A 72,089-nucleotide genomic window follows, 5' to 3' on the forward strand; every position below is an offset into this window, starting at 1 on the left:
ATAACGTTCGAGAGACTTCCGATACATGCAGGCGCGTCCTGTGCCTAGCGATTACGTTTAACGTTTGTTAGCCGGTGAAAAGCGGTAACCGGTGAAAGATAAACATGTATACGTGTCAATATGATTATGAAAGATTGAGTAAAGCAGCTTAAGACGTAACCTGCTTCCCTGTTCAAGCAAAAGGATCCAGTCGTTATTTTTTCCTCTTACACTTAGAAAGCGGTTGTATATCCCCAGGTCGAACAGTGTCGCGACGGATTGGACTTTTTCTAGAGCATTATTATGCAAAAAATTATTGTTGGGCTTTACGTGCCAAAACCACGATCTGATTATGAGGCACGCTGGGGTGGGGAACTCCGGATTAATTTAGTCCACGTGGGTTTCTTTAACGTTCACCCAATGCTGCATTGATATGCACATCAGAAACCGCATTCAACACAGGGCATGCCTACACCAACATTGGTAAAACTTGTTTTTTACGCTACTCTTTTACGTTAATACTTATGTGTTTTAAACTTTGTTGCAAGAAGTGAAGGGCATTCCCTGCATTTCTAACTACGGTATTAACATGTTATGACCAAGAGCCATCCTCGATCTGACAGCATAAGACCTAAATATTTCACTGGTGAATTATTTTTTTATTTCAACTGGCCACTTAACAAATACTTATATCTGATTTTGTTACATTTTTGTAGTGAAGCTAATGTCTACATAATTATTTATGTTTAGGAACATGCTATTAGTGACACACCATTTTTATACTCGCTTCAAGTCGGCCGCCAATAAAAACAATGACTCATTAGATGCCCTTGCACACAGTACACAATCATCCACAAAAATTGTATCCCGGTTCGATAATATCACACATATTGCTAATAAAATCCTTGCACTCGGCCGCGCAACGCTTGAAACAGCGAAGCTGTGTGATCGTAGCCCAGCTTTTCCCGGAAGTGCACGCGAACTTTTCATCTTATCACTCATGTAGATGATAATTTCTTTTCGTGCGTCTCGGATTTACGGCCGACACTGCGCGTTGCACAGCGCAGCTTGCAACACCGACACCGCGTTCCAATGCCGACATCGCGTTCCAGGAGACCCGCTCCGTGAATGCGTCGCTCTCTCTCTCTCTCTCTCGCTCTCATAGCACGCAAAACCTCTTCACCTCGCAGAGCACGAGCGTACAAACGCGCCAGCTGTGGACGAATACGACGACGCTCGAACGCAATGCAGCCGTCGTGCAGCACGAACATGCGGCACGGGCCGTCGGTGCTGCCAGATTGCACTCGCGGCGATGATGGCCTGCAAGGACTCGTCGCGATGTTGTTCAGCGCGCATGTCGCACATGTCAGTGAAAGCCAACACGCACGTCTCCGGATCATGTGCAACAGGATCAGGAGGATCCACGGGATGACGAGAGAGGCAGTCAGCGTCCTTGTGCAGACGTCCAGACTTGTAGATGACAATAAAAGAAAATTCCTGGAGCCGCAAAGCCCAGCGACCCAGCCGTCCTGTCGGGTCCCGGAGGGAAGACAGCCAGCAGAGGGCATGGTGGTCTGTAATGACCGAAAACGTGCGGCCGTACAAATATGGCCGGAACTTGGCGACAGCCCACACTAAAGCCAAGCACTCACGCTCGGTGATGGAGTAATTCCTCTCAGAAGGTGAGAGCAGGCGGCTGGCGTAAGCTATTACGCACTCGGTACCATTCTGCTGCTGGGCGAGAACAGCACCGATGCCGTGGCCACTGGCGTCAGTGTGGACTTCGGTCGGTGCAGATGGATCAATGTGGGCAAGTATGGGAGGGGTGGTCAGAAAGCCGATGAGAGCGGCGAACGCGTGAGCCTGCTCCAGGCCCCATGAGAAAGGCGTGTTCTTCTTTAGAAGATCTGTCAAAGGGCGAGCAACGTCGGCGAAGTTTTTGACGAAACGGCGAAAGTAAGAACACAGGCCGACGAAAGCAGCGCACGTCAGAAGCAGAACGAGGCACAGGGAAACTGCGAACGGCGCGAACTTTATCCGGATCTGGTTGTACACCGGTTGCGTTAACGAGATGTCCCAACACGGTAATCTGACGGCGCCCGAATTGACATTTCGTAGAGTTCAGCTGAAGGCCGGCTTTTCGGAAGACCGCAAGAATTGCAGCGAGTCACGTAAGGTGGCTGCTGAACGTGGGAGAAAAAACAATAACGTCGTCAAGATAACAAAGACAGGTGGTCCATTTGTAGCCTCTCAAAGAGAGTCCATCATTCGTTCAAATGTCGCAGGAGCATTGCATAGGCCAAAGGGCATTACTTTGAACTGATATAAACCATCAGGTGTTATGAAGGCAGTCTTCTCGCGGTCCATTTCATCAACAGAAATCTGCCAGTAGCCGGATCGAAGATCAATGGACGAGAAGTATGTAGCTCCGTGCAAGCAGTCCAAGGCGTCATCGATGCGTGGTAATGGGTAGACGTCCTTTCGCGTGATCTTGTTTAAATGGCGATAGTCGACGCAAAAACGCCAGGTACCATCCTTTTTCTTCACGAGGACGACTGGCAAAGCCCAAGGACTAGCTGATGGTTCGATGACCCCTTTGCGGAGCATTTTGTCCACTTCTGATTGGATTATTCTACGTTCAGCATGTGATACACGATAGGAACGCCGACGAATAGGATTCATGTCTCCAGTGTTTATACGGTGGTGAACAACAGATGTTTGGCCGAAAGGGCGGTCGCCAAATTCAAAGATGTCGCTGTACGATTCGAGCAGGAGACGGAGGTCCTTGGCCTGAGCAGAGGTGAGGTCAGTTGGAATGATTTTGGCGAAGTCATCCATGAAATAATCAGAGCTGTGAGCTGCAATTGGTGCTAATAATCCACTCTCGGTATCCATACTCTTAATGTCAAATTCGGACGTACTAGAAACGCTGGCCAAGAACATGCCGGCCGGAAGCACTTGAGGGCACAGGCTGAAGTTCAGAAGCGGGAGAACGACGTCATTATTCGTAACCGTGATCAGCGTATGCGGAACAGCAACGTTTCGGTTCAAAAGCACGTCGACGATGGGGCGAAGCACATATTTACCGTCAGGAACCTGTGGCTGTGCGGTCAAAGCGACGTAAGTGACTGCCTCGGGTGACAGACGCACATCTTGAAGCGAGCACAGGCGCGGTGGCGGCGCGGTGCTTGGAGCATCGGCGAGTTGAGGCAGTTCCAACTGAAGGACGCCGGTTGCGCAGTCGATGAGAGTATAATGGTTGGATAAAAAGTCCAACCCAAGGATAACGTCGTGAGGGCAGTTGTCGATCACAGCTAAGAGAACAGAAGTAGGGCGGCCGGCTATACTTAAACGTACAGTACACATTCCGAGAACAACCAGCACGCCACCGTCGGCCACACGAAGCACTTGTGCAGCTGCTGGGGTGAGGACCTTCTTTAAACGTCTACGTAGGCAAGCACTCATCACAGATATGTGGGCTCCAGTGTCGACGAGTGCTTGGACAGGTACGCCGTCTACTTTGACGTCAATTATACTTCTCTTTGTGGGCACAGACAGAGGATTTGCTGCAGTAGTTGTCAATGCAGCACCACCTCCGAGGGCTGCAGTTCTTAGTTTTCCGAAGGAACGCGGTCGAACGCCACAGGTGTAGAAAGGCGACGTGGCTGCGGCGAACGGGAAGATGGGCGACGTGTTTGTGGTGAACGAGACTGGTGTCCGCGAGGCGATGGTGAGCGACTGTACCACGTGTTCATGGCAGAGTTGTCGGCACTGTTAGACTCGGCGGAGGGCGAAACACGGCGGGAATTTCCATCAAAACGGTTCAGGTTGGTCGGCGTGCGAGGTGTTGAGGGCCACGAGTTGCGACAGTATCGGGCGACATGACCAATACGGCGACAGGTGAAACATATCCGCTGGTCGTCCGCAGTTCTCCACTCAATCGGGTTGCGATAACGCGGAGAGAAGCGTCGCGGTGGATCAAACAGAGTAGAAGGGCGTTCGTTGGCTCTGGGTTTGGCGACAGCACAGACAGAATGTAAACCAATGCTTTCAAGTTCCTGGCGAACGATGGCTTGAACGAGAGGAACTGAAAGAGGGGTAGCGTCAGGGCGACGCGAACAGAAAGCTGCGGGCGCCATCGCTTCCAGTTCACGTCGAACGATTCGCACCACGTCCTCTGATGGCGACGCATGCTGCTGTGCGGGCTGATCTTCACATGTCGACGTTGCGGCAGTATTGGCGAGTCTGGCGAATGGTTGTAGGACGCGGCGGCTTTTGGCCTGCTCGAATTGTCGGCACTCTTTAATGATAGCATCAACTGAAGAACAGCCTTTGCACATGAGCAGATTAAAGGCGTCGTCAGCGATTCCCTTCAGCACGTGCCCGACCTTCTCAGCTTCAGTCATGTCGTGATCGGCTTTACGACAAAGCGCCAGCACGTCCTGGATATACGAAACATAGGATTCTGTGGGGGATTGGGCACGGGAGGCGAGTTCCTGCTTTGCGGCAATCTTACGGCCGGCTGGTTGGCCAAACAACTCTTTTAGCTTCTCTTTGCATTGGTGCCAGCTGGTCAGCTCCTCTTCGTGGTTTTCGTACCAGACCTTTGCCGTGCCTCTTAGGTACAACAACACGTTAGCTAGCATAAGCGTAGGGTCCCATCTGTTGACTCCACTCACGCGTTCGTACATGGCCAGGCACTCTTCAACGTCGGCGTCATCGGTCCCACAGAAAGTTCCGGGATCTTTGGCTTGTACAACCACAGCCGATGGGGACGACGACGTAGCTGGCGACGGTGCCGTTGACGTTGGAGGCGGCAACGACGTTGATCCCGCGTGCTCACCGTCAGTCATGGTGGGGATGGTGATGCGACGCCCACTGCGGAGCTCCGTTTCCAGCCTTGGTACCCCGCACCTCTCACCAATGTGTTACGGGGATGTTGGGAGTATAGACTGGATGTATTTACAATATATGCACAAGTAGGGTTAGTGTGGTCAAGATAGCTGACCAGCAACAACACGCAGCAGCCAGTGTCTCTCGATCTTCTTTTCTTTCCTCCTATCCTTCCGTAACAATATGATTCGCATAAATGCATGTTCTGGCAGCGTGGCTGTATAGCCTAGTGGTTACGACGCTCGCTTTGGGACCGGAGGTACGCGGGCTCGAAACCCACCTCGGCAAGAAAGTTTATTTTCTTTCTTGGCAGTTTCTTGATACGCACCACAAATTACGGCTGGCTTAAACAGCTTCGCTGTTAAAAAAACGAAGAAATTCGGCAGACACATTTCAAACTGTTTACGTGTGGGTATGCGAAAGCGATATATTCCCTTTGGTGCAGTGTTGTACGGAACGGCATTCCAGGAACTAGTTCCTTTTGGGAGGAACGGAGGAATGCCACCATTGCTTTAAGGGTCGGTGGAACTGTAACGGTAACTTGTTATTTTTACGAAGGAATGGCAGAGGGAACGGCGTTCCTTCTGTAAACGTTCCACGGCACTAAACAGGCGCACCGACGCACGCACGTATGCAGCACATCATGCAGGGCGCAAAGAACTACCGCTTGTCTGTCACGTGACTACTGTGCATTTTCTTTCGCGAATTCTGCATTATATTTTTTATGACTAGGCTTCAAGATTGTCACGTGACGCTCCCTTCTGTAGTTTCTTTCCGCCATGGCGGCCTGTCGGACACTAACATCGATATGTAACTCTTGCCGAGTTCAAACAAGGGTCTTTACTAAATTGAGAATATATATTCTGGACATTTCTTTTTCTACTCATACTGCAATATTGAATCAGCATTAATTAAACGCCTAAGTGTTGTTCCTTTCGATGCGGTTTCTTGTGCAAACATTTAAGTATATCCTCCTGAGACCCCTTGTACAATACATTGCACATTGCCTTCCACTTGTTTTCGAAATTCACTCGGAAGTGATTACGCAAAATATTCACTCTGGGTTTGAAGTACGATGCATGTGTAACTACTGTAAAGAAGTGGTTTACTCATATTCTTGTCATCCGCTTTCGAGAAATTTGACAATAAATTGGTCTAGATCTCTGTGTCGTCCCACACGGCCGAAAGACGTCGAGGCGTATTTCGAAGTCACCGAGATTTCATGAAAATACCGGACGCGGCAGCAATATGGCAATGTACTACACGTAGTTCCATCTTCATCTCAGCGTTTAAACAATGAAATGCAGTTTTTACCGCAGCTAACATGAGGAGATGATAGAGATAGTCATTTTTTTCACGTACACGGAGACGGAGCTTTTGGCATCTATCAGATACCGGCTCAGCCGGGTCTGGAGAACGTGCTCCATAAGCTTGCCCACACAGGACGTAAGGGATATGGGACGGAGATTATCGGGTCGAAGTGGTTTGCCTGATTTGGCAATGAAAACTACCTTAGCGTCCTTTACTTGGGGTTGGGAGGGCGCCGCGCACCCAGCATTCATTGAAGTAGTCGGTTAGGGCTGTGATGGAGGGGGAATCGAGGTTGCGTAGTGCCTTGTTGTGCACTCCGTCGGGACCGGGAGCTGAGGACGTATTCAGGCGCTGAAGTTCTGCCCTAACTTTTGCCTCTCTGATGGTTTTGTCGAGGAGGTCGTTGGGGGAGCCTGTATAGTGGGTGGTCTCCGGGGGATATGCGGGGAAGTGTAGACCACGAAGCGTCTGGAGGAGTTCCTGCGGGGAGGCTTCGGATGCGTCTATGAGCTTCGTCATGATCTGTTTCTGGTGTGTCTTGGACTGAGTCGAATCAATGAGATGGCGGAATAGGTTCCATGTCTGGGGCAGGCTCATGTTGTGCTCCAGCCTGTTACAGAGGGATCCCCAATTTTGGCGAGAGAGAGTCGCAGCATGCGTCTCAGTCTCCTTGTTGAGCTGGGTCAGCCGGCGTCTGAATGTTGTATTCCAGCGCTGGCGCTGCCACCTCCGCTCGAGTCCCGCCTTAGCTTTCCAGAGCTGCAGGAGATGGGAATCCATCGCGTCCGCAGGGCAGTCCTCTGGGAGGGGGCGAGTCACGGCGCGGACGTCGCACTAGAGCTGGTCGGACCAAGTAGCTATGTCTGAGATGGTGTGTAGAGTGCGGGCTGCTCGGAAAGTGCGTAACGAGTCCCACTTCGTGATGGCAGCACCACGAGCGGGTCTGCGTGCTGGGCCTGCTTGTAGGAGAATCTCAATAATGTAGTGATCACTACCCAGATTCTCCCGGGTGTTACACCACCTGCTTGAGGTAGGCGGTGGGTAAATGTCAGGTAGGGAGTCTACTGTGTGAGGTAGGGGGTCTACTACTAATGTGAGGTAGGGGGTCTACTTGTTCACAGCCGGAGCAGCGGCGTTGCTTGGGAGCCGGGCACACATCCGCGTGGTGGCCGAGTGCGCCGCGGTTAGGGCAGTGCTCGATATTCTTTTTGAGGAGGGAGCACCTATAGAGTACGGAGGAGAGGTAGATGTGCTTGGGCACCCAGTCTTGTTCGAAAAGGATGATGATGGACTCCGTGGAGCCTATGCGTATAAAGTCGAGGATGGGAGGGTTCTGCTCGCGATTGAGACGATCCTGAATGTCTTCGTAAGAGTGGGCGAGAGGGACCCCGTGAACCCCACCGCGGGCGCAGTCTTACGGGGCCGCTTGGTAGGAGTAGTCGTAGGCAGTGTCTTTGATGAGTACGGACTTGATGGCGAGGTAGTGGTGTCGGCGTTGCGGGTCGGGAGTGTTGATGAGGACGACGTGTTGGAGGGTGTTGATGATTACGGTGCTTGGCTTGGCCTCTTGGTGTCCGAGGCGGGCTGCTTGCAGAATGGCATCGCGAAGCGCAACGCTGTTCACGGTCCGAAGGTTGAGGCCGCCATGGGGACGGAGGATGATTTTATGATCGTCGATGGGCTAGCTTGGGGTGGCGTAGGGCAGAGAGTTGGGGCGGCCAGTGCTGGTGCCTCGCCAGAGCTTGAGGCGTAGATGGCTGCATACATTTCTCGGCAGCGGCAAAATTCGGAGTAGTGGTGGGGCGGGAGTTGCGAGTCGAGCTAGGATGAGTTTATCCGGTCGTACGGGACAAAGTCGGGTCTCCTCCGCGCCCCGGAGGCCCGGTTTCGATTCCCGCCCAGATCAAAATTTACCTATTTTTTATTTCAAAGGGATTAGTTTACTTTGTTTACATGAACCTGCCTGCTAAATTTGTCATCAATTCGAGCATTTTTTACGCGTTTTTACTCTTTGCCGTCGGCCATTTTTGGTAGCGTCGCCGACTACAACGTATACGGGTTTTCGCGTAAGGAGGCATATAATGCTTTCGCATTAAAAAAATGAAAAGGAATCGGCCCCCACACGGAGCCTTGCCACACGGGCCTTGCGGCACACCAGACGTAGCAGCAACATCATCTGAGCAACTCCCATTCAAAACAGCTCTTCGACGTGCTTACTTAACAACACGCAGTTACAGCCTGTATATTCATAAAAGTATTCACGTGTTCATAGTACGGCTAATCTTACATGGCATATCGAGATTAGTAACAATGCGGATCGAACGTTGGGTTATTGGCTCCTGTACACTTATAATGCCACCATCCTCTCTCATGTTACTACTATAGAAAACACTAATAGGACAAAATTTGAGTATACATCCAATGTGTGAAATTCCATTGTATTTATATGTATATGTTCAACTTATGATCGAAAAGCTACTCTAACCCCAAATAAAACTAAACTTGAATTTGTAACCCGTAAACTGATACACTCGAACCCGGATATATCGAATCTGAAGGGGATCACAAAAAGTTCGTTATATATATAAAATAATAGGCCCTCAGGTAAACGGTGGCTTACCGATTAGTGCATCCGAGAGCCGCTAACTTACTGCACGCAACTCGGGGAAAAAAAGCAAGCACACTTTATTTACCCGCAAAAAAAAATTGCTGGTTCACTTTCAACTTCATTGAAAAGTTCAAGCTGATTCTTTTCTTTACACTTGTAGGGGCCATCGCTTGCGGAAATAAACTCATGAATAGGCACTCAACCCACACGACGACGCCTCGAAAATCGGATAGAAGGAATGTTGACTTCCGAGGTAGCATGAGGGCTAGCCGAACAGGCTGACAGGGCTCAACTGACTGCGCTATCTCTTCTCCACCTCCAGGTGCCAGAATACCTCAAAGTGTACAAATAAATGCACTATGAGGTCTTCTGCGTGGCACCGCGTTCGATATATCGAATGTGCTGGTGAACGAGCGTTCTTTATACGCGTGCACCAGCCCGATGCATTTGCATGAAATTTTCAAGGGTATTTTACAGCTGTTCGATGTACAGAATAATTCGTTATAAGTTGGCTTGATATATCCGCGGAAGACTGTATCTCCGTCACCACATATATGGCATCGCATTGATCAGCTGTACAAAATACGTATCAGATGTAGTCACATTAACTTCCTTCAGCTCTTTCTGGCCTCGAACAGCCCTTGAATGGTATCGCCTCCCCAAAGAAATCCTAAAGAGTACTAATAAACGCAAGTTTCATGCAACATCAACTAGCGTACGTTGTGTAATCTGAATTTGTTAATTACTTACTATGTTCCTTTTAAATTCTTTGTAAGGTCAGGTAATATGGTATAATTGTAAAGCTGCCTTCGTCGTGCGCACTAAAGTTTTTCCACGTACCACCAGCTAAAAGTATATGATTAGAAAGTTACTTTTTAATAATTGCATTATTTGTTTAGCCTGCTCAACCCACTTCGTTACGTAATGCTTTCGAGTGCTGACGGCGCAAATAAATAAATTATTAAACTGTAAAAAATATTTCTTGGATGAGAGGTGGTCACCTCCGGCAATGTTTCATCATCATCATCAGACTATATTTATGTCCATGGCAGGACGAAGGCCTCGCCCAGCGATCTCCAATGACCCCTATCCGGCGATGTATAAAATATGCGCATTATTTAAAGCTACATAGTTTAACACTACGTAGCTAAACTCAGTTATTCTTCTGAAATAACTAGTCAGTTGTTCCTCTTAGCCGCTTATTTAGTCTGTGCATGAAAGTCTCTCGTTTTATTTGCTCAAATGACAACCTAATTAACAAGCTTTGAAACTCATATCGCTTTGGTAAATAAGTTGCTATGTGTTTTTGGACTCGCGCTAAAATAAAAAAAAACGTACATTGCTTTATAAATGCAGTGGATGAAATTGCCGCGAAAAGACAAAGCCGTGTAATACATTTGAGCTTTTCATTACATGCCTATAGCCAGGAAGTTTATGCAACCAAATGATTGTGTATTATTACATTCTCAAATTCCTACGGCATTTCCCCTATGTGGAGAAGCCAGTTTAACTTTTAAATGATTCACAATTCGACTTTGTGATGTTTCGACCATATATTCGATAGAGAGAAATGTGCATGACCAATAGGAACATGTGTTGGAGGCAAAAATTCTTATCAAATTTTGCAAAATAATCTGTGTTTACCAACTGAACAGCATATTTCTACCCTGGAACAGATAGGAAATTGAAATGAATCACATGCATAAAAGTTTGCAGTGCTAGTATTATGAAGTACAGTTTCAGTTTTATTTCTTTCAATTTATGATATATGATAGTTGATGTGATGACTTCAATTTCCTGTTTTATGTTTAGGCTACTGACACTGCACAAACTATATTTTTTGTCATAACACGGAATACAGGCCCAGAGTGCGGCTCATAAACACATCGGGATAATGAGGTGTAATCTGTGGATACATTTCTCGCTATGGGTAATATAGGAGCCCCTTTCTCGCAAATATGTCTTGGTTGAGAGCGCGTGTGCTGAAAGTAGACTGATTGTCCGCGCTTTCCGTGCAGCTACCGAAGCGACTGTGACAGCCTTTCGCTGTTTAAAGGTTTAAGCCTTTCGATGCCAAGCGCCTGAAATATACACAAACAACGCGCTTGTCCAGAACCAGAAAGGTCGCAAGCATCATGCGAAGGGAGGGATTACCCTTGTACGGGTTAGTTGCATCCTTGAGCAAAAAAGAAAAACCGGGGAGTGACAAGTCATTTTTAACGACGGGCTGTCGCTCTTATCGTTATCACAAATGACGACTTGCGGCAACGTACTGCGCTTTGTCGGGAAGCTGTTATGGTTCATTCTTCAGAAAGGGTATTTGTTTTTTTCCGCATCGTAACTTACGTCATCGGGGCAGATTTTAAAACATAAAGGTCTTGGGTCAGGCGGTGGTACCTAGGTGACATGAACGCCCGACAAAAATGGACTTGTACAGTCACTTTCTTTTGGAAGCGCTGATAACGTTGTAATTTTAACCACAATAGCACTTCGTACATGGCATTTTTCCTAACAGCTTAACAGAAGGCTAATCAGTCCTCATATTAATAAACTTAAAACTTTTTACCAGAGACACTCTCAGATGACTTCAATATATTTACAATAAAGGGCTCCATAATTTCCACCATGGCTTTACGTAGGTACGTTGGCGCACTTCATGCAATAATCCCAGTCAGCCTACTCACATATAGCGCATTACTAATCACATCTACCATGGCCTCGGCTACATCCCAAGAAGCAATTTCCTACCTATTTTGATTACTTAAGACTCGGTAGGCTTAAGACAGGCCAAAATTCGAATAGGAATGCGTAGTATGGAATTAGTATGGAACCTACAGTGATCTAGAACGTATGCATTACACTCGAGTCTGTCCAGAATTAGACAGTAACATTCATTTACTCTGACTATTCATCTATCATCAGTGTTAATAAACTAAACGCATACTGTGCCGATCTTTCCCCCCACCTCACCCCAAATTCAGCTGGGCGCAGGCTACCACCCTGCGTCTGCTACAAATACGTACCCTTCACTCGCCCGCCTCCACCTTATATTCCCTGAAGTCTACAGTACACCCAACTGCCGGTGCTGTGGCACTCACCCGGCTACGCTTCCGCATGTGCTGTGGGAGTGCCCAGCACTGTACACATACATTAACACCACGACCCCCTCGTCGAGGTTGCGTGAGGCTCTGCGGAGCTCCGCCCTCGACGACCAAACCTGGGCGACCCAGCACGCCCGTGAGGCGGCGGCGAGGCAAGCCCTCGACGTCCCCTCATGGGAGGCTTAGGCCCGGCCATCATAAAGTGCTGGCTCTACAATAAATGTTTATTCCTCCTTCTGAGCTTCTATCGCTAGGTTTGCGTCGTGAAGTCGCCTGCGCTTGCACAAGTTCTACAATTCTACGCTCCAATATCCCATCACCAAGAGCTCGGCGCTTGTCATCACGAATAAGCTAAAAAGCAACCTCGCCTTCAGAACGTATAGTCAGCGTCACAAGCTTTCGTACCCCAGAAGGTGAAAAAATATTTATATTTCTACGCCTTAGTCACGCATCGTAGTATTCGGATTTACAGCGTATACTGGTCTAGAGTAAACAAAACAAAAGTTTTGCATAGTTTTACTGGCTGCGGGGTAGCTGCGTTGAAAATGAACTTATTCGCAGAACCTCGGCCGCGTAAACTTTTGGCGGCGACTGTGCGATTGAACACCTGCATTTTCTTTATTCTGCACACAATTTTTTTTAATGAATGGCCTTCCAGCCAACGTCATGCAGTGCTTACACCTGGTTAATTTTCAGGACAGCAGACTCAGACATGACTTATTAAGTAGAAGAACTGAACTATTATGTAGCACGTCATTATTATCACCAATCAGGTGTAATAAATATGTAAACAAATAAAGGATAATAACATTGCCTATGAAATTTTACTAAAATCTCAGGACTACTTCAAAACTTTGCCTGTTCGTCTTGTGTACGTCCCTATACTTTCTAGCAAACTGAAAGGGAGAAATTCAAGGGTGAAATTGACATCTCTTGTGGCACCATGGCAGAAAAGGGAAGGTGTAGCTTAGTGGGTCCATATGAAAGGATCAGCTGCGATTGTGCTACTCACGCACAAGGAACGACACTTTTGTATTTTTTTTACAGGCAGTAAAGTGATAAATGGTGTCCGTGGACGCTGGAGTGATCATGACAATACCACCGTACCGATATGGGTGATAAACGATTCTAATAAGGGAACAATTCTGCAAGCCTCACGGTCCTTTCTCATGTTTCTTCAATTGTCCAAACACGTTAAATTTAGCGTAGGAGAAAATTCTTACAGAATTACTGAAGAATTGTACCAGTAATTATATCATGGTGCTGCGATCTGATTCAGCAATAGAGTTAGTTAAGAACAGAACAGCAGAATGCCATAGTAACTTTGGTGATTCTAGCCGAAAAAAATGTCTTCTTGCAACGCTTTGTGGGCATAACTCAAGAAGGGTGTGGTCTGTGATTGGAATAGTTCTCTATTTTTACACGACAAACTACATTAACACGCCCCGGTGTCTTTTCGCATTATTTCCAATACTCCTCTGCGTACGTCGTGGTAAAAGGATATGAAGACCTTTAGTATTTCGGGAATTTCGTGAAGGTATATGGGAATGGTTCAAATGATAAGACACGTGCGCTGCATATTGAGGATAGAATGTTTATGTTTCGAGGTATTGGTTTGTACTAAGCAAAAAAGCTTGTGAAATAATTCGGACAGCCTTCATTTGCACCGAAGATCCGGTACGCAAAAATTCTGCTTTGATATAATGCAAATATACTCAGTCAAATAGCTTCTGTATTCCTTTGTAAGAATACTACGTCTGGGGCTGCAGCCAAGTTTTCTACTTCTGCGTCTTTTAATTGCACTCACGGGAAGCTATTTATTTTTGTGGTACGTTTCAGGCTGAACAAAAGTCTCACAAACACGCCTTTCCATGACATAGCTGAATAGGCAAAAATATTTCTTAGTAATGTCTTCATAAATGTTTGCCTTAAGAAAGAAATCAACTTTGAAAACACAAAGTTGGGTTTATTGTCTAAAATACATTACACCTAAAGTGCAAAAGAAGTTTGGAAGCACGTTCGCATGTTCACGAAACCAGCCAGCTATTTTTTTTAGGAAGACGTTGGTACAGTAGAAAGAAACGAAACAAGAACCGCAACTAAATGACCTGCGTTTCGGAATATGCCATCTGGCGGGAAACGGCCAAACTAAGCAGCGACAAAGTGATAAAAAAAATAGCGGCGCCGCTGGCTTCGAACCTGCGAGCTGCCAATCGTGGTATCAGCGAACCTAATCGGTGGTCGCGCAGAACGCTCGGCTATCTGTTTGAGTGCTGCCAGAGGCAAAAACTAGGTATATATACGTACCACAATAAATTCTGCGACCTTGTTATGAAAACTGCGATTTTGGAACGACTTTTTTGGCCTTTCAAGAGTTGCTGCTGCAACTAGCTGAAAGCCGAGTCATTGAAGTTGATAAATCCCCAATAATACGTCGATCGATGCAATAGGCTCATCGCAAATTGCTTTTTACTGGCCAAAAAAGCCTCCAAAATTTGGCCTTTTCCATAGACTCCCATACTTCGAACTTCGCCCGCAATTTGGAACGGGTTTTCTGTCGTAAGTAATGGTACCGCTTGCATGAGATGTCGGGCTAAGCTCCTAGAGCCTATTTCCACGGTAATATTTTGAAAGATGGCTTCTATGATTAGTTATTTGGGAAAAACGACGCTCTCCCATAGAAAATGCGCATGTTTTCAGAGGCGGCCGCTAGAGGCGCTGTTCGGCGATGTCCCAGATTCCTGGTATTGATTTTGCTGCCGGAGAGTCGTGGCTGTTGCGCAGAGGCGCAACAGCCACGAGAACTAACGGACGGGTGTTCCTGAGAGAATTAACGGATGGGTGTTAATAAGTCCTGCTTAATAATAGTTAATAAGTCCTGCGTTTTGGGGCAGCCTGTAAATCTGCTAACTTGATACAGGCAAGACTTTTTGACAGTCTCACCTTGTTTGCAACTCATTAAATATGAGTGCCCCATGTGGTACCACACTTATTTCAACGAACGCAACAGATCTGCACATAACGCTACGTGTATGTGAGACACGCCGTTCCTTTAATTGTTTCATTATGGTCGTTATGATAGTGCACCGGATAACTGAACGCAGCCGTTTAGAATATGCAAGCTGCTCTGTTGAGCGTTCATACATTTGGAACGGCATTACCTTTATGTATGAAATATAGGATAAGCGTAACATGTTTTTCTCGGAAATCAGGCTCGGGAATAACTTATGTTGTTTACACCCCCAGAAATAAGCCGAAGAACGCAGCCACCTGCTTTTTTCTCTTTATTTTTTTTTAATATAAGCAAATGCTTGGGTTGTACGAGGCATAACCACGATATGATTATGAGGCACCCGGTTTAGTTTTTGCCACCTGGGGTTCTTTAACGCGCACCTAATAGAAGTACACGAGTCTTTTTCCATTTCGTTCCCATCGAATTCCGCGACCTGGATTGAATGCGCGAGCTCCTGAATTAGCAACGCAACGCCGTATCCACGATATAGGCACTAATTAGGCTACCGCGCAGGCTTTCTTTTTTTCTTTTTGAAGTATCGACTGGAAAAATAATTTCACGTACGGCTTACGGCCAAAGATTAGCCTATAGAATGGCTAACTAAAACCGTTTTCGGCGCTCGAGGTGCGACTGCAATAAATGTACCGGCCAATTACTCCGCAGTCTGTTACGCGAGAAAGGCGGAAACTTGATTGGAATGTTGCACTGCAGTTTACTCTTTTTTTTTAATCTATACCAATGCTTTCCGTAAATCTAAGTACAAGGCGCCGGATGGGGCAGACATGCTTTACTTGTTTGAAGCGGCAGGCAGGAAGGCTACATATGTTACAATTGCTTCGTCTGCGTTTCGCAAGACCTACTAATACAACACTATATGCGCAACAATACGCACGAGAGATACATGCTGCTTGAAGAATGAGAAAAATATTTTTCTCCAAAGGGAACCGTACAATACCATAGTAGAATGAAAGTCGACACTGCGGCAGCAATACACGCGCAATCACCGAGCGGCATTATAACATAATAAAAAATAAAAATTATAAGAGAAAGGAAAGGAATTTATTCTTATGGCATAAATACATGTCATATGCAATTATGAACCCCATTTTATCGGTCTGAACGTAAATACCAGCGCGCGAAGTAGTACGAATGACCCTGCCGAGCTGTATCGCCAGCAGTTTCAACGGCGCGACCTTGATGCAGCCCAATCCACTTCGACCGCAGCGCCGCCACAGTATTTTTCCACCCCTTACAAAAAATTTTAATGTGTTTTTTTAGAGAGTCTTTTGAACTTGTTCGATAGAATTCTATTGTTTATTTTGACTGCTTATAGAATTTTCCTATAGAGTTCCAACAGTTATTTGGCCACCGCATTCTTATAGGAACTCTGAAGACACAATTCTATAGAACATTCCTACGGAGTTCCTTTTAAGATCCTAAAGACAAATTTCTATAGAACATCTCTACGGAGTTCCTTTTAAGATCCTAAAGACAAGTTTCTATAGAACATTTCTATGGAGTTCCTTTTAAGATTGTAAAGACAAATTTCTATAAAACATCTCTACGGAGTTCCTTTTAAGATCCTAAAGACAAATTTCTATAGAACATTTCTATTGAGTTCCTTTCAAGATTGTAAAGACAAATTTCTTTAGAACATTTCTCTGCAGTTGCTTTACAGACCCAAAAGACAAATCTCTATAAAACCTATGTCGATATTTGTAATGTGCTTGTACTTTGCCGAGGTTCTAGAGAACTGTACTGTAGGCAATAACGATTATAGTAAATGCAGTGGCAAAAATAATTGGCCCTACAACCACAAAGTGATCTGTTTTAAACGTTTATTGCACTTCAGACTAGATACATGCATCATACATACTACATACACACTTTAGAACAGTCAGCATACATGCTTCAGCCTAGAACTTGCAACACACAAACTGTAGCTGCCAATGCGCTTCACGGATCAAGCTGGTGGTGCTAACATACAAAACAGGAAAACATTTGTGGCACACTCGACTGGAGTTGACATCTGAGAAAAGCAGGCTTGTCTAAGACAAGAAAGCTTCGCATTAAAACTGCAGAAGGACCTGCTGTTCCAGCAATGCACATTAAACGGTTGGATACTAAAGCCTGAAAGTAGATTCATATCAATGTGCACAGATATATGTGCACTGCAATGTTTGCGTCAGCTCCACAAAACCACACTAAACTTATAAAACACAGCATTCTGGCCTATTTTGAAGTGTAAAAAGAACACTGGCAGTCCTTGTAAAAATGCAGCAAACAGTGGTACTCCTGGAGAAGTGCATCATATATTGTACAAAGCTTAATAAGCTTGAATGTTGTTATAAGGCAAATTTTGAGATCAGGCTCAATATTCCAAAATTATGCTGGAAAATACAAACAAGACTGACGCACACCAATACCTAAGAAAACGATTTAGCTCAGAAGCTCCTATGCATGTGAATAGTGAAATCGTTTTTCTTGGGAACCACAGGACTGAACTTGATGTTTGTTATTTAAAACATTTTTAATTGGTGTTATTTACATTTAGACCAATTTTTATTAAGAATGGTTGAAAATTGCACAATAAAAAACATGTTTAGAACTATAACTCCCCCCCAAAAAAACTAGCAAGCACAATTCTGTTCTGCAAATCGGAATTGGCCTCGAGCTTTAGCTAAGGACCAACTCCGATGTCCCTCCTTAAGTACGTGTGAAATTCCTAAATGGTTTTGAGACAACCACAAGGCTATTTTGAATTAAATTTGTAGCATTTGAGAAAGTTAAGGTCTAGCGGTTGTTGGAAGAATTGCAATTCAGAGCCTGAAGTAAAAATTATAAAAAATAGGCAGGTTTAAAGAAAAGTAAAAGCATGAAGTTTAATAATCCCCAACTCTGCAATAAAAACACATATCACAGTTCTGGAGACTGGATCAGCTATGTCTTAAGTCAAGGAATTTGATATATGAATTTACAGCTTGCGTGAAATGTTCCAATGTTTATACGCATTTTGCACGTCCTACTCACAAATTAATGATTGTATTTTAGAGCAGTATATGATACGTCAATTTCGCCAACTTTAGTTATGGATTAGGTGCAACTAACAGAACTGTGATATCACTGTTTTTTTTAGTAAGGGTTGTTAACTTAATAGCTTCGTTTCTTGGAATTTTCGTGGATTTGTATGAAACGTCACTTGAATAAAAAATGTAACATCATGCTTGTGCTATGCGAATGATGCTTTTTTTAATGACGTGTTTACTTTGATTAAATAATGCTTTCTCATTTTACCTAATTCCTTCCTGGAGGCATGTAAGGCTTTAGTGAGGTATAAACAAATAAATGTAAATTATTTAATACTTAAATAAATAAATAATGTGGTTTGTCTCAGCATTCCAGTTTTTACCACCAGCATGACCTGTATGAAGCTTTGGCTACTGCTCACATGTTGCAAGTTCATTCTTACATGATCGCCCACTACTTCACTTCCTGGAAAGCAGCGAGGAAATGCTAGCTTTTAACCTCGTTGGTTCCGCCTGGTACTCTGCCACGGTGAAGCCTGCAAAATACAATTGAAAATCATTTTAAAAAGCGGTAATGAACATTTAGCCATAATGTATAGGCAGGCGCAAACATGTCACAAATATATATATGTACAAATGTGGTATAAATATTTATATGTATATAGTTGTAGCACTACACTGTTTCATTTAAGTATTTCAGAAAGAAAAATGATAACAAGAAAGTAGCAGAAGTATCTCCATGAAGAGGGACAGTTCTCAGGCAATCACTTTTGAGAATAATTTAACTTTCCCAAGATTTTGTGAGACTAGAACTAGGCCAATGCACCGACACTAGAATGCCATTGCTAGTGACAAAAATAAAGTGTTTCCAAAAGACAGCAGCCCAGTCGCACATTAACGTCATCTTGTAATGACAACACATTTTAAGTTTAACATAAGTAAGCAAGCAGGAACACCCATGAACTAAGGCTCCTATATAGACATCGCGCTACGCATAGCAAACAAATGTTTGGAAGAAAAAGAGAATGATCTACTGGCTTCTATTGTTCAGCGGGTGAAAAAATATTACATCTGCCGGTCGCCATAGTTCGTATGTGCTATGCGTAATATGGCAGTATTCAATTTCTCACGTGGAGCTTGAGATTTTGAGCAATCATAACAACAATGCATTTAACTATCTGTTGCATGGGGACCAATCAGACTTTTTTAGGGTTGTTTGCAATGAAAAGTTTGCAATGCCAAGTTTGGACTGCCGTCCTCAATTTCGCATTGGTTTCACGGGCAGAGAAAAAAATTGGCTTTATCGCTCAACCCCTGGTCCGTATAATTTTCTCTTCTAGGCGCATGTTGACGCACCGGCCTGTCTGCGCCATGTACATTTGACCAAATATGCATATGATCACAGAAATAGACAACACTACCCCTGACAGACACAAGACAAATTTAATGGTATCTTTAATAAAGCAAGTCTCCCTGGCCAGGGTGCCTTTCTTAGTTCACTTGTACACTGCTAAGCACATGTATTTCTAGCGAAAAATAAAGCAGGTAGGATATGCATGGCAGCCCGCAAGCGAATTGAGAAAGGCAAGCAGGCAAGGGAGGCTTGCGTCGGTGAGAAATACCACCAAATTTGTCCATTACGTGTCACAGGTAGTGTACTGTACTCCTTTCACATGTGGTCAAACTTACATAGGGCAAACTGGCCGGTGCCTAAACATGTGCCTAAGAGATGACCATATTTCACTCAAAAGACCAGTATGCTTGTCCAACTTGGCCATGCATTGTCACAATAGGGCATAATGTAGGATTATGATTGTTCATCTGTGTTCACCCACACTGAAAAAATTAACTAGAGAAATCAGTGAGGCATACCACATAAATAAGATGACATGTGTGAGCGAGCTTTCATTAATAATGCACGAAAAAAGATATCCTTTCTAGATGACAAGGGATCGAAATCAGTCTGCCTATTTATTACTGAAGTAACTGAGCAGAGCGAATACTAACCTTCATATTTATTTTCAGCAAATTCAAGCTAATCAAATGTGCATTTGCCAGACACAGTTTTTCTGGGAACAGGACAGAAATAACTGGGAAGATATTAATGATAAACAATGGTGTGCACACTACGTGCTTAGACTTGTGACATATGTGGCAAACTACACTACAAATTCTTACATGCACAGGTAACTGCATGAGCTTGCAGTACAAACAGGAAAAATATGGAAATGAATGCAACAGCATAGGAAACAGTTTTAAGACAATAAAACCAAACTAAAAAGCGATAAACATACTGTGTACTAAACGCAAATAAAATTTATGTTGCAGCCAAACAATTTATGCAGGAAAAAATACTAAACATCAGGACATGTTAGGTCTAGTTTTATACAGAACATGATAATGTGTGCATAATCTATACGCACACATGTAAGTAAGTTGAATACAGTTGCATAAATATTTATCCTCTTTAGTAAACTGCATAAACTAATGTGTCGCTAAACTGAACCATGAATGATACCAAGATCCAACTTTTTTGGAACATGTACATTTCATACATACCTGACATGAGCATCCAGCCATGCTGCTGCAGGCACTCGTATGAGGTCTGCATTCCTGGGGGCTCCTCCTTTTAGTGGACACTGTTGCGGGCCAAGGCCTCGCCACTACAAAATGAGTTGTGTTAGCTTATAGCAGTGGAGCAATAAAGCTGTCATATTGTAAACACATGCAAGGAGCACCTAAAATAGTCACGAAAACAATGTCTGCACTAGTACATGATGGCAAGACAGCAAAAGGTTGAAATTATTGAATGGCTTGATAATATGGACCTCTTCATCAAAGTAAATTTTTGGGCACGTCGCAACTGCACATTACAATGTATTTTAAAATTTTTTTAGAGAGTCGTTTTTTTTATTACTTAGATTAAGCAACTTTCCCCTACCATGTTTATTTATGTGAAAGTTATGTCAGCACAGCTTGTCATGAAAAGAAAGCTATACTAGTAAGTAGCAAGCTGTGATTGGCTTACATTTTTTTCCTGCTGCTCGTAAGCCTAAAACCTCGTAAGCAGAGATTACCCACAACGTCGAAGCATTTGTAAGCAAGGAAACGTCATTGAAAGAATCGGTGAAGAGGCAGGGGGATCGTTACTATGCAACTGCAGCAGAAAAACGGGAGCTCACGCACAGGTGCACACGATGATTTCCGAACGTAATATATCTCAGCGGAAGAAAACGCTTATCAGGATTATCAATTCCGCATTGTGGCAACAAATTTGCGTAACTAAATTCTGACAACCAGTGCGCCGCAAGCATCAGCACAGATTTCACTGTTGCCGTGGGTGTTCTATTTCCTACGTCCGCAAGGCACTCTATGCACACGATAAGCACGCACAACACACGTGTAGTTAGCAACTACGATTGCTTACCTTTTGAACACTACGATGAGATCGAAAAGAGCTCTCCGAGTTGCCAGTGCTGCGTCGACGATGCTGATCCAGCATACATGCCGTTGCGTAATGGACGAGCTGAGGCACGCTAATAATACGCATTATTTCATCGCGACGTCCACAAAACTTTTCACGACCACCCAAGACAAAGGGAACACACTCCACGGCATGAAAATCGTTGGTCCACATTTGCCTGGCGCGCCACGCATACGGCGAGTTTGCACGGAGACGCAGGCTACCTTCCGGCACTTTCATGCACACGAACTACACCACATTTCATTACGGCAAACCTAAAAACACACGATCAAACAAACACATCGAAGCAGCCTGCACTACCGACCGGCACATTCAAGACGGAGGAATAACAACACGACTTATTTTACCGGCCGCGTGGGACCGGCGCCGCCAGCGCCGTCTGTATACTTGTGAGGCTGTTATGGCCTCCGTGATGCCAGCAATAATAACCACTACAGCACGTTTTTGTGCCATTTTTTGCCCAATTACGTAAATGTTGCGAGACAAAAAGAACCATCGACCAGTCTATATTGTACACTACAATTTAGCGCAGGAAGAAATTCCATGACCAATTCTTGCTTTTGAATCACTTATGCCGCAAATAGCCAACAAAGCATGGCCTTCGAGATCTGGTTATTAGATCCTGAGAAATCCGTGGCTGGGGCGTGATTTGAACGATTTGAACTCCGATCACCTGCCTTAAAGCGCCTAAATGACATTTCCCGCAGCTGTTAGCTGCGCTACTTGGGCCGTAACTTCGTTTTAAGTAGCTTCCTGCTGTCTTCAACATTGAATGTAGCCCAGAAATTTTTGACACAATCTCGGAGGTACACATGGCAGTGTGCGATGTTTCTGTGCACTTTGTAATTGTCCGTCGCAAAGCAACAGATATGCGATGGTTCTTAATTTTGCCCGTGTGGCGCAGGTTATACCCATGTCGTCCGTATCTTGCTTTCGTGTCGGTGTGTTTATCGTACGCGGATGGCACTCATGTCGTTCGTGCCTTCTCTGTGTATCGTGCGACCTACGAAGATTCCTCGAAAAAACCGCATGTCTCTGCAGCGTGCATGCGTCGCATTTTGTGACCTAGGCCAAAATGTGCGGCGGCGTTCTGTGTGTTTGCTGCCAAGTGCTGCAGTCAATGCATTCCAGCAGATAGACGCGGCTGCTTACGCGTAGTTTTGTTTAGTGTTCCTTGGTCATCTTTGTGATTCACCTGCATCGGCGATAGAAACCACAATGCGCTTCCTTGACGTTACTTTGTGTAATTTCGCTTTGTGTTTTGTTCGCCTTCTTCAGTGATTATAAAGATGCTCTTGCTTGATAGTAAAAACCCATGAAACGGGTTTGAAATAATCAGGCTTTTTATTCCTTGGAAATTGGCGCGAGTGGTAATTTTACAAGAGCTTAGCAACAGCTCTGTACATCGAGCTAAAAAGTAAAATATCTAAACGTGTTACAGTACGTGAATCTTACTATTATGTGTAAATATCTCAGTACGTTCTCTGCTGAGAACGATTGTCCAATTCGCTCTGAACTAGCGTATATCATTTTTTTCATATCATTTGTTGCAAGTACAAAAATTTGCATGGTTGCACTGTTGTCTTTTCGAGTTAAAAAGACACTTCGAGATATTATTCAGCAGTATTCGACACCTTCTATTGAAACGTTTATAGAGTGCAAATATAGAGCCATTCTATAGACAGGCCGCACGGTAGCTTCTTTAAGCGTCCTATAAACGTTCCTCTATAGAATTCAGTGCATATGTGAATACACACACTATAGAACGCTTATAGAGTGGGAATGGAGGGCCAGTCTATAGGCAGCCACAATAGAAGTGCTACAAACATTCCATAACATTCTTCTATAGAATTTAATACATATGATGTCAATACACCCCCCATACACGGTGTTTCACGTAACTTGAGCCAAACTTTAAAAATATGCAAATGCCACGTTGCTGGACCGAACTATCCAAACCAAGGTAATGTTGTTAGCCGTCGCTTGGAGATACTCACACAATTTTTTGCATTCCCCCTAATTAGATAATTAGTCTTAAATAATTCATCAACTTCTGAAATATTGCCGCGCGACTGGCCGTTCGAGGCACTTTGCGTGTATTCGCGGGATTCTTTCACACTCGGAACAACACTTTTATGCAGCATGTATTGAGCAACGGAAATATGTGTCGCGAGTATTTCATGTTGCGCTGCAATTTTCTCATTGATAATTTTTATCTAATTATAATATTTGAGAAGTTCAATAATTAATTAGGACTAATTATCGAATTAGGCGGAATGTAAAAATAATTTGAGTATCTGAGGGCGACGGCAAACATTACCTTGGTTCTCTCCAGCTACGTTGCATTTGCATATTTTTTATGTTTGGCACAAGGTTAGTGAAACACCCTGACGAATGCTTAAAGAGCGCGAATAGAGAGCCGCTCTATAGACAGACCACATTAGAACTGCTAGAAATTTTCTATAAACATTCTTCTATAGAATTTAGTACATACGATGTAAATGCAACCTCTATAGAACTTTTACAGAGGGCGAATGGAGAGCCAGTCAATAGACAGGCAGCATTAGAAGTGTTAAAAACGTTCTATAAGCATTCTTCTATAGAATTTAGTACATAAGATATCAATACACCCTCTATAGAACATTTATAGAAAGCCAATGGAGAGCCATTCTATAGAGAGGTCACGTTAGAAGTTCTAAAGACGTTCTTTAAAGAATATTTTATAGAATTCAGTACATATAACGTCAATACACCCTCTATTGCACTTTTATTGTTTGTGAAATGACATGTTTCTATAGACAGGTTGCTTTAGACTTCGTATAGAGATTCTATGCAGACGACTCTATAGAGCGCGAGTTCCTATAGAGTTCCTATTGACTTCATAGGAACTCATTAGGAGTTCTAAAGGAACTCTAAATTCATTTTCGTAAGGGACGTCGGGCGCCTCACTGCAAAGCATGCGCCGCCCCAGCCGCTCGTCCCACTCCACCATATTCTAGTACACTCTAGCCGTGACGTCGGGCGAGGGGTGGGAGTGGGAGGATCACGTGACGAGTTACAATCACACAACACTACAGACTGGCGAGGTGCAAATTTCCGCCACGACGCCAGAAACTCAACAAAGGACAGGCAGTCGTGTGAGGACGGCTGCAGACAAGAACGTTTCTAAACCCGGCGATCTTCAATCTCTGTTACCCAGAGCTTTATTCGTCAAACCAATGTAAATATTGTGAGGCCCGGGCAACCATGGAACACATGTTATGGCAGTGCGAACAAGGGGGGTAGGGGTTTCCAGGCGGAGACGCAGCCCCGAACCGAACGCGCTGGGAGACTACGCAGCTCAGCTGCATCCTAGATGACCAACTCTGGGCCGTCTAGTGGGCCGAGGAAGCCGCCAGAGCTCAAGGGTTCGTGGCTGACGCCTAGGCGGGGTATTCCCCCAAATTTCCTCATAACTCGCCGGACATTTCAATGAAGTTGTTGTTGTTCGTCTTCTTCCACAATATTCCCAGTTTTATTTCATTCACCATTAATCAATTGTACTCGATAATATATTAATTTCTTATAATGCCTCGTGTTTCTTAAATAATATTTGCTTTAAGTGCACTACCCTCTTCTTGACGAATGCGCCGTTGTCGGTATATGCCATAGCAGGGAAATGATGATCATCATCAAATGCTTCTGGGCCTTAGCTTATTAGGGGAGCTAAAAACCCATGTCCGCGATAGTTCAAGTGTGATGAAACCATCGATTATCTTTTGTGCCACTGTTCTCGCTTCGACAATCAATGCCAGACTCTCTAGTGTGCCTTGAATAGACTGGACGATAGGCCATATATGGAAGCGAAGGTCTTGGAAGCCTGGCCTCACAGATTATCAGTCCGGAGAGCCATTCGAGTTCTTCTTCAGTACCTGAAGGCGACAGACTTTTGTGCCCGACTTTACACATGCTGCGCATTGCTTAGTGCATGTGAAAGTGCCATCAATAATCTAGTCTCGTCTATCTCTTTCTTTCACTCACCCATCCCCCTCCCCACGAGTAGGGCAGAGAGAAGTGGTTCTTCATGAAGAGAAAGGTTGGCGCTATCTTCTGCAGCCCTTCAAGAAGCACGGATCAGTGCCATGTAGGGAAGCAAACTGGACTAAGTCTGGCTAACCTCCGTGCCTTTCCTTCCTAACCTCTCTCTTACTCTCTCTCTCTCTCTACTGACACGATGTTTACGTCGTATCGGCGCCAGCTCGCACCACCTTGCTCTCCGGTAACGAGGAGGCGTACGGGACGGTTCGAGGGCTTTCGGACCGCCTGTTCACGGGCTTACGGACCGCCTGATCATTCTCCACGACTGTATCATGGAAAGAGGGGCTGAGGCTCACAATTCGAGCGCGCTGGCTCGCAAATGTGTTCGAGCACTAGGCGTTTTAAAATGATATCAGCAGCCAGAACGCTGCCATGCTCAGGTGTTGGAGCGCCACTTTTTCCCGCTGGTGGATGCACTGAGAAGACGTCTGAGAAAGCGTGGCTACCCCGAGGCCACAAAGGAAGGTCCCGACCACTTTCGCAGCGTGCATGATCCATGGTGCGGCACTGCTTTCCGTAATTGTCGGTCACAAGCTGCACCAGTAGGAAGCCTAGACTTGGCTCAAACTGGTCTCGTAATGCCTCGTCAGCTGCTTGCCTGAGGTAGCGGAGGGTTTCCTGCAGCGCTTCGTCGTAAAGGCTCTCGTTCAGCTACGTGAAAAATAGGTACTGCGAGTCATATATAAGAAACTTTTCATCTACCAAACTTGTAGCAAGAAGCTACAGAACAAGAACGCACAGACGTCTCAGAAGAATTTGAAGCCTTCAAAATATAAGCCATGAGGGCAACAATGAGATTGCTTCGAAGTTTCTGCATGAAGTAGGCCGGCACGCATTAAAGTATACTATTACGCCGTCTGGCAACCACTGCGATAACAATAAACAACTTGGCCTAAATATTGCACCAGGATTGTGAACATGAAAGAACTTCGCAAGGAGAAATTTCATTATATGAGTAGGTACTCCTGTCTCTATTGTTACGTTGAGAATGTCACATATAAAGATGTATATTTACAATATTTAGAAGACAGGCAACGATGTACAAACAATATGGCTGTCGATACCGATTTCACCTCAACACGTCAAATCGTCGTCATATAACTTTGATGCCATTCTTGGCTGCGCTGTAACATAACCCCCACCTGCAAAGGCGCCTTCTCAGCGCCAGCTATAATGGAGGTGAACTCCCGAAAAGGCAAGGCTTCGACCGAGACACATGCACAACGTCAGTGGGGACCTGTGAGTACAGCGGAGCGATCTCGTAGTTGACATCGGAAAGTTATATACCGCAGTATTGTAGAGGGGCCTGTGCAGTGCGGCAGCATCTTTTCAAACAAGCCGATGCTGCGACGTGGCGTCCATAGGAGGACAACGGAGCCAGGCAGAAACTGAACGTCTTGATGTCGGCTGTCGTAGTGCATCTTGTGCGCGGGCTGAGACTGGGCGAGACGGGAGCTACCAATCTGGCGGGCCGTGTCAGCCCCCGGACGAAGGCGTCTTGAGCATATTCAGTGGGATTGTGCGTTGAGGAAGGAAGCAGTTTGTGAAAAGGCAAAGAGGGGTGGCGGCCGAACAGAAGGTAATAGGGGGAGAAGCCAGCGGTCTTGTGACGGGAGGAACTGTAACTGAAGGTCACGAAGGGTGACGCGATGTCCCAATCACTGTGGTCATCAGAAAGTTACATAGCGTTTCTGTCAACGTGCGATCGAGCCGCTCCGTGAGTCCGTTTGTCTGCAGGTGGTAGGCCGTGGAAGAGAGATAGATAAACTTTATTACTAAGATAGAGTTTTGTCTCCCCCGAAGGGGCATCGCTAATGGTCGGGGCCCCTATTACAGGGCTGCGCTGGCTCTTGCCATCTTCTCTGCTCTATCAGCTTGAGCTGGTCGTCGAGGGCCGAGCTGGACAGCAGCGCCCCCATTGCTCCCTCGCGGTGTTCTATGTTGTGTAGCGTGCACTCCCACGTAATGTGGTATAGGGTTGGTGTGGCCCTACACCACGGGCATTCGTCCCTGTAGGCTGTGGGGTGCAAGCGATGTAATATGTGTAGGTTCGTGTACGTGCCTGTCTGGAGCCTACGCCAGGCAGCGGCATCCTCCGTCTTTAGTATTCGATGGTGTGGGGGATATCGCAAGCGACTCCCTCTGTGGTAGTTCAAGATTGCTGAATACTAGGCGTCAACTGGGGCAAAGACGACGAAAATAAAGATGGACGGCACGTGCTCAATGCGTAAGCAAGGTATGGGCTAGTCCGTTCTAAAAGCCCGCTGCGCTGGTTCTCTTCTTCGGGCACTGCGCTGCGACACCTCGGTTCCGGACATGTGTATTCTAGTTTTCATCATCATAGTCTTCTACCATAAACACGCACACTTCCTTCATCATTGCGCTTGAATGGCCTCCACCTACTTGATAGTCACCTTGCCGGATGTTTTTTCTCTCCATAGAGGGCGAATTCTTCGTCTATTGTGTAGCGATTACTCCTCCCGAAGCCTGCAAAAGCAAAATGTATATCCTGCTTTTCGTCGCCATCGTCTTCTACATACAACACGTGTACTTTCTATAGTGCAGCAAACATGTTTGGGTCCTTGACACACAGACCTTTTGCTATAGTAGTCCCCTTGGCATTGAATACAGCAGTTAAGGTTGACGTACCGCCTCTGGAAGAATAACACATGATATGAGAACCTTTCACAAGCAACAGCGCCCTCACTCTAAATGCAACTCATACAGGGCCCTTGACAATCACTGAGCCCTGGTCTCCTATATTTAAGACACGCAGATCACGGCGTGCTGTGGGCTATGCGCAAATAAGACGCAACGCTTACTGATATAAATACCCGCCTAAGCATTTCTGACTCAGTAAAGTTCCTCGGTGCGGCCACTATCTCATTGTTTATTTTCAGCGTAATTACTCGCGGGTGTGCTCTGCTGCGATAGATTTGTTCTTGCGGCGCACAAAGCTTGGAATTTAAATGTTCTCTACTTTGTGGTAGCTCGTAGCAAATACGTATTACCGCTAGTCCCTCGCTTACTCTGTGGACCGTCACGAAACATTCAGCTTCCAACATTCGTGTCTTGTCGGTGTAGTCACCGTCACTCATGCTTCGGCACATTGATTCAAGTGTGCGCCTATTCACTCACACGTTGGCGATAGGGTGGGCGTAAGTTTTCGTGCGAGTAGGCGTGGATGTGTGTAGATAACGTGCGAGAAGTTTACTATGCCAGTAAGTGGCACTACTTCCTTTTGTAACGAGCGGTACTCCATCTTATGTGCCGACGTTCCGGAGTTGAAGTCCTTTCTTTGGAGGTTGTCTATGCAGCGCAGGCGGTTGAATTATATTTTTTTATCTTCGAGGAAAGCCGTGCATCGCGAAGGGCGGCAACACAGGCAGTCCTTATGTAGCAGCGGCAACCGAGGTTGATTTCATTCATTAATATGTGAATCACTATTTTTGCAGCGAACTACCGCACACGTCCTCCCTTTATCGTTACACATTTTGCAGTATGAAATGGGAGCAGTGCATTAGCGCACACCGAGTTTCATTTTCGACAGCTGATCGCACAGTAGCCGGGCAGAAGCAGTAATGGTTTCGTATTCGTGCGCATTCGCTGAAGCAACGTATGGCGCGCGGACGATAGCGCCATCTGGTTCCTCTAGAGCAAACTGCTCCGCGAAAAGGGTCAATAGAAGAAAGGCAGCCTGGAGAAAGTTACTCTATAATTAATGTCCACGTAATTGGAATGACTATAAATTTGTTGCAACTACATTCAGGCAAACAGTTGACCAAGCGAAAGAAAATTATAACACTAAACATTACAGTTACCTATCGCAGTCTAGAAATAAAAAAGCCCTATTTAGGTTTCTACCGTCTAAAAAGATTGTTTCAGCCCCGATAAATGTAGTCTGTCAGCCTAACTTCCACTGAATTGGTACAATCACTGAAGGAGATTGCAAAAGGCTTAGAGCGTCGATTCACATCACTTCGCCCCTATCATATACCGGCGCCTGAAACAGCTAATGATTACATAGCAGTCACATTAGAAGAATTAATGAGAATGGTAAAGATGCTGCCAGCTTCAGCCCCACGTCCTTATGGCATAACTACAGCAATGATAAAACTATTATTCGAATTATCACCCCAGGATTTGCTTAATCTTATAAATTTATAGATGAAAAATGCATGGATTCATCCAGACTGGAAGGTTGCCAAAATAATTCCGCTACTCAAAAAGCCGGGTGATGGATATACAATAGATAACATTAGACCTATTTCTCTGACCTCAAATCTCGTAAAATTAATCGAGAGAGTTCTGTATGGTCACATCGATAGGTGCATTCAGGCCCGGCTGCTCAATTTGGTGTGCTCATGTTGACTTGGAGAGTAGAATTTCACTCGCTCGCCGCAACAACCAGTACGCTGCCTTAGTCACATTAGACATTGCGAAGGCGTATGACAGTGTCGATCACAGTACCTTAATCAACAGACTCGAAAGTGTGAGTCTCGCACAGTACATAATTGCATGGATTCAAAATTTTCTAAGCGGACGCACTTTTTATTGCTATCAAAACGGTGTGTCTTCTCACATTTACAAACAGACAAGGGGCGTTCCTCAAGGTGCAGTACTTTCCCCCGTATTATTTAATATTTTACTAAATCACATCCCGACTCATCATGACGTACAGGTATACGTATACGCTGATGATATCGCATTTTTCTCAGTGTCAAATGATATTCATAGCTTATATAAAACTTTGCAATTGTATTTGAATGAGATTAAAATTTTGCTAAAAGGAATACAAAGGTCGCTAAATGTTAGGAAAAGTGCAATCATTGTTTTTCCCTTAACTTTTCCTATCCGAATAACACCGCCTGGAGATTATTCCGCAGGTGCAATCTTTAAAATATCTGGGAATGATTTACACTGAAAAGCTTAATTGGAAGACAGACATAGAATACATCGCATCTAAAGGAGCACGCGCAGTTGGTTTATTACGAAGAGTCAGCAGCAATCGTTTTGGAATGCGCAGGGAGACCTTGCTGATGATTTATTGTATGTATGTCCGCCCCATTCTAGAGTTTGGATGCGTGTTATTTTCCGGAGGTCCTATTTATAAATTACGCCCTCTGGTTCTTTTAGAACGCGAATCACAACGTTTATGTCTCGGCCTTCCAAAATATGTAGCGAATAATATTCTTTATCATGAAACTCACCTGCCATCTCTTCAAACTCGTTTTCGTATACTGACAGTCCAAACGTTACTGAACATATATGCTTCTCCCCAGAGACGCTCATTCTATATGTTTATTAGAGAACCGACTGCATTCTTTGAGAATCAACGGTACAGACTGCATTGTCCCCAGGTAGTTTTTGTGCAGAAACTATTAGAGCCATTAGAGATATCAATCCGTGATGTGGATTTTGAAAATTTCCCTACTGCGACAGTAAGCATTGAATTCGATGATATATTTCCTAATAACGCTAAACTCCTGCCTATTCGATACCTAAAAAGTTTGCTAGATGACCACCTCGAGAACCTCTAAATAAATACAGTAATAGCCACAGATGCTTCTGTCAGTGAAGAGAAGGCAAGAGTGGGTCTTTTTTCGGCATCATTAAATTAGTCTTTCTCCCTTCGACTACCCGACTTTACGCCAATATTTCAGGCGGAGTTATTGCAATCATCCTAGCTCTACGAAAACTTCCCACATCTATTACTTCAGCCGTAATCTTAACCGACTGCTTGTCTGTTCACTCCGCTTTATCAGTGCCCAATTCATCTATAATTCTCCGAGAATTTCATTCATCCATCCCTAAACATTTACGCCTTATCCATCTGGTATGGGTGCCTGGGCACGTGGGGCTCACTTTAAACGAATCTGCAGACGCACTAGCAGCGGCATCTCTTAACGGCCCGGTACTGAGGATCCTAAGACCTTCGGCATACGTCACTTCTGCGAGATTTAAAAAAATTTTCGGTCCAAGAAGAACAGGCCAAATCATGTGTACTCAATAACACCGATTTTCAGCACCTAAGGTTTCCTTGGCACAGCAGATGGTGTTCAAAAAGAACATTTGAAGTGTCGTTTACTAGAATGCGTTGCCGAATACCAAGGCTTAATTTCTATACCCATAGGTCTGGTTTGGCGCCTCCTCCTCAATGCTTTTATTGCAATGAACCCGAAACTATGGATCATTTCTTTATAGAGAGTGTCGTAGGTTCACCATGCATAGAAAACGACTTCTAGAAGGTCCTCTTCGCCAACTTGGATTGAACATTACATTACCTATCATTCTATGTCTGGGGGCGTCGGCACTAGGACACTGTAATAGAAACGTATGTGATGCCATATTTAATTTTGTAATGGAAACGAGGAGACTTCCATGCTAATTTTTTTTTCACAAGACAACAAAAATATTTGCTTCAAATTTTCAGATGCTATAGCAGGAAAATTAATATTAACAATTATAATTCATTTTATTATCTCATTCTTAAGTAAGAAAATCCCATTTAGGTATTCTTCATTTTTCTTCCCACTGCCGCCCGATTCATGGCCAATCAACCGTAGTGGGTTGTGCTATATCTATAGGCACGAAACCAAACCAAACCAAACCCGGCAAGGTATATCTACCTTGGGCCCGGCGCATAAGGTGCTTCGCACATAACAGATATTGTCAGGATTTAGAGACGTTGAAGAATAATACTGTGGCACAACTGCGAGCCACGTCAACTTGTGCCCACAAAAGAACTCAAGCACAACGGTAGCGGCGAGTACAAGTGGTGGTCGTCGAAATCTGATCAGCGGATAAGACACGTCGGCTTTTTATACATGGTTCAATTAACCTGCCAGCGTAATCGCAGCTCTGTAATACACACCCTCATTCACATCGCTCAAACAATCTGATTAGACAAGGTTCGGCGACAACATCCGCAACAAGTATAACCAGCCACAAAATTCACGAAACTTCGGTTATAGAAAGGCGCGTCTTGCGTGGAGCAAACAAGTAAACCAGTGAAAAGCGGTCACCGCAAGCCGATAAGCAAGTTCACGTATCAATATCTCATCAGCACCGCCGATAGGACCTCAGAACTAAAGATCTTACAGAATTACTTAAGCACGTCATCCGCTACTTACCCCCCCCCCCTTTTTTTTTTTGTTAATGGAGCACCAGTCCTCGAACACCATTTTCAGGAAAAAATATGGCGCGCTAGCTCAACATGTTCCGCGTCCTGTTCATTGTTATGATTTTGTAGATAATCAGGTTTTCTCGGAAATGCTGCACGCGCAATCTAAACTTGAACCGAAAAAGAGGAAGCAGCACCTGGCTACAGCGCGTGGCCACGCGAACATGCTCGCGAAGGCCATGCGCTAGAATCACGCTCTCTCGCGCAGTCGTTCGAACGGAGCTTCCTCGTACTGGACAGCGCACCGACAGGACAGCGGAGGCAACGGGGCGTCCCCGAGGCAGCCGTGAGAGGCCTCGATCACCTTCGCAGCAGGCAGCATCAACAGCATGGTGCTGACGGCCGTGGTTTTCGGTGAACAGCTGCGCCAGGTCGATGCTGGGATATGGCTTAAGGCGGTCCTGTTCCAGTACTGGTGCCGGCTGTCTGGCGGTTTCTTCCTCTACCAGGCGCGGCATGTCCTGCAGAACATCTGCGACCGGAAGAGACTCTGGTTCATCGGAGTGGCATCGGTGACAGGTACTGTGAAGGAAAATTTGTATATGAAGAAACCGAAAATAAAATCCCAAAAATACCTTGAGATTTCTAGCTTATGCTGGGCATCTGGCAGATCAGCTCCGTGGAAGCCCACATTGCCGCATATCTGTGAATACCGTGTTGTCACTTCGTGTTCTACCATCTAAACCTAGGTCAGCTAGGAGTTAGTGCGCCTCTGGTAGTAAAAAGTACTCAGCAGCGTAACCAGCTGCGCTTTTCAAACCACTTGAATAATTTTAACCTCCCACAGCACGATCCTGTAATACTGCTGTTGCAACATGGCCGTTAAACGAGTGAATTACAAATATTTAGTAAATGCCTGACGATCTTTTATGGCTCCTCGAGCACATTCGCATGAGCTAATCCTGACATTCATACTGGAATCGCTTTCACGAGCCAGCAAGGCGAAATAGCCCATTACGATAGTGACGCTGCAAATTTCAATGACAACACGTCCTTCTGCCGCCATGATGGACCTTAATAAAGCAAATGGAAATTTTATTCAGCATTAAACTGCGTTTATTCACAGCACACGACGCGCTCGATCTTGTAATGTGCCACAATGCCAGAGTACGATAAGATTCGCGCAGCGAACTTTCGCAATGAACGCGTCCCGCAACTTCTTTCACTCGGCAGCTAGAGGTTTGCGCGCACTCACTTTTAATGCGATAACAATTGTATGCACACTCCAAGCGGATTTATTCCATCGGCGTCGCCGTCGCCGTGAGGTTCCGTATAGAATCAAACGGCGATGAAATCGTCGCAGCGCGCCGTATGCTGTATGTGTGAGTGAAAGCGCGCGAGGGGCGCGTGCTTTGACGGGGAGCGAACGCACAGCGGAGAGAAAACGTGAATTCTGCCATCGCACGAGAGGCCGTGGGGGGGGGGGGGGGGAGGAAGGAAGGAAGGGAGGGGAGGCAACGTTTAGCTGTGGCACCAAATGAATTTGTAAGGTGGTACAGACTTCCGCCGCTGCTCGGCGCGGGTCGCATTCTCACCTCGTCGAAAACCGCCGAGCCGCCGCCAGAGGCACCGGCAACAGTCACGAACGCCGCACGCGTCAATGCGAACGCGGGCAAAACGCCGTCGGAAAACAGTTATGCGCGTTGCTGGTGCTGCTACATGTCCCCCCCCCCCCCCCCCCCAAGTTTATACAGCTGATAAACTACTATCCTTACTCCATATAGCTCTCTACCAATTTGCTATCGCAATTGATGCTTCGCCTTTCGGGTGAAACTGCGGCATTTCTTTTATGAATGTTGCTATGGGAAGCGGGCCTAACTACATAGCACAGGCCTGTGCACTTCTATCCACGATGTATGCTACCTTGCCCGAGTGCCATAGAATCTTATCAGGATGCTCTTGAGTAAGCTGCGGTGATCTTGACGCCACCGCTTCCGTCACGCCAGGTTTGGCTGTAGAAATTTCGATCCAACTAGCATGACGTCATGATTCAGTCCACAGGCATGCTATCTAGACCTAACACACGGAGCTCCTCAATACGCTACCCTTGCATGAGGGAAATTCGCAGGAATGTTTATTCCGCCGTTTTAGGCATGCGCCCATGACCCGATGAATCGAGTGTCGGGCTTTTATGCCATGGTGAAATTTCCGAGCGTTTGTGTGACCACGGCATTTTGACGTCAGTGGGCAGAGTGCAGGAAGAGGCTAACCAAATTTTTGTTACCTGTTTCCACTAACAAGATCATCCGGTATACTCGCGGGTCATAAGTGCGCCAACTCCGAAATCCATGGCAGGTGTAATGCGCGACGCGCACACGGAGCGAGGTCCTACTTGCGATGTGGAGTATCGCAAATGAACAGTTATCGTGGTTAGTTTTCAAATAGAGAAACATAATACAAGCATTTTTCGTTACTTGCTCCAACAGATGGCGCGTGAGCCACAGCAGAAAAAAAACCAAATGCCTAATTTTCAGTTTATCGCGCTGAAAGGGTCCTTACGCAGGATGGTAAAAGGAACAAAGCACGGCACTTGAGAATTTTAGCACAGCGTTGCTTACGCGCCGCTCACATTGCACCCAAGCCGGTGGCTGCATGGATTGATTTCTTCTATTGAACAAGTGAGAGACACTACTGACGCCCTGTCCATTAGCTGTGAAACGACACAGAAGGCAAGCATACGTACCCTCAGGCTTCTCTAATTTGGCTTCGTTGTGGAACATGGCAGCATTCTATCAAGGACGCTGGTTCTGTACTCGACAACTTTCTTTGGCAGCACAGCCAAACCTACGCGCAGGCGCTCGCACGTGCGGAGCTTCTGCGTTTGTGTTACTGGGCCAAGTGATGCTGACGTTGCGCTGGTGGGTTACAGGACCGGGAAAACGAAACATGGCCACCAGCAACCCAAATCTGCGAAGAGAAAGTAACGAAAGACCTTTTCCCTAAAGGGTTCTTTATTTGCTTCCAAAGAAATCGTTAACAAAGCAATGACATAATTGGTACGATTTGTTTTACGCTACGCAGCTTCCAGTTGCTTGCATTCGCGGACTACTTGCGGATGCGCAGTAAAGAAATGGTCGTGGCTTTGCTTGCGCTGCCATAGAAAGTTGTTGCCGAGTGTGCGTACCGCTGCTGGTCTGAGCGTTGTGTGCACGCCCATTGATTGATTGAAAAAGCTACGGCCTAGTGAAGCTGTTCATTTTAACGTCAGTACATGGTTAACACAATATTAGTTGCATAGCAGCAATAATCCACTAGTATACTATTGATTACTAACTACAGGTGGCCATATACTCAAACTCACCCGATCACTTAGTTCTTGAACGAATGATAAGACTTTTAGAACAGGATAAATATATTGAACGTGTGTTGCAGAAATGTTCACCAACCTATTTACTATTGATGTGTTTTATAACTTATTCAGTCAATGCTTCTTAGCCTGTCTCCATGCGCTGCAGTGTGCGAGGCAGAATCTGACTGCGTATTGGTCGCATTTTCTGGCCTCAATGCCCCATCACAGGCGAGCAGTGCTTGCGCTGCAGCCGCTACCGACCGACGCCGAAGAGCGATAAAAAAAGCAGGTGGTGTCTACGACAGTTTTCTACTAAAATTGTTAGCGGGACATCTTGCACTAGCCTTACTTATTTAGTTACCATGAGAACGATGGGTGTAGTACATGGATTTGTATTATCATTGTGCCTTGCCATCTTTTCTGAAACTAATATTTACCGTTTATTTTTCCGTAAGACAACCAATGTCAATGAGCAGACGAAAGCAAGAACTCTTTGAACATAGGCGTGATCAGCGTAATCAGTGCCAATAGCTGCATTTATAACGCAATACTTGAACAAAAGTCGCGAAGTTATTTAAAGCTCGAATGAAGTTCAGGCAAATCTATGTATTCTCATCATTGGCATGTTGGCTGAGCCACCTTACTTGCAGCTGCTGTAGGCACTAGCGCCAGATATCGTTCAAATAATTTTTACATGAAGCTCTGTCGTATCTCCTCACCGGCGACGGCTCCCATTAGGAACGCCATAAAAGTACATGTACTAACAGTCCCCCTTGAGATCGGCGCCTGCTTGCTGGCGCAGTAGGGGACACGAAAAGCTATAGAAATCTGGAGTTTGTGTTTCCGAATTTCCGAATTTTCCGAACAACGATATTTATACAGCTTCACTGTAAAAATCATGACAATCGAAATTATGATGCGCCTTTAACGATGTTGCAATACCAAAACGCAGAAATCTTTAGATCGGCCACACAAAACCGGACACGCCCTGGAAAATTGCGCAGTAATCATAAATTGTGGAGTAGTCGTAAAATTTGACGCCGGTTAATAAAAAGTATAACATTTGAAGGCAGATCTTTGTCTGGAATCAGGCATACAACATATATATATATATATATATATATATATGTATGCTGATTGCAAAGAAAGATATGGCGTTTGTATATATATATAGTCCAGTGACGTCACCGCGCTTTCATTTATAAAAGGGAGGGCCGTCTAGCAACTCATTCAATTCATTCTAAGACTTCCATGGGGAGCCCACGGATATAAGACACCAGAAGAAACAGCGGGTTTACCATGCTCGACCAATGTGGTGTTTGATACAGCTTTGCCGGACATTCACGTTCGCAGGGCGGCATGGCGGCCAATTTTGGTATAATGTGGGCGCCGAAATCGACAGGCGGTGAGGCCGGCAGTGTTTGTACACCGCACCTAAATAGGGAAAATGCGCTGTATATTTTGGGCCACGCATTTGCGTCACGTGATGCGAACTTCATTGACTGCTCAAGATCTTTTCCCCACTCCCGTCAATCATCTCTCACGAGAGTGTCAATGAGTTAACCTTATCGTGAAATTGAAATGCGATTGCAATGAGTAGCAGTTAACGGAAGGAAGCGCTTAAAGGTATTCCACCGATGCATTCGCAAAATTACGTTCAATCATTGACGCTCGCTTCGGTATATATTGAGCAACGTGAATATATTTCCACCTTGTTCACCAAAGGGGAGAAGGCCACCTACAAGGCCTTTATCCCGCAGCAGGTAATAAGACTTGCTCGTCGTAAATGCACCAATGGCCTTAACTGAGCCACCACTCCGGCCTTTCTTCATAGACGTGAAGTGGCGTTGCATAGATACTTGAGAAAGGAGACTACAGGTTGCACACCCCCGCACATTTTAAGCGCGGAGGGACCAGAAAATTACATTTGTAAATCGAAAAAGCAGTTGTGAGCTCTGATTCTAAAGAAGGGTGTGAATCTGTCGCACCTCTCTACCTTTCATGTTCCTTTTGATTCTTCCTTTTTCGACTTACCGTCTGCATGGGAATTGGTTGTTTGCTCATCATGCTGTTCGTGCGGTTTTGGTTTCTTCGTGTATGTCCTGCTAAAAGCTATGCATCACCGCAGGTGACAAAATAAGGACCAAAAGGGGAAATGTTGGCCATAAAAACGCCGTGTATGTCTCAGAAAGTACCTCAGGCAGACCACTGAGCACCCAAGGGTACTCAGTGAACATTTTTGCATCTTAGGGCATGATTTGTTCGCCTCATCGGCTAAACCTTTACTCTTAGTAACAAGGAACCGTTGATAGGAAAAAATCAGCTTTGCTTTTGTGGGGGCGACTAGGAACACGGAAAGTTCAAGAAACAAACTTTCACGCCTATAGCTGCCTAACTTCCGTGTGACAAATTCACCTACGGCTTCTCTGATCTCATCATTTCAACTACGGCTTCTCTCAACGCAGCAGTAGTATGAGCTCTCTGTCGTGTACACTAATTTATGGCCTTAAGGGTAAATGATTCAGCCACAACACAAGCTATTACCCTTAGGGGCGAGTAAATTTGACTTGTCTCTCACCCATAACACCCCTTTAATATCTATGCGAGAAGCCACTCACCCTCACACTCAATGCCCTACAGCAACCGTGGCGGGAGGCGGCCACCTGAAGTGCTTCGCCATCGTCATGAAGCACTCAGGCCTGTTGCACCATCAGATGCCCCGGGGATACGCCGTCAGCCTGATTAGTGGTAAGCTGCATCTCTTCTCTTGACGTGTTCTTTATAAGGAATCCCAGTAGGAAACAGGTCCTTTTGAAATACCTTAATAATTAGAACATATCCATTACCCTAACTAGATTAATCGCTGCGTCCAGGCTTTTGACTAAATGTAAATAAACAAGCACTGTAAGCTCGAAACGCGAAAGTCTCCTCATGGAACTCGGATATGGTGATCAGGCAGTATCACAAAACACACGCTTGCCATTTATCCATTACATTGTAGAAGGCCACACCATATCGCCGACAAGGTACCGCGTTGAGAACTCTAGAGACAAGAGGCAACAGAAGGCGATTACACTTGTGTGCTTAGACTGGCAGCGCCTGATGATCGGGCTTCTTCCATGTGGAATGTAGAGGAGCATATGGTGACGCGGATAGTACCACCTTGGCGAAATAGTAGTAATTATGTTATTATAATCAAGGCGTAAAGGAGGAAATGAAGAAAAACTTCTGCTTCTGGGGCTGTAACAGTCTAGTAATACAGAAAAAGAGCTGACTAGACAGGTGTCCGAGCTAAACTTAGCTATGGTATTTGGGTGTGCTGTAAGATGACAGAATAAAATCACGTCGATGGGAATTTTATGGTAGAAAATTACCCAGATTTCTCAACATTCCCAATTTACACATAGGAAATGTTGGAGAAACTTCCAAAAAGAAAACTAAGCACTGTTTTAGGAAACGTTCAATTGCAAAGTGTTTAGATTGGTACTGAATGCGCAACAATTTTTTGCATCCTCATGGAGGAAATCCACGAAATATGAAAAACAGCACGTGATTCCATGCTTGCACCCCGCTATCGCAATAGTATGTTTTGACACGCGTGAACAGACGGAGCATTAAAGTTAGTACACTGGTACTCAGAAAGTCGCAGGGCGGAGAAAATTCCAGGTTGTTTATTAAGGTTACCATTATCTTAAGAGCCACGCCTCTTGCTTTCAGCAGTGAAGCCTACAAGCAAACGCCTAAGTCAGTGTCCTGTCACATTCTCAGCTACAACGCCCTGAATACACGCATAACCCCTACACAACCAATACTGTAGTGTCGCACCAGCGCATAGTGGCATGACGGTTTTTCATGATTGGTCGAATTTCTTTGCGCAGCAGACGAGAAGCTAAATACTGCGGAACGTTTCCTGCAATATTCTAGAAAATACACAGTGGAACGTATACTATAGATTTATAATTTGCGAAGCTGAATATAGACTTCCGTAACCAAACAGTATGAAATAGCCTGTTCCTCAGTAGACTGACCAGTAAGACAATTACTCTCGTCCTCCAAAACCACACTTGTAGATCGTTATGTTATAAGAGGACCCTAAATGACGTGAAGAAACTAGAAGACAGGAAAAAAAAAACGTTTTCTCTCACTATAGAAACTATAGTGTCCAGCCACAAGCATTTTTACCTTAGCTAAAGCAAGCTGGTGCACCTTGTATGCGCCAATGAACAGTCAGGGAATTAGTAATTACTTCCATCATTGTCCTCCCTTCTAACAAGTCGTGGTGATTGCTGCACGTATCCGCATTCCATCACGTATTATAAATTTTTTTTCCGAAAAGCAGTCGGAGTGCAAGACGCCGTGAAGCCACAGATGTGCCCTGGACGGTTGTCGGTGGAAAACCCGTTCCCAGAGTTCCTCTAGCAGTGGTTCGAATGCGCTGCATCGCAGTACAAACTGCGATACACTTCTCAGTTGCACTATAGCTTATGCTCGAGTGGGTGAGGTTAAGGAGTTTCAAATGATCTTACATGATAATTGAGCCATTCTTACGTAAAATGTCCCGGCCAGCTGATATCTGTACCCTATTCGCGGATTTGGGTGCGTTGTTTATTGTATTAGGAAGAACCTAATGTCTTAGCTGATCAAGAAGGTGAGAGGTGAAGGCAGGTGGGCACCGGCGCAAATTTTAGCCAGTTTTCTTATCACTACTGTGATGAGCTTGCCGCCTATGTCACGCGATATAGTTCAACAGCTGTCTTTCCTGTACGCGCTTGCGGCTGAACTTTGCGCTCAAATGGCACAGCACCGCGCGTTTTCATGGCGCTAATGTCACCTCCAAGAGAAGGCCATGTCCTTTGCTTAGGCCCCATAGCACGGCTGTTGATGACCCCTAGTGTGTCGCTCCTTGCTTTTCAATGAGCCAGAGGGCTCGAATGACTGCCGTACTCAGTTATCACATACATGTTGTCGTGCAGTTTTTCCTAATGAGCAGCCCATGTGAACTTCGTTGTGCATTGAGCCACTGGGCCGTGTGTTTGCAGCAGAGTACTAGGAGACAGACCATGGGCATTTAGAGATCTGGGTATGGCCACTGCTCGCGGGCGCAATAGAGGCGCGTTTGTTTTTAGTGCATCCGCAGCGTTCCATGCATTCTTTAGTGACGTGCGTTTTTGTAGATGCTGAATTCGGGGGAATAGTCCGTGGTTTACTGGACTTAGTCGATGTGTGGCGATGCACGCTGCATGGCGATTACCTCCAGCGGCCACGTCCTCGCACCTTCCGGCGACGCGGTGCTCCACCACACAGGTGGTAATACCAGGCAGGTCCTTGAGGAACTTCCTGTGTTGTAGCTCGAGGCGTTTCCACTGCGTTTTGTGGAGAGACGAGTGACAGCGCTTGTAACGTAGCCTAAACGCCATCTGCATTGTAGGATTACTGCGTCGTGTTTTGCGAGAAGCTTTGCCAACGTGAGGTGAGCTTGTTGAGGCCGCCACGGCACGCATCGAGTTTTGGTTGGTTTTTATTGACGCGCATATTGCCTCTGCTGTTGTCGATGTCGAGAGTCAGATAACTTAACCGAGTGTCCGATAGAGCTCCGCATCGGCTGTCCCATTTCACTGTCTATGATTGTACTAATACGTGTTTATGGCCCGCCGAGAAGCGGGCAAGAAGATATAGCGGAGCCTCCCTAACGGGCACTATTGCAGATATGATTAGCATTATGTGGCGGTGGGCGGGGGTGCGGAATATATGTTCCACGATGTAAATATGTGCATCGCTGTACTCGTACCCCTCACGCATATAAATAACGCGTACGATATCAGAATTACCCCCTTGCACATCGTTACTCCGCATACCACACTCGGCATTACGTCGACCGCCTCATAATGGTGGTCAAAATTAATCCAGAGCCCTCCACTACAGCGTGCCTCATAATCAGATCTGGTTTTGGCGCGTAAAACCCCAGAAAGAAGATAATGCTAGGCATATCTTGCACAGTTCCCAGGAAGGGATGTTTCGCCATGGCCACTGAAATGAAGTGTCTTAGCCAAGGTGCGCGTGATTTAATGTACGCGTAATAAACAAGTTGCACGTTTTTTTATTACTTTGCTGATGCGCGCGCTTTCGTAACTTTTGATCACCACTGTACGCGTGGTGGCAAGCGTGCTCGAGCAAGTCCAGCACTGCGTCCATCGCATTTTTTTCATCTTGCTTATTCAAACTGGTGACCACATGTAAAGCTATCACTGAACTTTTATCTGTTGCTTTGCATCATAAAATATCGAGGTTAACTTTAGTTTATAAGCTATATCATCATTCTGCAGTCCACGACGAACTCAAATTTCCACCGCAACATAGAGTGATCATTTTTAATTTTCTAAAGCTTTTAAAGATAGCCTGTTGCAGATATCATTCCAATCCTTGAGGTGGATTATACCTAGAGGCGGACTTTATTTGCACGAGAAATATTACGGTTATATTATTATAACACACATATTCGACTAAAGTGCACTAATTAACTTGAATTAGTTGCCTTACCGCCCATATTGCAATTCACGAATTGTAGAAGGTGATGTATGCAAGACTTTTCCATTTGGAATTAATTTTCAGAATAAGACCAGTTCGAAGAAATGCGCCATTGAACTTGCCCTAAAAATGCGCTGTTGTTCCACTTACTTTTTAACAAAACAGTAATTTATGCATTGAAGCAAGAACTTAGCTGGAAACACCATGTATTTCGTTCCACAAAACTATTATATCAAAACTATTGTCATCCTGGAAACTCATTTTATGTGGGTACGTCTTGCTAACTCACCCGCTACAATTCGTAACTTGCAATACGTGTCTAAAGTAGTGAAGGTAATTAGCGAATTTTCGAATTATTGCGGAACGTGGCACAGAGGAGATAGAGAGGAGGAGAACGAAGAACTCAGCAGCAGCCACGGCTACATTTCGGTGGCGACATCGTGGCGACCTCTCATCCATCCTAGTCTTCACCTGTGAATAAACATCGATCATGCGTAACAGTTTTTGGTGGAGGTGCTGGGTACCCCCGACCACCACGCAACACGGCCAACACGGTTCTCCAACCTCCTGATCTGCGTCGCAGCCGCCGAATCGCTGGATTGCCCGCATTACTTCCGGTGTCTCAGATGTCCCACACCGAAGCCAACACTCGCACGGAACCAGCGGCATGTTCGACCCAATTGATGGCTACTCCGTGGCAGCGCCAACATCTGGTAGAGCCTCGCACATTCGGAGGGAAGCCCGGCGAGGACGTCGAAGAATGGCTTAACCACTACGAACGGCTGAGCAAGCACTATCGTTGGGACAACGTAACACGACTCTCCAACGCAGTTTTCTTTCTTATGGACACGGCGCTCGTGTGGTTCGATAATCACGAGGAAACTCTGACAACGTGGGATCGTTTCACGTCCGAAATCAAGGAGCGTTTCGGTGATTCAATCGCAAAGAAGAAACAGGCCAAGCAAACGCTCCTTCAAAGAGCTCAAGTTCCGGGCGAGACGTGCACGACCTACACCGAAATCGTACTCAAGCTATGCAGGATGGCCAATCCTCGTATGTCAGAGGAGGACAAAGTTGGCCATTTGTTGAAGGGAATCGCGGATGACGTTTACAACTTCCTCATTGGTAAAGAGAACCTTGGCTCAGGCCCCGACGTAATACGTCATTGCCGTACCTTCGAGGCTCTCAAACTGCGCCGCATAATCCCGAAGTTTGACCGGCTAGCAAACGTCACAACTGTTGCAAGCATTGAAGACGACATCCCATCAGTCGATCTCGCGACGACCATTAGACAGATTGTTAGAGAGGAGCTACGTCGTTGCACGGAATTGAACAATGAGGTCCGTGATAGTCAGCATCTGTACAATCCTCCACCAGCTCCCCTTTCCATCGCTGCAACGACTGTCGAGGAGTACCGCTCGAGAAGGCCAATGAGAACGCAAAAGAACTACCACCGGGAAACCGGCAACGGGCGTGCTGAGGGATATGCCCGTTGCTCAGCAACGGCCTACTCGGAGCCACGGACATACCCATCCTACCCGAACGTTAGCCGCGAGCTTCCCGTGTGTTATACCTGCGGTGTCACAGGACACATCTCTCGATTCTGTCGTCAGCGTCATTGGGCACCGAGGTGGTACGAGTCTCACCCAACGTCCTATGGCACTGAACGTCCTAACGTCGACAATTCCTGGCCTCCACGCTCCTTTACTTCGTCGACGACCTTCCCCATCAACAGTCCTCGACGGAATCAGCTCAGCGACTCGCCCGTTTCAGACCGCAGTCTCACTCCACCTTCTTCACGTCAACGTCGCTCTCCTTCCCCGAGGCGACGTTCATTCTCACCACCGCCGTCAGGAAACTAGACTGCGTAGCCGATGGAGGTGAGGTCGCCAGACTCGACAAGACACTGATACCTCCACCGGTTACAATGCTGAGAAACAAAGTGGAAGTGACAATTGATGGTATATGTACAATGGCATTGGTGGACAACGGGGCTATGATATCTGTTATGAGTCTTTCTTTCAAGAACCGGCTTCGACGCAAAGTGATGTTTTCCCTCGACACGCATGCTAAATTCCGCGGAGTAAGCGGTTAAATATTGCGTCCCCTTGGTGTTTGTGCTGTGAATGTGTTATTGGCGGACAAGTGTTATTGAACCGAGTTTGTGATTTTGGAACGCTGCACGCACGACGTTATATTAGGGATAGACTTTCTGCAAATCTGCGGGGCTTCAGTCAATTGTGGTGCCGGCGAGCTTTCGATAAATAGCGGAAAACCTGGGGTCGATGCTTGTCAAGATCCGTCATTATCAGACCTCGTGAATCAACAACCCGCTGGACAAAAAATGTTTGACGTTGCTGAGGGAGTGACGCTGCCTCCGTGGTCTTTAGCACCGATATCCGTCATCGCATCTTGTACAGACGCTTCATTTGACGCCGTGGTACAACCTTTTGGTGACTCTTGTGGGAAGAAGAACCTACTGGTACCCAATAGTATTGTATCTGTGAACAATGGTAGCACGTTTTTGTGGACATTAAATTGTTCTGCCGTCCCTGTGCGTGTTCCCGAACACATGAAGAATGCTGTCTTCGATGACTGCACGTGCTGTTCATCGATGGTCGTCAGGGACGAGGATTCCACTAAAGGACGAGCCACTTGCCCTTGCGAGCGGAAAATGTTACGCATGGTCAGCTAGTCTTTGTCTTCACGTGAACGGGACACCTAAGTACAACTGCTAGCCCAGTATGCTTCCGTGTTCGACTTCTCTCAAGATGAGCACCGTACCACTATCCCATCCTCGCGTGCTCGTCATCGCATTGACACAGGATCGGCACATCCGCTTCGGCAAAAGCCCTACCGAGTGTCTTCATCAGAGCGCAAGATTATTGCGGACCAGGTACAAGAGATGCTGAGGAAAAATATGATTCAAGAATCATCAAGCCCGTGGGCCGCACCTGTCATCCTGGTAAAGAAAAAAGATGGCTCGTAGAGATTTTGTGTTGATTATAGGCGACTAAATGCAATTACCAAGAAGGATGTGTACCCACTCCCGCGAATTGACGACGTAATAGACTGCCTACACTGTGCCTCCTACTTTTCGTCCCTCGATCTGCGTTCAGGCTACTGGCAGATACTTGTGGATCCCGTCGACAAAGAGAAGGCCGCCTTTGTTACGCCGGACGGTTTAGTCGAATTTAACTTTATGCCGTTCAGGCTGTGCAATGCGCCCGCAACGTTCGAGAGATTCATGGACACAATTGTCCGCGGTCTAAAGTGGGAAATATGTCTTTGCTACCTGGATGATGTTGTTATTTTCGGCCGCACTTTTGAGGAGCCTAACGAGCGCCTTAGCCTGGTTTTCAAATGCATGGAGAAAGCAGATTTGATTCTTAACTCTGGAAAGTGTAGGTTTGGGGAGCGACGAACATTGGTTCTCGGTCATCTAGTAGACAAAGATGGAGTCAGACCTGACCCCCGCAAGATTGAAGCGGTCAGTGCCTTCCGGCCTCCGCAGTCAGCGCGGGAAATGCGCAGTTTCCTGGGACTCTGTTCTTATTTCCGTCGTTTTGTCCCAAAATTCGCCGACGTTGTGCACCCGTTGACGCGTCTGTTGCAAAAGGATGTATCGTTCGACTGGACACCAGAATGTGAGTCATCGTTCCATCATCTTAAATTCTTACTTACGTCAGACCCCATCCTGCGTCATTTTGATCCGTGTTCCCCTACCGAAGTTCATACTGACGCCAGCGGAATAGGCATTGGAGCGGTACTTGTTCAACGGCGAATCGACGCTGAGCACGTTGTTGCCTATGCCAGCCGTTGCTTAAGCATTGCTGAGCGAAACTACACAGTCACTGAGCAGGAATGCCTTGCAGCCGTTTTTGCTGTTCAGAAGTTTCGCTGTTACATCTATGGTCGCCCATTCAGCATAGTCACTGATCACCATTCATTATGCTGGCTGGTCAGCCTTCGGGATCCGTCTGGTCGTCTAGCACGGTGGGCTTTGCGACTACAAGAGTACGACTTTGTCGTGAAATAAAGAAGCAGCCGCCGGCATGCTGACGCCGACTGTCTTTCCCGCTTACCACTGCCAACGGCAAGTTCTGAAGAAGACACTTTCGATGACTGTCTGGCCGTTATTGCACCTGAATTTCCGGACGTGACCGTCTTCCAGGAGGATCAACGCAACGACGTCAATCTGGAACCTCTTTTTGTGATGGCCCTGAATCCGAAAGCCAGTGGTAGTTTTTCCATACGTGACCAGATTGTTATATAAAACAAACCACTCTGCAAGTGGCGCCCGCTTTGTTCTTGTAGTCCCGGAGAGTCTCCGTAGTGCTGTGGTACATGCCATGCATGATGATCCAACATCAGGTCATCTTGGATTCGCCCGTACGCTACAGCGTGTACAAGAGCGACCTTACTGGCCTCACATGCGTCAAACAACAAAGCAATATGTAGCTAGTTGTGACCAATGCGAACGGCGGAAACGACCTTCAACCGCCCCACCAGGTCTTCTGCAGCTGTTGATTCCCCCTCACGCACCTTTTGAGCAAGTTGGCGTGGACCTCCTGGGCCCATTCCCACGGTCATCGAATAACAATCTATGGATCATCGCTTGTGTAGACCACCTTACACGCTACACAGAGACCGCAGCAGTGCCGTCATCTACCGCTGTTTGCGTCGCTGCTTTCTTATTGCATTATGTCGTCCTACGCCATGGCCCACCTCGCATGATCATAAGTGATCGCGGTCGTCAATTCGTGGCCGACGCTGTTGAAGAGCTGCTTCAGCAATGTGGAACACAATTTCGTCACTCGACGCCATACCGTCCGCAAATAAATGGTCTTCTTGAACGCACGAATCGAACTTTGACGAACATGCTATCCATGTATGTGTGCTCTAATCACAAGAACTGGGATGATGTGTTGCCATTCATAACATACGCTTACAACACTGCGAAGCATGAGACAACGAATTACAGCCCTTTCTATCTGCTTTATGCTGCATCGCCGCGGAGCTTCCTCGACACGATTCTGCCGTTTTCTCTGGACGCTGAGGATTACGTCGCCAAGACACTTTGCCTCGCCGCGGAAGCCCGCCGAATAGCCCGCGTCCGCACATTGGCATCGCAAAACCACCCGAAGGATCGGTACGATAGATCCCATGAAGCCATTTATTTTGAAAAAAGGTGACCTAGTGCTGCTATGGACCCCACAACGCAAGCGTGGCTTGTGCAGCAAGTTCTTGTCACATTATGTGGGTGCGTTCGTTGTTTTAGATCGCCTGAGCGACCTTAATTACGTGGTTTAACGGGTTTTGTCTAAAGATAGGCGTTCCAAGAAAACCCAGCTGGCTCATGTTGCACGCCTTAAGCGCTACTACCCCGCCGAATAACAGTGACTCTCCCAGTGGGCTTCGTCTGCGAAAGGGGGATTGTAACGTGGCAAAGAGGAGATAGAAGAGGAGGAGAACGAAGAACCCAGCAGCAGCCACGGCTACATTTCGGTGGCGACCTCTCATCCAGCCCAGTCTTCACCTGTGACAGAACATCGATCATCCGTAACCATATATATATATACAGCGAATCTGGATATTGCTAGGCGAAACCAAAATTCGTCCGTACGATGTGCGCGGAAACTGTCATCATCAACAATGGCTCGTGCGTCGTTGTCTTCTTCCACTGCTGGCTGGTTGCCCCTTATAATTCCAGCGTACAATTTCACTTTTCTTCTGGCGTTTACGGGGGTATGAGCCATTGCTTAAGCGGGATGAGCCATCCATAGTCTTGCGTGACGGACAGATTTAATTTTGAAGCAATTTAATTTTGAAGAATCGCAAGCGGCAATGCGACAACGGCGGACTGCGGACGTCAATGACGTCGATCTCACAATCGCAGCCGAACGTGTGTGTAGCCTCATTAAGAAACACAAAGAAGTAGCCACTAATTGACAAAGGCTTTGATGAACCTACGGGATTAACCCAGCGATAAGCACCGGGACCGCATGTTTCAGCTTCGCTGGGTAACCATCTGGATGGAGTGCTTGGTTCGTGACTTTTCAAAGGCTGCTTTAATCCAGGATCAACTTCGCTTTACCTTTTCAATACATGTAAACTTCAAAATTACCCTCGACCTTTGGCGGGAATCAAACCCAAGACCTTTGGTGTTATTAGAGGCGAGATAATTAAGATAAAGTTATTTCAGGCACTGAAACCCACGACCTTTGATGGAAGTCGAACCCACCATCTTTGGCGTGACACTTGTGTGACACTTATGCAACGTTTACAGCGGTTAAGGACTGTGTATGAATATAATCAAATTATTTCACAGCGATAGCAAGTAAACAATACAATGGAGCAGAAAGAAAAGAAAGGCGTCTGCTAAATGCCGTGGGAAAAATGCATCCTAGCAATGTACGTGACAGCCCTCAGCACTACAAATGAGAAGAAAAAAAATAAAAGTAAAGAAACGTTAACACATTTCAAAACATGCTAATCGATGAAGCAGAAACAAATTTAGTTGTGACGTAAAACTAAAGCATTAACCAACTATGACATCTTAGCGCGGCGCACGGCAACGCTCAGCAGCTTGTCATTGAGCACGAAAAAAAAGCACACTTAAAAGACTCGTTAAAGCTGAGAAAAGCATTGGAACTGGTTAACGTAAACAATTAAGCTCGCTCAATAACAGCCACGTCGTCAGGCGTTCGATCACCTCAGTGGACAAATCGTTCCGATTAGTAGTAGTACGTTCAAAAAACGACCGTTTGAAAGAAATGGTTCCAGATGAGTATTAACTAACCTCATCCAATGGAAAGACCAAGTTTACCATCGCTGTACTGGTTGAAATTATCGGTTTTTGTATTATCTTAAAGTACTGATAATGAAGCACGTATTACTGAACTGGTTTGTTCTTTCCGTATATGTGGGATCGCTCTTGGAGTAATTCAAATACCCGAAAAGATGCTCACAACTCCGATGGTATAGCTCACAGCATCCGGGGTCCTTGCGCTCTGTCACGCAAGTCACTAGGCACCAAGAACTGAAACGGTTGTGGAGTAGCTTTGAGTGAAGTTATCACTTAGGATCTGCCCCACAAACATCGGTGTAGCGGGATATCGAACAGTTTGTAAGAAGTGATGTGCTGTCACTGTACGTCCACTCATAAGGTCAATAACTGCAAAGGGTGATAAATATCTCGGGCAGAATTCACAAAAACGTCTTACGCTAGAATTTTCCTTAACATAGAATTTTAGCCAATCCAGATGCCAGACATATCATTAGTGAAGGCGGCCTGCCAATGGCAAAGCGAACTTACGAACGAAGAGGTTTGTGAATCTGGCTGCTCATTCCATGTTTGTTGCACACAGGTTGTTTCCAATCGTATTCTTCTTACCAAATGCCACTGCATTAAGATGCTTGAACAAAAACTTTAGCAAAGCTGGCACAAGGCTTATCTATCTCTCAGCCTTCTTACATGTTGTACTTTGCGAGCCCTATAATTCTGTGCCGCGTGCTTTTATAGGACGTTGAAACAAAACAAAAGAACTAAAAACTAAGCACAAGCTCCATATGTTATCGCACCCTGAAAGCCGTCTCTTGTGCATTCTTTCCTTTTTCTGTATGCTATCTCTTTCTGTAGCCTCTACATATGTCTTCGTACTTCAAACAGGCTCGTCCTTCTCGGACTTTAATTACACCTACGGGCACTAAATACTTATTTACGTGTAAGTGGTTTTTTTATGGAGACCTCACACACATTGAGCCGTAGATACAGATAGGAAACAGTAGTACAAAAAGAATTTCAGCAAAGGACGAGCGTGAGAAATTAGGAATAAAGTCCACGTTTTGCTTGATCCAGCGTCTACGAGTTCTCATCACAGCTGCCATGGTAAATCTCGTTCTCGACCGTTGAGCTGCTAGTTTCAATTTTTTTTTATTCTTGGCCCTTACAACTATCGAGATCTTCCAGCTTTCACCATAATGTACTTGTAAGAGTAATCCTGACTTTATTTTGTCTTTGGGAGTGCATTATTTGCTCGTGCTTTGTTTTTTTTTTGCGCTTGAAATTGTAATCACCGGTTAGTATCGTCGAAGTTTTATTTCCCGTCATCTTGCTCAACAGTGTCCTGTAATGATCAAGAGGGCGTGCCCAACTAAGAGCATTTTTTTTTCAAAATCTGGGTGCCCACTGACAGTTTTTGTAGAAAAACAATTTATGGCCTGTAATGAACAAAGTTTGCGCGCGTGTGTTGCCAAATAAACTGTCCCTGTGTTTTCATTTTCGTTTTGCTTTCAACGTAAAGCCTTAAATTTGCATCAAGTGGCTACCTTCTATTTATTTGTATTTCTACATTTTCATAAGTATAGTAGAGCAGTGCCCAACGGGCGGTCATATTCATATTTATTGCCCGTGATTTCCTCACTTCCACTCAGGCCTAGGTAATGTTGTCACTGACGCTTATGAAACGTCGAGGTGGTGGTGGTAAAAAGCATTTATTGTGTGTAAAGAGAGGTGTGGGCCCCCCTGTGGGGCCCTGCATACTGGGTGGGATCCTTAGTCCGGGACCCCATTAGTCGAAGCCGCCAGCCTGGCTCTCTGGACCAAGGCCTTTAAGGCCTGGAGGTCTGAGCAACCAAGCAGGGCTGCCTCCCAGTCCTCTCGGGTAGGGTAGGGGTTGGGGGTAACGGCTGGGTTACTTTGACAGGCCCGGACCGTGTGGAAGGTGTCTGCCACCTCCCCACAGTAGTGGCACGTGCCGGTGACCATTGGGTCAAAATGTTTAAGGATTGCTGGGCAGAGCATCGTGTCTGTGAAAAGCCGATAAAGAATGCGCTCGTTGGCCTTCCTCAGGCCCTTGGCGGGCGCTGGGTACATGCGATGTTTATCTTTATAATATTTTGAAATCTCCTTAAATCGAAGCAATAGTTCTTCCTCTAGGTCATTGGGGTTTTTAGGAGGTACCCGGGAAATGAGTGCTCGGGCAGCGGCATCAGCAGCCTCATTCCCCCTTACGCCCTGGTGACCTGGTGTCCATACGATATGTTTAGGGGAGGGATCTGTGTCCCTCATACATTTCGCAGTATTTTCTCAGCAAGGGGGGTCACCCAGCCTGCCTCATAATTTCTGCATGCGCTTCGTGAGTCGGTTATGATATGTTTAGATTGAGAGTCGGATGCTACTAATGCAATAGCTACCTCCTCCGCCTGTGTTGTTCCCGGTGCTCTAAAAGAGAGTCCGTCTATCTGGCTTTGTTCGTGGACCACCGCTGCCGTATACCACCCCCGTGGATTTGGTCCGGCGATGTCCACGTAATAGACTCCGTGTTTCTGGCTATAGTATCTTTCTAAGGCTTGTGCCCTAGCTTGTCGGCGTCCGTTATGGTCCTCTTTGTCCATTTTCGTGGGAAGTGGGTGAACTATGGTGGCGCGTCGCCATAGTTCAGGTATCCTTACCCGCTCCTGATGGTACGTCGTGTTGGATGTGTAGCTGGGCCAAAAGGTTTCGCCCGGATCGTGTTTGTGCTAATCTTGTGTATTGGTTTGTAAGATGAGCCTCCTTGAGCTCCCTGTAGGTGTTTACCACTCCTAAGGCGAGGAGGATGTGGAAACAGGGAGGTCAAGAGTTCGCTTGATCATTTTGCGTATGATGACCTCTATTTTCTCCTCCTCGTGTTTGCGCAAATAGAGGTAGGGTACCCAGTAGCGGATTCTACTGGTGACAAAAGCATGTGCTAGCCGCCCAGAATCCTTGCTTCTGAGCCCTCCTCGCTTATTGGATACCCTGCGGACCATCCGGCCCACCTGATCTCCAATCTTGCGTAATTTGTGTAATGTTGTATCCACTTTCAGTTGATTGTGGATGAAAAGGCCAAGTATTCTTATCTCTCTTGCCTCGGGGATAGGTCCACTCGGCAAAGAGATAGTTATGCTCGTGGTGTCTTTAGGAGATGCCCTAATATGGACAAATTCTGATTTGGTCGGTGTACATTGAAGACCACAGTGGCCCGCATAGGATTCTACCATGTGGGCCGCTGTTTGCAGGCTTTCTTCAATGTGTCCTAGGTTGCCCTGAGTAGCCCACAGAGTGATGTCGTCGGCATACAACGCGTGTTGGACGCCTTCAACCTCACTCAGGCGGGCAGGGAGGTGCATCATGGCGATATTGAAAAGAAGGGGGGACAGCACTGCGCCTTGTGGTGTCCCTCTTGTACCCATTTGGTAAGGTCCGTATTCATCATTCTGTATGCGGATCAGAGCTGTTCTGTCCGATAGGAAGTCTTTGATATAATTGAAAGTGTTCTTGCCACAGTGCGTTTCGCTGAGGTGTTCAAGTATTGCACTGTACTTAACGTTGTCAAAAGCACCTTTAAGGTCCAGGGCCAGGACGACTCTGTCGTTGTGGGCATTGAAACTGGCTGTATTACCTCTCTGTGCAGTTGTAAAAGAATGTCTTGGGCGGACTTATGTGGCCGGAAGCCGAACATGGTATCGGCAAACGTATTCTTGTTCTCCAAATATTCGGAGAGCCGATCTCGCACCATCGTCTCCATGAGTTTCCCCACGCAGGAAGTGAGCGAGATCGGTCTCAAATTGTCTGTGTTGATGGATTTTCCAGCCTTCGGGATGAAGGTGACAAGAGCCGTTTTCCAATCTACTGGTAAGGGGGTTCCCCTTTCCAAATAGCATTAATGTATTCTAGGAGGTGAATATACGCCCGATCCGGGAGGTTAGCCAAGAGCTTGACTGTGATCCTATCTCTTCCCGGCGCAGTACCTCGTCTCATTTTAGCAAGAGCCGCGTTGAGATCATGGAGCTGGAAATGTTGATCGAGTTCTGGATTATCCCTGCCTGCATAGGAATATTCCGGTCCCCGCGGGTCTTGTTGTTGACTGAGATACTTATCTCTAAGTGTCTCTGCTAGTTGTGTTGTAGTGCCTTGGAAGTTGTGTAGGGCTCTTTGGAGGTGTCGTTGTGTCTCCCCCCTGGTCTGTGTTGGATCTATCAGACTTCTCAAGAGCCTCCACGTGTTCTTGTTGGACATTTGTGATGCAGCTGCATTGCATCTGTCTACCCAATTAGTGTCGGCTAAGTGGGAAGCGTACTCTGCTGCCTGTTGGGTGACCTCTTGTATTCTTTTGCGGAGCGTTCGGTTGTGTTTTTGTCGCTTCCATCGTTTAGTGAGGCCTCTGCGAGCTTCCCATAGGTGTAATAGGTGGTTATCTACAACAGGGTTTTCCTCAGTGATCTGAATCAATTTCTCATGTTTCCTGAGTGTGGTTGTTAGAGTGTTTGCCCAAGCCGCGAAGCCCTGAGTGAGTAGGTTGGCAGGGAAATGGGATTGGCGGAAGGCCTGCCAGTCTGGGAGTCGGGCCTTGGTAAGGGGTCGTTTTAAGGGCCTGGTGTTGATTAATGTAATGATAATGCAGTGATCACTGCCAAGTGTGTCTCCCATGTTATTCCATTGTACATGTTGGGTGTTCTTGGTGAGTGTTAAGTCTGGCCATGTATCTCTGTTAACAGAGTTACCCATACGTGTGGGGTTGGCCGGGTCGGTGTGCAAAGTGATACCTAGGGTGGATATAAGCTCCGCCAGCTTACGTCCTCGTGCCTCCTCACGCTTGTAGCCCCAGAGCTTGCTGGGAGCATTGAAATCCCCTACTAATAGAAAGGGTTCCCGGCCAGCTATGCTTAGCGCCCTACTAAAGAGGTCCGCGAAATTGACATGTCTCGTCTTAGGTGGGCAATATATGTTTAGGATGTGTATGGAGGGGTCAGTCCGCCTCAGCGGGAGCACTGTGACTATCGTATACGAGTAATGAATTTGCAAGTCCAGATCGATTTGCTGTGCCGTGTACGATTTGTGCACAAGCAGGCAGGTAGACGGATCTCTTTGATACGTGTTGAAACCTGTGATTCTGGCTTGAGCACCGGGTTCTTGTAGGGCTATGACTGTCGCTGGAAATTCTAATGTTTCATTGTAGAGGCGTAAATGGGTTTTTTTGTGCCGGTTCCGGAATCCCCTACAATTCCACTGTATTATTGATAAGGGTTCAGAGCGCAGCAATCCAGTTTTATACTTACAACTCGACAACGTTAGGTTATCCCGAAAATTCTGCGCAGGTCTCTCACTCTAGTAATGTTTTGCGAAACTTACAGCCGTTAATGAAAATGATGAATTCTCCAGATCCGGCTGCAATGACGAAGTAGGTGCCCTCGGCGTCATGTGCGCCGAGCTAAACGTGTTGACGTCACGTTGTACTTTTGCTACAGAAGAACACGCATGTCTACAGCCATTTCCATATTTCTATCCACAGGACACGGTAAATGTTTGCCCACTTCATATCGCCGAGATGTACTTTATGAACCTAAGAATACTTATTCTTGGTGAAAGAGAGAGCGTAGATTCGCCCATCAACATGTCTGCGTACGTGGACAGAGTGCCCATTCATTATTTAGGTGGCAAATAAACACACAGGCAAGGAAAGGGTGGACGACTGTAGCATCTATAGTTTTATTTGTATATGACATTCATTTTTCTATGACGGCGACAATTTTATCGCCCTTGCACTTTATACAGAACATCGCGGCGTCGATCACGGCAGAAATGCGCCTTGAGCGTTCATATAATTGCTTTCGCAATTATATAAGAATGGCACCATGCGCTTACGCGCCACCCACCTTCACTAAGTGAAACGTCAATGTATTTTTTAGTTGTTTCTTATCGCTTACAAAGCTACCATCTACATTTACACTAGTACAACAATGAAATGGCTGAACTTCACTATGACGCATTTTTGTGCAGCTACAAGGTATTACAGTTGTCACGTACATTTTTTATTTATGTATTCAATACTGTAGGCCGATTCAGGCCTATACAGTAGTGGGCATACAAGGTACAGAGGGTTCCATGGTAAATGGAGAACAAAAAATAAAAAGGCATAATAAATTGTAAGCATGGGTGACAACAACAAAATAATAAATGGACTATACATTCGAATATTTCAGTGGGCGTACTAGTATTTGTAAACTTGTGTAGGATCAAAAATAAGAATGCGGCAGTAAAAGTTTACGCAGTGTGTGAAAGCCGTAAGAAGAATAAAGACACACAAAGAAGGATAGGGAAAAATCGCTTGAACAAAATGTGTCAATAAATGTGCGATGCATTGTTTTCGCTTCTCTTTGCGCACCGAACACTAGCGTCTTAATGCAGTAAGTCAAAATAAGATTCTGCAAGTGACAAAAATGTGTCAACTGATTCAGCATTTACAACCTGATTCGGCAGTTCATTCTACATTTCGATAGCTAGAAGATAGAATGAATAATTAAACGTGTTACAGCGTCGGAGGAAGGGGCGTATAATTTTCTCGTGGTTATTTACACTCGAGTGGCGGTTCGGAGATTTCAAGTATTAGTCCTTATTTATTTTTACAAAATTGTGCGAAAGAAGGAACATAAACTTTAGGGAGGCTAGCTTATGCCAGCTTGCATCCGGAGCGCAGTACATTTTGGCGTGATGGGGCGTTGGGGTACTCGCCAACGTATGATGCACACACTACTTTGGTATAACCAAGGAAGCTTGGGAAAAACACTGCGTATCGATACCGACTTCCACTAACGGCTGCAAACTGTCAATGGAACCGAATGTTAAGCACGCGTTCAACACATGCCACATTTAAAAGCCTGCATGCTTGCTCTAGTTTGTCCGCAAGTTCTATGGGCATATTTGATTGGCGTTGGGAGCAATTACAACGCAGACGCCTATTTAAAACGTTCTGCAAGCTTTCTCCTAGTCCTTTAAATAGCATCTCTGAATTCAAGACAAATACCCCTGAAATTATGCTGTAAGAATGTGTTCTGCTGACGGCCAAATATCGTGACAAAAGAAGGTGGTTAGGTGTAAAGGTTGGCATAGCTTTTTAGGGGCGAAGCTCCTTAGGGTGTGGGTCGTTCCCTCCTCTGTGTAGTAGTAGTAGTAGTAGTAGTAGTAGTAGTAGTAGTAGTAGTAGTAGTAGTAGTAGTAGTAGTAGTAGTAGTAGTAGTAGTAGTAGTATGTAGCCACCTGTGGTTTTATGAAGTGTTCACTAGATGGCGTTCCGATTCCGCTTCCACTTCCGGTTCCACTTCCGGTTCCACTTCCGATTACGGTTCCATTTCCGGTTCCACGTAGCGCGCGTTCGGTGCAAACGCGCGCACCGAACGCGCTCACCGGACGCGCGCAAAGTGTGATCATCATTCACTTCGTGAGTCGCCGGATGGGAGACGAGGCGGCGGAGGGACGAGCGCGCAAGGCGGCGGCAGCGCGCGTTCGCAGACAGAATCCGGCCGTGCGCGAACGAGAGGCCGAAGCGTGTCGTCAGGCTGCTCAGCGACGCCGGGAAAACCCCGCAGTGCTAGAATGCGAGGCCGAAGCGGCACGAAAGCGTCGCGAAGATCCAGCCGTTCGAGAATGGGAGGCCGAAGCGGCACGGCAGCGTCGCGAAGATCCAGCCGTTCGAGAATGGGAGGCCGAAGCGGCACGACAGCGTCGCGAAGATCCAGCCGTTCGAGAACGGGAGGCCGAAGCGGCACGGCAGCATCGCGAAGATCCAGCCGTTGGAGAACGGGAGGCCGAAGCGGCACGGCAGCGTCGCGAAGATCCAGCCGTTCGAGAACGGGAGGCCGAAGCGGCACGGCAGCGTCGCGAAGAGGATCTGCAGAACGTCAGGGTCATTCGTTAGACCACCCGAAACCAACCACCATCAGGGGAACTTGCATCGATGTAGTGTTTCTTTACGTTAACACCCATACAAGAACCACTTTCCCTGCATTTCACCGATCACAAAGCGGTGATAATGAAGGGACCACGTAAACCAACAGTACAATGAAAGTTTGATGTTTAATATATACACGGTGTTTCACACTCCTTATATGATGCACTGGGCGAATTTCACGGAAGGGTTTCATGGTTTACCGATGATTCCCTCCGGAGCTTCGCCCCACTCATCATCATTCACCCCGTGGATATGCTGTGATTTTTTTAGAAGAAAGCAGATGCCATGCACTCGGGCAATTGGGAAGCGAAGCTTTCGTGAGCCACCAAGGCAAACTGCGCCATTACGACGAGAAACGCACAGCAGAATTCAGTGACAAAGGCGTCCTTTAGCTATCATATATGATCTTTCCGAGAAAACGCAGTGGTTGTACGCGTAACCGTAAATGGCCCGTCTGTGGAATCGGCGAGATTATGTTTGAAGCAACGGGAGAGAGAGAGAGAGAGAATAAACATATTTATGACGTAAATCTAGCTCTAGAAAGGCGTCCTAATTCCAGAATGCATTGAGTTCGGGCCGTGTCTTGAAGCAAGCGCCGCAGCAGGACGGCGTCTGAAGGTGGAGAAGAGAATCGTCGCGTTCGTGCCCTTTCCGTTTGTGCTTCGACGCCGCGGGGCTCGCTGTGCATGTACGTGGGGCCTCTTTTTTGCATGTGTAGCTATAGGTGCTTCCCCTGTGGCACACCAGGCGTCGCACCATCGAGATCAGTGTTGAACAATGTCGATGTCGAAAAGGTAATCAAGTGGTGGGAATTCACCAAGGATTGAAGCAAGGATGTCCTGTCTCCACTGTTGCTCACGCTTTATATTAAGGCCATAGAAAAATGACTGGAAAACAGCGAATTAGGGTTTGATTTATCCTACGTGCGTAATGAACAAATGGTGCAACAGAAGGTCCCTGGATTGATGTTTGCGGTCGACATAGTACTACTAGCGGACAATACAAGGGATTTAGAGACACTTGCGAATATGTGTGGCAACGCAGCGATAAATCTAGGCCTTAAGTTTAGCGCAGAGAAACCGAGAGTTATGATGTTTATTGAAGAGACGACGAACTACGTAGTCTCAGTTGAGCAACAAGTCATACCCACAGTCAAACAATATAAACTCCTGGGCGTATACTTAAATGAAGGAGAGACTTACTCAAGCACCCACCAAGGTTATCTGAAAATATCAGGGACGCTGAGTGCAGCAATAATGAAACACAGAACACTGTGGGGCTGCAATAAGTATGAGGTGGTGCGTGGAATCTGGAAAGGAGTAATGGTGCCAGTGCAAGTGTTCACTAATGCCATTCTATGCTTAAAATCGGATATCTTGTCCGGGTTCGGAGTTAATCAAAGATTTGTAAGCATGTTGTGTTTGGGAGCACACGGTAAAACAACAGATGACGCAGTGCAGGGTGAGATGAGTTGGGCCTCTGTTGAAGTCAGAGAAGCACAGAGCAAAATTAGTTTAGGAGAAAGACTCACTAACATGGATGAACATAACTGGGTGGCTAAAGCACACAACTATCTGTATCTGAAAAGCGTCGACAAAGAATGGAGGAAGACGTCAATAAAGTCGGTACCCAAGTACAAGATAATTCAAAATGTAAATAGACAACCAAGAGTCATCAGACAGAAAGTAAGAAAAACAGAGCCAGTGAAGTAGATGCAAGGAATGGGAAAAACGGAACATGGAGCTTTACAAAAATGACATGAAAAAAATTAGACGGTAACATCTCTGCGATAACACCAAGTGCAGTGTCTTGCTATTTCAGGCTCGCGCCTGTTGCCCAAGGTTAAAAGCACACCGGGGCAAATATTCGGAACTAGATGAGGCATGTGTGCCACAGCAAAAAAAAAAAAAAAGTCACAATTTGGCCCAAAAGGTGAAGCATCGATAGCGATATCAAATTACTAGAAAGCTATACGATCTAAGGATAATAGTTTTATCGGCTGTATAAGCTTGCAAGCATTCGTTTACTAACTAAATAACAGACACAGTGTAACGTGCCATGCAGGTAAACATGAACATATGTCGCTCGATCACCGCGGAAACTCACTGTCAAAACGCTAGAGGCGCGGCAGCAGCAGCGAGCGAATAGACTTTCATGCTGTCTCTCGCTTCATCGCGAGCTAAACGTCTAAAGCGCAGCGCATACGAAGCTACTGGCACTAGCTGCCCTTTGTCAACATCGCAGATCGCTTTTAAGATGAGGCCCGAACGGGAACACACGTTGTACACGTCGCAGATCGCTTTCAAGGTATGGCGCCCGCACGGCCACGCCGTAAATAGCAGCTGCCGGAGTATAACGCCCTCTTCTCCCCTTCCGTACCTCGCGTACGACAAAGATGGCGTGCTTCCCGCCCGCCATCCTCCCCCAGGCGAGCGAGATTGAGAAGCGATCGTCGGTTGACCCTCGCAAGCTTTCTGTCACACGTACAGCGGCGGCACGCACTGACGAAGTTATCGCCCTTGGACTTTGTCACAAACGAGTGCGTAATCAAAGCGCGCGCCGCGTGTAACGCAAGCCAACGAAAGCACAAGCTGGCCCCGCGGCAACTTCAACAGGGGGGCGCATGCGCATGTGCCTCAAACAGCGACGCGAACAACGGTGTCTAGACGTCTAGAAGAGCATAGATGAGGCGACGGTAACCAGAGAGAGAGCACGGGCGCCGAGACACCTTCTGACCCGGCGAGTCGAGAGAGGGAAAGAGATTACTACAGCGTGAGCGTCCTGAAGCAGTTTCTTCTTCCAGAAATGAAGGAACGCAGGCAGGCCTGCCTGCCTGCCTGCCTGCCTGCCTGCCTGCCTGCCCTGCCCTGCCCTGCCCTGCCCTGCCCTGTCCTGCCCTGTCCTGCTCTGCCCTGCCTGCAGGGCAGTGATGGAATAATTGCGCTCATCGGGAGAAAGCAGACGGCTGGCGTATGCAATCACGCGGTCGTGACCTCGCTGATGTTTGCATAAAATGGCACCGATTCCATGACCACTGGCATCAGTGCGGACTTCTGTAGGAGAAGACGGGTCGAAGTGCGCCAGGATGGGTGGAGACGTCAGAAGGCAGATAAGTTTAGAGAAGGCGGTTGCCTGCGCAGGGCCCGAAGACAATGAAACGTCTGCCTTCACAAGAGCAGTAAGAGGACGGGCGACTTCCGCAAAATTGTGCACGAAGCGGCGGAAGTATGAGCACAGAACCGCGAAGCTGCGGACATCTTTAGTACAAGTTGGCACGGAAAACTTCTGTACGGCACGAACTTTGTACGGCTCTGGGCGCACACCAGATGTGTCAACAAGGTGACCGAGGATAGCAATTTGTGCAAGAATCATGTGCAACAGGAAGTCGGCTACGTCTGTTGCACAAGAGTTTGGAAGGGCTCTGGTGATTGCAAACCGAGTTGTATAATCGGTTGCAACGGCAATCCACTTGTTGCCGCAGGTAGATGTGGGGAAAGGTCCTAGGCGGTCTACACCAACGCGAGAGAAGGGCTCGGCTGGAACGTCAAGAGGATTGAGTCGACCAGCAGGGAGCACAGATGGTTTCTTCCGGCGCTGACATAACTCACACGAAGTGACATAGCGGCGGACAGATCGGTACAGACCAGGCCAAAAGAATAGTCGCCGGACACGGTCGTATGTATGAGATTCCCCAAGGTGACAAGAAGTTGGTACATCGTGCAGCTGGGACAGAGCCGTGGTACGAAGATGCCGTGGAATGACAAGCAGCACCTCAGGTCCGCTAGGGTGCATGCTGAGCCGATGTAAAATACCGTCCTGGAGTACCAACAAGCGAAGGGAGGGATCGCTTGACCCAGATATGAGCTTGTCCATGATACCACGTATGTTTGGATCTCGGCATTGTTCAGTAGCGAGGTCAGCCAAAAGCAGATAGCGAAAATACAGAAGTAGAAGCATCGGTCGTAGGAACATCAGGAGCGTCGACTGGATGGCGGGACAAGCAGTCAGCATCTTGGTGTAAACGGCCGGACTTGTAGGCAACTGTGTATGAGTATTCCTGTAAGCGTAGCGCCCAGCGCCCTAAGCGACCGGTAGGATCTGTCAGGGACGTAAGTCAGCAGAGTGCGTGGCGGTCTATGGTGACTTTAAATGGCCGACGATATAAATAAGGGCGAAATTTCGCCACTGCCCAGACAAGCGCAAGACTCACGTACAGTGATAGAATAATTCCGCTTAGCGGGAGAAAGCAGACGGCTGGCATATGCAAGCACGCGGTCGTGACCTCGCTGATGTTGGCATAAAATGGCACCGATTCCATGACCACTGGCATCAGTGCGGACTTCTGTAGGAGCAGACGGGTCGAAGTGCGCCAGGGTGTGTGGAGACGTGAGGAGGGCGATAAGCTTCGAGAAGGCGGTTGCCTGCGCAGGGCCCCAAGAAAATGAAACGTCTGCCTTCACAAGAGCAGTAAGAGGACGGGCGACTTCCGCAAAATTGTGCACGAAGCGGCGGAAGTATAAGCACAGAACCGCGAAGCTGCGGACATCTTTAGTACAAGTTGGCACGGAAAACTTCTGTACGGCAGGAATTTTGTACGGCTCTGGGCGCACACCAGATGAGTCAACAAGGTGACCGAGGATAGCAATTTGTTGGCGGCTGAAGTGGCATTTAGATGAATTAATTTGAAGGCCAGCAGTATGAAAAGCAGAAAGAACAAGAGAGAGGCGCTCCAGGTGCGTGACAAACGTAGGAGCAAAAACGATGACGTCGTCTAAGTAACAAAGACAGATGGACCATTTCAGGCAACTGCAGGAGTGTGTCCTTCATGCGTTCAATTGTAGCTGGAGCATTACATAAGCCGAACGGCATGACTTTGAACTGGTATAAGCCGTCGGGCGTTATAAAGGCAGTCTTCTCGCGGTCCATCTCGTCGACGGCAAACTGCCCGAAACCGGCAGGAAGGTCAATGGAAGAAAAGTACTTCACACCGTGGAGGCATTCTAGGGCGTCATCAATGCGTGGTAGAGGATAAACCTCTTTCTTGGTGATCTTGTTGAGGTGCCGATAATCCACGCAGGAGCACCAGATGTCATCCTTCTTTTTAACTAGAACGACAGGGGACGCCCAAGGACTGGATGACGGTAAGACGACACCTCGAGAGAGCATCTTCTCGTACTCCGTGTGAATGACTTGTCGTTCATGCAAAGACACGTGGAGAGAGAGAGAGAGTAGATTTTAATGAAGAGAAGGGAGGAGAGGTTGGCCTGGAGAGCGTGTCTCTAGCCTGCTACTCCTCACTGGGGTAAGGGGAAGTGGGAGATACAGAGAGAGGTAGGTGACAGGTGATTATGATATCGTACAATGAGCTACTATTTACACACGTTGTCCAATACGCGGTTGTGCACTTTTCACACACTACACGCAGGAGTAGTGTTGTCCACACAGAATGTCATCCCACAAACACATTTCGCGCACTGCACACTGCACAGTTCCTAGAGACGACCGTCTAAGCCCGTCTCACACATAAAGTTCAAAAGTGATCTTATGGTGCGCTGGGCATGATCAACGCTTCTCCATGCGCCTAAAACCTTGGCTTCCGAAAAGGGGCGGGAGTCCAAACAGTCAACACTACGTTTTAGTGTGCTTCGCTCGGTCGCATATTGAGGGCACACGCAAAGTATGTGTTCTATTATCTCGCGAGTGTGACAGACGCTACAATCAGGGTCCCGTTCTCGTCCAATCTTGTGAAGGTATTTGCGAGTGTACGCCACACCAAGCCGTAATCGATGGATAAGTGTTTCCTGGCCTCTCCGCATCTGAAGTGGAAGTCGGAATCGCAAACCGGCGTCAAGTCTATAGAGGCGCTCTTGTCGATGTTCGGGGTTGTCCCATTGTCGCTCCATAGACGTTTTCATGGAGTTGTGTAGCAAGGCGTTGATGTCGTAACGGCAAAAGGGAAGTTTTATAATCTTCCCGTCAGTGTGCGCCATTTTTGCTTCCGCGTCAACCTGCTCATTTCCGGCTATTCCACAGTGGCTGGGAATCCACTGCAGTGCAATGGTATGTCCGGATTGAGACGCCTCAGTAAGCAGAGCCATGATGTCGTAGATTAGAGGGCTATATGCGCTTCTGGGATTCATATAATTGCTTATCAGTTGCAGCGCCGGTTTCGAGTCGCAGAACACTGTCCAGTTAGCGAGGTTTTGTTGTACTATGCAGCGGACTGCTTCTCGAATACCGGTCAACTCAGCTGCTGTAGACGATGTTTTGTGTCCTATCTTGAACCGCTGCGTAATCCCCATTGCAGGTACCGTGTAAGCTGCCGCGGAAGTGGTCTGTGTAACAGAACCATCTGCAAAAACATGTTCGGTATATCCGTACTTGTAAGCAATGTAGGATAACGCGAAATGTTTGAGACCCGCAAGCGGCATTTTCGACTTTTTCGTTATTCCGGGGATTGAGATTTTCACCGTCGGCTTTGCCATCGTCCAGAGTGGAGCTTCCGGTATGCCATGTGGTGCGAATCAGACGGCAGTAGATCCCGTTGCGACAATACGGCTCCTGAGTAGGCAGCGTCAGGCCGTATACTTGTGACATTTGTCAGTGAATGATTCCTATGCCTTGTCAGTAGCCTTAAATGCACTCGCATTGGCTCATGTTGCAGATACACTCGAGCTGGGCATGCGCGTGCCTCTGCAATAGTGCCCCATGTGGAAGTACATCGTGATAACTCTAGGCAAATTCTTAGTGCGCGAGCCTGAGTGGCTTCAAGTGTGCGGAGGGCAGATGAACTAATCCCAGAAAGTACAGGTGCGCTGTAGCGGAGGTATCCAACAAAAAGTGCTTGGTAGAGCTGCAGAAGAGATGATTGGGATGGCCCCCACGATTTTCCAGACATATGTCGAATGATTTGTGCAAAGCTGTCCAGATTTTTTCTCAATGCAGAGATGTGTTTCGGTAACCCACTTATAGTGGGTTACCGAAGGTATAATCTTGCCATCAATCATGACGGGGTAGCAGGCCATTAACTTCCGCGTAAATGCCATGGCGGCACTCTTAGTCGGTGAGAGATGAAGTCCACGACTATTTAGGTATTGCGACGTTATTGACACTGCACGCTGTAGCTTCGTTTGTACTTGTAAGCGCGTTAAGCTCGTGGTCCATATACAGATGTCATCTGCGTACACAGAGACCGAGACTGCGCCTATGAGTTCTTTGACGAGTCGAACAAGAACAACATTAAATAAGGTTGGGCTCAGTACACCTCCTTGAGGCCCCCCACGGTAGACAGGATGGTTCCTTGTATGACCGTCTAGAGTTGTCATAAATATCGTTCTCTCGCGAAGATAGCTGGCTATCCACTGATGCATACGGCCACCAATGCCATATTCTTCAAGGGCATTTAAAATTGCATCATGTAGAACATTGTCAAATGCACCCTTGATATCCAGAAAGACAGCAGCCGTCAATCGACGGCGACGTTTCTGATGTTCTGATGATGCCCAAGAGAGATTATATAAAGCCAGAAGCTCTTCAGTCGCTCGAGGGCCCAGATGGCGTAGGGTAGAATAGGTAATGCCATCAGGCCCTGGCGCACTTGAGTGTATTGAAGAAGAGAGCGCAGCACGTAGCTCTTGTAGCGTGAATGGAAGGTCGAGACGATCGTCCACTGTTGGGGGAGCGCACCTGAACAGCTTAGATACCACTGTTGTAGAGCCGGAGAGATGTAAGCAGAAATCTTCCGCGATCTCCTTCTCACTGCGCATCTGATTGATAGCCAGAGCTCGGAAGGGACGTCGTTGTTGTGGAGTAGATGCCAAGGCTCGTACAACATGCCATATCGTGGACAATGGTTTTATTGGGTCCAGGCTGCTGGAAAAGGACCTCCAACGCTGTCTGTCGAGCTTTTCTAAGCGTCTTTGAATTTTCTTTTGCACACGACGTGACGTCCTCAAGTCTGATATCAATTTAGTTCGCCTGTATTTCCTCTCGGCGCGACGACGGACTGCCCGGAGATGCTCATATACAACATCAACGGATGTTCTGGAATGTGATGTTGCGACGATGTCTGTTGTTGCGTGCATTGCTGCTGTAATTCGCTCTTCGATCTCTTGCGGAGAAGTTATACAGCCGCAGGACTCTTCCAGTTTGTTTTGAAAAGCATCTCAGTCAGTGCGTTGTACATGAGGATTAGGGAGTGTCGTGAACCATCTCAATTGTACATAAGTAGGTAGGTGATCACTGCCGTACGTTTCAGCATCTGTGCACCAGGCAGCAGAAGATGAAAGGCATCGTGAAGCCATAGCTAAATCGAGACAGCTGCTGTACGTTGTGCCTCGCAAATATGTTGGTGAGCCGTCGTTTAGGATGTCAAGACCATTGCTGTTTGTGAAGTCAAGAAGCTGTCTTCCTCGAGTGTTTATGGCCCGGCTACCCCAAAGATGGTGGTGTGCGTTGAAGCCACCTACGATAACATGAGGTCCTTGGCTGGAGTCAAGAACAAGTTTCAGGTGTCCAGCGTCAAATCTTCCCCTGGGAGGAATATAGCCACCGATGACCGAGATTGTGCGACGCTTTAGCTTCAGTGTTATAGAAACGTACTCGTTGCTGTTGTGCACCGGTATTTGGTTTAGCGAGTACGTGAGGTCACATCGCACGCATAGTAAGACTTTGCTAGCATTTCCACTTGTCTCAGACGCGAATTGTTCGTAACCAGACAGTCTAAATTTCGAAGTCATATTCGGCTCGCATATCACAATAACTGGAAATCGATACTTGAGCAGTCACTGTTTAAAATCTCCGAGGCGACCTCGTAGACCTCGTGCGTTCCATTGAAATATTACGGAACGGCTGATCCTTTCCTGCAGTGACAGCATTGAAGTTGATGATTCCATGGTTCTTGCTATCTTTTATATAGCAGCAAGCACCGGTTCGAGTGCGTCGAGAATTTGCACCGCCGCATTGGCAACGGGCGTCTTAACTCCCATAAGCAGCATTCGCAAGGAACGGCCAATTGTGTAAGCATTGCCTTGATTTGCCCATCCGACGACGAAGCTTCGCGTTCATGCTGGCGTTCCGGCTGCACTTCTGCACTCCGAGACGGCAGGGCAGGCCATATAGTAGTGTCCTTGGTGTTCAGAAGAGTAGACGTGGCTACAGGCCCTGACGATTGAGGAAGAACAGGAGCGCGCATCGACTTTTGATGAGGCACCCGTTGTCCTGTTGTCGATGCTGATCTCCTCCTGCGATTACGTGAGCGCCTCTGGCGGCGGTGTATCTTGGTAGCCGCTTCTCTGTGTGTAGAGGAATCTCGCACCATTTTCCTTAGTACGGACATTTCAGTCTTTAATTTTGGACACTCCTTCGACGTTGCCTTGTGCGAGCCATCGCAGTTAGTGCATTTCAAGTCAGACCCATTACACGTCGACTCATCATGATCACCACCACAGCGGGGACATGTCATCCTGTTTGAGCACACAGCACTTACGTGCCCGATTTTCTGACATTTACGGCACTGTAATGGCCTTGGCACGTATGGACGGACAGGATGTCTCACATATCCCACTTTCACATGTGATGGTAAGTTGTCTCCCTCAAAAATGAGCTTTATGCACCTCGACCGTCCAAAACGGTGCATGTCTGTGATATGGACAGTTGAGGATATTAGCGTTGGGAGATCGCCATTATCAATATCTGTATCCACATCGTAGATCACACCAGCGGTGGTACTGCCTCCTTGTACGATGAATGAGCGGACAAGGATATTTCCCAACTGAGTTACAGCCTTTAAAGTGTCAAGGATGCTTCGTGTAGAGACATCAACAGTAAGGATGTTTTTTTCTGCTATTAATACGGACCTCTCTGATTTGCCCTGGAGCCAGCCTCTCGAGATAGGCAGTGAGAGTTTGCCTATTGAGGGAATTGAGGTTGCCAGTAGCAGCGATGGGGATGTAGGCGATTGTATACGTCTGCTGTGAGGCCGCTGTGCGTGTGAAGACACGTGGTATGTTCGCCTGTGAATAGGGCGTGCGTCACCGGTGGCAATACGGTGCGTCGTGAGAGAGGTCTGGCCTAAAGGGCGACCTTTCAGATCAAAAATTTCGCTGAACGAGGCAAGCAGGTAGCGTAGCTGGTCGGCGTGGTGAGATATAAGATCGGGAGTAATCATGTTTGTGAACTCCGGAAAGACAGCCGGCAAAGAAGTTGAGTCAACGGAAGACGACGTAATATCAGTAGTCAAGGCTGATAACTGGCAGTCTTGGGAGGAGGACAGCGTACCCAAGGCTACGCCGTACTGTAGGATGTGTCCCCCAATTCAGAAGTTGACGAGAGGAAGGCTGATGGAGTTCCTGGTGATAGTGACGACGGTGTACGGAACAGCAACGCGATGGGCAAGGAGGACATCCACGAGAGGATAAACAATATAGTCACCGTCAGCCACCGGTGGAGCGGGGTGAGGAGGACGCAGGTCATGGCTTGTGGGAGGAGTCGAATGTGCTCGGCGGAGCACAATCTGCTGGGAACTTCCTCGGGTGGGTCAGGGCAAGGCAAATCGAGTTGAACAACGCCAGCGTAACAGTCTATATGTGCGGACTGAGCGGATTGAAAATTAAGGCCTAAAATAACGTCATGGGAACACTCTTGAATAAAAGTAAATAATACAGATGTTTGGCGGCCAGCGACGCCCACACGAGCGGCACACTTATATCGTGGCCAGTGTTCTGCCATCAGCGACTCGTACAACATAGGGCGGTTCTTCTTCTTTCTTGGGTTTTACGTGCCAAAAGCAACTCTGATTATGAGGCATGCCGTAGTGGAGGGCTCCGGATTAATTTTGACCTCCTGTGGTTCTTTAACGTGCACTACAACGTAAGCACACGGGCGTTTTTTCATTTTCGCCTACATCAAAGTGCAGCCGCCGAGGCCGGGATTCGATCCCGTGATCTCGTGCTCAGCAGCGACACGCCGGTTGTCAGGACTTTAGTGAGCCGTCGACAAAGCTGGTCGCTCGTCACGGAGATGTGTGCACAGCTATCAAGAAGAGCAGTAACAGGGACACCATTCACATACACATCAAGTAAATTCCTATCCGTTGTTAAGGTCAGAAGAGGTATTGCTGTCCGGGTCGTTCTACCAGCGTCACCCCTCGGAGCCGCACCCGTCAGTTTCCCGTAGAGCGCCGGTACATGGGGGACGGAGAACGGCAAATAGTGGTTGAGCGAGACAGGGGACGTCGTGGTGAGGGTGAACGCGTCTGCCGTGTAGATGCGGACGCCTGAGTATAGTAGTATTGCTCTGAGGAATCTTCCGGTGGTGGACGAGTACCTGGGAAGCGGTGGTAAGGTGGGGACGCAGACTGATATTGCGATGACGTCCAGGTATTGTGGCAGTGACGGGAAATGTGGCGAACGCGTCGGCAGTTGAAGCAAATCGGCCTGTCATTGGATGTTCGCCATTCCACTGAATTGCGAAAAGGCTAAGAGGGGTACAGGCATCGCGAAGAACGGATGGTGGGAAAGGCGTAGGCATCCGATCGCTTGACGGAACAGACAGACTGGATGCCAAGGTTCGCCAACTCTTCGCGTACGACAGACTGCACGAGGGAAATTGTCGGTCGAGATTCGGTAGCATGGGTCTAGACCCCAACCGGTGCCGCGGCTTCGATCTCTCGCCGAACTACACGAACGAGCCTCTCGGACGTGGGCGGCTGATGCGGATAGCGAAGATCCTCGCACGACGAAGTAGCAGCTGCATTTGCAAGACGAGCGAACTAGGTTACGACTGGACGACTTTTTGCGTCTTCGAAGCGTCGACATTCATTAATGACGTCGTCGATGGTGGAAAAATTTTTATATACCAGAAGATTAAAAAAGTCGCCCACTATGCCCTCCAGTACGTGGTTCACTTTGTCTTCTTCTGACATCCGCTCGTCAACGTTGCGGCAAAGGGCGAGAACGTCCTGGATGTATGCCAGGTATGATTCGGTCGACGTCTCGACGCGAGACCCAGGTTCCCTTTGCGCAGCTCGGTGACAGCCAACAGGCTTGCCGAATAACTCATGAAGCATTTTCTTCCATTGCTCCCAGCTAGTAAATTCTTCCTCGTGGTTTCGAAACCAGACCCGTTCCGTGCCTTGCAGGTATAAAATTATGTTTGCCAGCACAACAGTTTCATCCCACCTGTTTTGGGCGCTGTCAAGTTCGTACATGTGGAGCCATTCATCGACGTCAAGATCGTCGGTCCCGGAAAACGTGCCTGGGTCGCGGGGCTGAAACAAGATGACTCTAGGCATTGTGGTAGTGGTTGTTCTTGTCGGCATGGCGGCTGTCCCCGCAATGGCTCCAGTGGTCGTCATGTTGTTAGCAGCCAGGCTACGTCAACTGCGGAGCTCCGTCGTGCACAGTAGTACCCTGCACCTTCACCAAATATATAGCGAAGCTGTATATTGCTAAGCGAAACCAAAGTTCGTCCGTACGATGTGCTACCACCATCAACTATCATCATCAACAATGGCTCATGCGTCGTTGTCTTCTTCCACTGCTGTCTGGTTGCCCCTTATAATCCAGCGTACAATTTCACTTCTCTTCTGTCATCGTAATGGCGAGGCCGTGTTTACGGCGGTATGAGCCATTGCTTTAGCGGGATGAGCGATCCATAGTCTTGCGTGACGGACAGATTTAATTTTAAAGCAATTTCATTTTGAAGAATCGCAAGTGGCAATGCGACAACGGCGGACTGCGGACGTCAGTGACGTCGTTCTCTCAATCGCCGCCGAATGTGTGTTTAGCCTCAATAAGAAACACAAAGAAGTAACCAATAATTGACAAAGGCTTTGATGAACCTTCGGGATTAACCCAGCGATAAGCACCGGGACCGCACGTTTAAGCTTCGCTGATTCACCATCTGTACGGAGTGCTTGGGTGGTGATTTTTCAAAGGCTGCTTTAATGCAGGATCAACTTCGCTTTACCTGTTTCAATCCATGTAAACTTCAAAAATACATTTATTTAGCAACCTCAATTATCAATGAGAGTTAGATTTGTTAGTAAGGCGAAAGCCTTAGATGGCTCATGGGTCGAACATTAGACCCTCCGGAATATTCAATGGCACCAAAATTATATGGCGCAAAAATTGGGGCTCGTACCCTCGACCTTTGGCGGGAATCAAACCCACGACCTTTGGTGTTATTAGAGGCGAGATAGCTAAGATAAAGTTATTTCAGGCACTGAAGCCCACGACCTTTGATGGGAGTCGAATCCACTACCTTTGGCGTGACACTTATGTGACACTTAGGTGTCACACTTACACGTGACACTTATGCAACGTTTACAACGGTTGTGCAACAAGTCTACTGAAAAAGTAGGGGCATATTTTAGAGCGCTGTATATTACATCATTTTTGTTCGTATTACATGTTTGAATACGTGCAATAATAGAATTGAATATTTCTTCCTAAATTTCTGAGTTGCAGCTGTAAATTGAATACTTTAGTTTGATTTTTCGTTTCACTTTTAGATTTTAGGCAAAAATATTTCTTAAACCTTTAACTGCAGCAAAAGAAGAAAACTACTTATGGTTATCGATATGACCAAGGTGCTCCATCGTAATGAGATCAGTAACTCAAGAAAGGAAGACTCAGGTGCTAATATCCCGGAGTTAATTCACGTCTTTCACTACAGTCACTAGTTCACCACTCGATTTGCGCATCAGTCCCTTGCCATTTGCATGCCGAACAAACTGATAGTCTCCATCCTTCGCACATTCTTTAGTGGCAGCAAGAAGTTTTTTGGTTCGCGAGGTTAGGTTTTGATTAATGAAAACCCTGTTTCTCTTTTCTCTCAAAACCTTTCGTTTGGCAATCCAAGCGTCTCTAGTCTCCTGGCAGCACGAAGTGCAAGCTGATCCCTCGCGCTTTCCTTGTCTTAGCCGGTAATATGTGAACAACAACTACATCTTGAGATGTGATGGCTTGCATTTCCGGTTGTGCACCTAGGTTGTTAACCTTCTCGAGTAGATTCTCCCCCTCGATTTCCGCAATCTCATCTATTTCAATGTTTAGTCTTCTACTGCGCCACTCAAGCGCTTCAAGGTCGCACTCAAGTCGACACAGTTGATCGGGAGCGCCAGTACTCTCAATCTTTTCTACCTTGCGTTTCACTTCTTTGATTTCCTTCTCTTGTATATCTTGACGATCCTGAATTTTGTCAAATTGGTCGGATAGCATTTGCATCGACTTCTCAATTTCTTTCATTTTGTTTGGTATCACAAGGAGTGAACTGAGCTTACGGTCCATTTCTGCTAATTTTGTAAGAATCTCTGAATCTATCCTTGGAGCCGGCGCGCTGGTGCCACTTTTACCTCCGCCAGCCCTGCAGGCCTCACATTTCCAACTCTTCCTGCACTGCTCACGTTTATCCTTCAGCGTGTCTTCGCTTACTCCTGAGCATTCACCGCAATGAAAAGAGAATTCGCACTCACCACAAGTCAGAACAGAGTCAATATTAGTACCTTACGGCAAGAATAGATCCAGGACCAACTTCGCTTTACCTTTTTCAATACACGTAAACTTCAAAAACACATTTATTTAGCAACCTCAATTATCAATTAGAGTTGGATTTGTTAGTAAGGCGAAAGCCTTGGATGGCTCATGGGTCGAAAATTATACCCTCCGGAAAATTCAATGGCACCAAAATTCTATGGCGCAAAAATTGGGGCTCGTACCCTCGACCTTTGGCGGGAATCAAACCCACGACCTTCGGTGTTATTAGAGGCGAGATAACTAAGATAAAGTTATTTCAGGCACTGAAACCCATGACCTTTGATGTGAGTCTAACCCACTACCGCTGGCG

The sequence above is a fragment of the Dermacentor silvarum genome, chromosome 6 (genome assembly GCF_013339745.2).
Source record: "Dermacentor silvarum isolate Dsil-2018 chromosome 6, BIME_Dsil_1.4, whole genome shotgun sequence".
In the NCBI taxonomy this organism is placed as follows: Eukaryota; Metazoa; Arthropoda; class Arachnida; order Ixodida; family Ixodidae; genus Dermacentor; species Dermacentor silvarum.